The sequence below is a fragment of the Piliocolobus tephrosceles genome, chromosome 6, assembly GCF_002776525.5.
Source record: "Piliocolobus tephrosceles isolate RC106 chromosome 6, ASM277652v3, whole genome shotgun sequence".
NCBI classification, from domain to species: Eukaryota; Metazoa; Chordata; class Mammalia; order Primates; family Cercopithecidae; genus Piliocolobus; species Piliocolobus tephrosceles.
The window spans coordinates 52,935,287-53,007,375 of record NC_045439.1 but is presented as its reverse complement, the minus strand read 5'-3'; the positions used below and the strand labels follow the sequence as shown (position 1 = coordinate 53,007,375).

General features: G+C 40.8%; 2 protein-coding genes across 4 annotated transcripts in view; one reads left to right on the top strand and one right to left on the bottom strand.

Annotated features, from left to right (window-relative positions):
• Positions 1-39,820: 39,820 nt before the first annotated feature.
• Positions 39,821-63,400, top strand: CDKN3 (cyclin dependent kinase inhibitor 3). 3 transcript variants are annotated; one of them, XM_023230944.1, is made up of 8 exons: positions 39,821-40,031; positions 42,815-42,897; positions 44,356-44,411; positions 51,635-51,679; positions 54,380-54,602; positions 58,786-58,817; positions 60,740-60,843; positions 63,174-63,400. In XM_023230944.1, the coding sequence occupies exons 1-8, from the start codon at positions 40,023-40,025 to the stop codon at positions 63,258-63,260; spliced, it is 639 nt and encodes a 212-aa protein (XP_023086712.1). In that variant the 5' UTR covers positions 39,821-40,022; the 3' UTR covers positions 63,261-63,400. The 3 variants fall into 3 exon arrangements, with proteins under 3 accessions (XP_023086712.1, XP_023086729.1, XP_023086723.1); XM_023230961.2 differs by lacking the exon at positions 63,174-63,400 and adding an exon at positions 61,096-61,170; XM_023230955.1 differs by lacking the exon at positions 44,356-44,411 and having other exon boundaries at positions 39,908-40,031; positions 42,815-42,833.
• Positions 63,401-70,069: 6,669 nt separating this feature from the next.
• CNIH1 (cornichon family AMPA receptor auxiliary protein 1) overlaps positions 70,070-72,089 on the bottom strand; it is a 14,551-nt gene continuing 12,531 nt past the window's right edge. The window contains exon 5 of the mRNA XM_023230971.1: positions 70,070-70,977. Within this exon, the coding sequence (XP_023086739.1) occupies positions 70,950-70,977 (28 nt within the window). The 3' untranslated portion in view covers positions 70,070-70,949. The remainder of the gene's footprint in view (positions 70,978-72,089) is intronic.

Here is a 72,089-nt window from a genome sequence, read left to right as displayed (position 1 = left end):
TTGAATAAAAATTATAGTGAGTCCCAATTTTAGAAAGCATACATCTTGGCAAATGACTACCATCTAGTTTATTCATTCAACAAAAATTTATTGAATGCCTACTATGTGCCAATCACTGTGCTAGGCCTGGAGGATAAGTGGATAACTAAGACGCAAAACCTGTCTTCTTGGAGCTTAGAGTCTTAGAGTGTGCATCATGGAAAGAAAAACTCCACAGACTCTGTTGGAGTGCAAAGGAAAGAGCTGGTTCTCCCTAAAGTGGAGTAAAGGAATGTTAGGAAATGCTTTAGAGATTAGGGACTTATGAGTTGAAAGTTTTTAAAAATTTTTTTTAAGTTGACAGGTAAAATTATTTGTATTTACCATGTAAAACACATTGTTTTGAGGTATATATACATTGTGGAATGCTACCTTTAGTTAAGTAACATGCATTATCTCACATAGGTATAAGTTTTGTGGTGAAAACACTTTAAATTCACTCTTCAAACATTATTCAAGAATATATTAACTATAGACACCATATCATACAATGGATATCTTAAACTTATTCATCCTACCTAACTGAAATTTTGTATCCCCTGCTCCTCCAACCACCTCAGATCCTGGTAACCACCATTATATTCTCTACCTCTATGAGACTACCTTTCTCATATTTCACATATGAATGAGATCATGTAGTATTTGTATTTCTGTACCTGGCTTATTTTATTTAACATAATGTTCTCCAGATTCATCCATGTTGTTGCAAATGGCAGGGTTTCTTCTCTTTTATGATGAATAGAATTCCATTGTGTATGTATACCACATTTTTAAATCCTTTCATTCATTGACAGATACTTAGGTTGATTCCATATCTTGGCTATTGTGAATAATGCTGCAATAAACATGGGAGTGCAGATGTCTGTTTGACAGGCTGATTTGATTTTCTTTAAATATATATCCAGTAGTGGGATTGCTGGATCATATGATGGTTCTGTTTTTAATTTTTTGAGGAACCTCTATTCTGTTTTCCATAATGACTATACTAATTTAGATTTCCACCAATAATAGGGCATGAGGGTTCTCTTTTATACATTCTCATCAACACTTGTTACCTTTTGTCTCTCTGATAATAGCCATTCTAACAGGGTAAGGTAGTATCTCATTGGGGTTTTAATTTGCATTTCCCTGATAATTAGTGAGGTTGAGCTTTTTTTCGCATACCTGTTGGTTATTTGTATATCTTCTTTTGAGAAATGTCTGTTCAGGTCCTTTGCCCATTTTTAATTGGGTTATTGGTTTTATTGCTATTGCGTTGTTTGAGTTTCTATATATTTTGGATGTTAACCCCTTATTAGAAATATAGTTTGCAAATTTTTCTCCCATTCTATAGGTTGTCTCTTCACTCTGTTTATTGTTTCCTTTGTTGTGCAGAAGCTTTTTAATATGATGTAATTCCATTTGTCTATTTTTGCTTTGTCACCTGTGCTTTTGGGGTCATACTTTTAAAATCATTGCCTAGACCAATGTCATGGAGATTTTCCCCTATGTTTTCTTTTAGTAGTTTCATAGTTTCAGGTCTTACATTGAAGTCTTTAATCCATTTTGAGATTATTTTGAAAAGTCTAATTTCATTCAGCATGTGGATGTCCAGTTTTCCCAGCACCCTTTATTGAAGAGACTGCCCTTTCCCCATTGTGTATTCTTGGTGCATTTCTTAAAAATCAGTTGGCTGTAAAAGCATGTATTTGTTTCTGAACTTCCCACTCTATTCCATTTGTCTATGTGTCTGTTTTTATGCCAGTACTACGTTGTTTTGGTTTGTAGTATATTTTGAAGCCAGGTAGTGCAATGCCTTCAGCTTTGTTCTTTTTGCTCAAAATTGTTTTGGCTATTCAGGGTCTTTTGTGATTCTGTACAAATTTTAGGATTGTTTTCTCAATTTCTGTGAAAAATGTCTTTGTTATGTTGATAGATACTGTGTTGAATCTGTAGGATATTTTGGGTAGTATGGACATTTTATCACTATTAATTTGTTCAGTCCATGAACACAGATATCTTTCCATTTATTTGTGTCCTATTGAATTTCTTTGAGTGATGTTTTGTAGTTTTCAGACCTTTCACCTCCTTGGTTAAATTTATTCCTATTTATTTTTTCAGACAAATGGACACATTACATTAAAAAGCTTCTGCACAAGAAAGGAAACAATAAACAGAGTGAAGAGACAACCTACAGAATGGGAGAAAAAAATTGCAAACTGTACATCTAATAAGGGGTTAATATCCAAAATATGTAGAAACTTAAACAACTCAATAGCAAGAAAACAATAACCCAATTAAAAATGGGCAAAGGACCTAAACAGATATTTCTCAGAAGAAGATATACAAATAACAAACAGATATATGAAAAAATGCTCAACATCTTATAGTTATACTGGGTTATTTTAAGCTGATAACAACTTAACTTTATTCCACTTCAAAAGACTTTGGCCTTTTACTCCAGGTCCCCACTCCCACATTTTGAATTTTTGATGTCACAGTTTATATCATTTTAAAGTGCATATTCCTTAATGAATTATTGTAGCTATTATTATTTTTAATAGTTTTGTCTTTTAACCTTCATAATAAATAAATACATAATTTATATACCACAATTACAGTATTCTAAATTTGACTGGTACTTTTACCAGTCAGTTTTATACTTTCCGAGGTTTTTGTGTTACTCATTAGCATCATTTTCCTTTAGCTTGAGGAACCCCTCTTTAGCATTTCTTGTTAAGACAAGTCTGGTGGTGATGAACTCCCTCAGCTCTTACTTGTCTGGAAAAGTCTTTATTTCTACTTCATTTCTGAAGAACAGATTTGCTGGGTATATTATTCTTGGTTGACAATTCTTTTCCTTCAGTACTTTGAATATATCATCCCACTCTCACCTGCCCTTTAAGGTTTCTGCTGAGAAGTCTGCTGCAAGTCATATTGCAACTCCCTTTTATGTTATTTACTTCTTATCTCTTGCTGCTTTCAGGATTCTCTCTTTGTCTTTGGTTTTTTAGTTTTAGTATAATGTCTTGGGGTAGTCTAATTTGGATTGAACCTGATTGGAGACCACTGACCTTCTTGTACCTGGATACTTGCACCTTTCTTTATTATGTACACATACCACATTTTGATTTGGAAAATTTTCTGCTAATATCTCTTTAAATAGGCTTTCTACTCCTTTATTTTTTTCTTCTCCTTCTTAAACTATTACTTGAATATTTGCTCTTTTGGTGCTGTTCCATAATTCCCATAAGCTTGCCGGGCATGGTGGCTCATGCCTATAATCCCAGCACTTTGGGAGGCCAAGGCAGGTGGATCACCTGAGGTCGGGAGTTCAAGACCAGACTGACCAACATGGAGAAACCCCATCTTTACTGAAAATACAACATTAGCCAGGGTGGTGGCGCATGCCTGTAATCCCAGCTACTCAAGAGGCTGAGGCAGGAGAATCGCTTGAACCCGGGAGGCGGAAGTTGCGGTGAGCCAAGATCGCACCATTGCACTCCAGCCTGGGCAACAAGAACAAAACTCCATCTCAAAAAAAAAAAAAAACATAAGCTTTCTTCATTCTTTTTATTCTTTTTTTCTCCTCTGACTGTATATTTTCAAATAACCTATCTTTGAGTTCGCAGATTCTTTCTTCTGCTTAATCAGTTCTGCTACTGATGCTGTTTATTGCATTTCTTATTCTGGTCACTTATTATTTTCCTCATTTCATTGAAATGTTTCTCTGTATTGTTTTGAAGTCAAAGAGTTTCATTAAAAGAGTTATTTTGAATTCTTTGTCAGGTTGTTCATACACCTTCATTTCTTTAACACCTAGTCATTGGCATCTCATTTTGTCCATTTGGGATCTCACGTTTTCTTAATTGTTCTTGAGCCTTGTGGCTGTGCACCAATGTCAGCATATTTGAAGAAATAGGTACTTATTCCAGCTTTCAGAGACTGGTTTTGTTTGGAAAAGGCCTGCATCAGGGACAGCACTGGGGTGCCTCAGAACTCTAGTGCCTGCTATGGCCAGTGTGGCATAGCCAGAAGCCCAGGACCTGCTGTAAAAAGCATTGCACTGGTATACACCAGACACCCAGGGACACTGAGGGCTGCCAGACACTGAAGGCTAATCAAAGCATGGAGCCACTGATGTTTGCTCAGCAGTGGTGTGGGCCAAAGATCAAGTCTACCACACAAGCCTGAAGCCTTGGGCTGTGTGGTCCTGCTTGGGACTGGGGTGGATCTAAAGGCTTCATCCTTAGGTACCAGCCTAGAGTCTGGGGCCACAAGGAGCCTTCTCAGTGCTGGGTTTTATTGTTATGGACCTGGCATTGGATTCCAGGCAAAGTCCCGTGCTCACTTCCCTCTCTTTCTCCCAAGTGAATGATGTCTGTCTCTGCACTATGCTGCCTGGGCTTGGAGAAAGAATAACACGTGTAATGTAAAACTGTTCTTCCTACCCACTTCAATGCATCTTTTCTTATTATTGTGCTGCAACGAGGTACTGTAATCTCTCAACTGGTTTCCTTACTCTTGGGAAGGTATTTTCATGTGTAGGTGGTCGTTCAAATTGATGTTTCTGTGGGGTGAAAATCACTGTCTTGACAAATACGGATACATTTCAAAATCCTTACCATATGTTTGGGATAAGAGTAAGAGCAGGATGGAAGGAGTGTAAGGAAGAGAGAGGGCATTCCAAACAGAGAAAGCCAGCAAAAACAAAGGTGAGGAGGCATAGTACATATGTAGGGTACGAGAAGCAATTCCACATGATTAAGAATCAGAATTCAGGAAGAACTTATAGACATGGGCATCAATCTTGCATAATCTTACACAGACATGTTTAATTTGGTATACAGGTTATACGTTTGTTTTTCTTTTTCACTTTAATAATGAACATTTAAAAACACAATGATTGGCTGGGCACGGTGGCTCACACCTGTAATCCCAGCACTTTGGGAGGCCGAGGCAGGCAGGTCACAAAGTCAGGAGTTCGAGACCAGCCTGGTCAACACGGTGAAACCCCATCACTACCAAAAATACAAAAATTAGCTGGGCGTGGTGGCGGGCACCTGTAATCCCACCTATGCAGGAGGCTGAGGCAGGAGAATCCCTTGAACCCAGGAGGCAGAGGTTGCAGTGAGCCGAGATTACACCACTGTACTCCAGCCTGAGTGACACAGTGAGACTCTGTCTCAAAATAAAAAATGAGTTTTAATGTTTTAAAATTCGTTTCTAACACTTAGTAAACAGAAAGTTTGATGTAAAAATCCAGCTTCTCATGAAAAAAGAAGTTGTTACTTTGGCCACACTAAGCCCAAATTCCCACTCACCAGTAATTGGCTGGAGCCCAAGAGTGGCTGTCTTGGTTCATTCAGGCTGCTATAACAAAGCACTGTAGACTGTAGCTTAAACAACAGACATTTACTTCTCATAATTCTGGAAGATGAGAAGTCCAAGATCAAGGCACTCCGATTCAGTGTCTGGTGGAGGCTCATTTCCTTATTCACAAAGGGCCATCTTCTAGCTGTGCCTCACATGGTGGAAGGGACAAAGGGACTCTAGGGTCTCTTTTATAATGGTAAAAATTCCATTTGTAAGAGCTCCATCCTTATGACTTAATCACCTACTAAAAGCCCTACCTCCTAATGCCATCAAATCAAGGATTGGGATTTCAACATGTGAATGTTGAAGAGAAAATCTGATCTGTAGCAACGGTTCACCCTTTTCAATGGGATTATGAATCCTCTAGTTCACAGTAGCCCCACCTAGTCACCATTATACCCTCCACTGTAGACCTTTGAGTCTGAGATCCCTGAGAAAGCCAAGACACGTAGTTGAGGAAGGGAGAACAAGTAACAAACTTTAATCTTTTATGCTATGCTAAAGATTTTAGCTTTATCCTCTGGGCACTGGGGAGCTAGTAAGGAGTATTCAACAGGGAAGTGAGATGATCAGATATGCATTTTAAAGTGATCCCTTCAACATCATCAAAATATACACATGGAGAAGGCATTGGAGAAGTATATGACCAGGAGGAAGCAGGCAGGTGGAAAACTCAAAGGAGGAAAAATAATAAGGTCGGAACTGGGGCCATCACCATGGGAATGGACAGAAGGAGGCCAAAACAGGAAGTATTAAAAAGCTGAAAAGGCAATACTAAATCACCAATTAAACACAGACAGTGATGGGGAAGGAAGAGCTACGATGACTCTCAGGTGTGGGGCCACAGAGATATGGAGGAGAGGCAAGTTTAAGAAAGAGGCACTAAGTTCAGTCTTGTACATGTTGATTTTTACTGCTCAAGGATCATCAGGATGGAGGTGTTTGTATACATGAGTCTGAAACTCAGAAGACAGAGAACGGCTAGAGGTGGTGATTAGAAATTCTCTGGATGGCTGGCAGCTGAAACCACAGGAGCAATAAGACAAGCATGTGGAGTTAGGAGACAGCCCAGCAAAGGACCTGCAGGACAGTCAGAGGACCATCTGAGGAAAGGAGCTAGGAAAGGGAATCATGTGGAATTGCATCTAGTGCTTCTTAGATTATAAACAAGTCTTACAGTAAAAGATTGTTCTTGTGCTTTTCTCCTTTGTTGTCAAAACAAAATGCAATCGATTTGGGATTTATATTCTTACCCTAAGAAATCTAGTTAGCAAGGGAAAAAATCTGTTTCTATTCTTAAAGGAGAGACATAGTTCTGATTTTCTAATTTTATATTTTCCTTCTGGAAAAATAATATTTTTCTTACTTAATTTTACACAGGATAAAAAAGAAGTAAGAAAATAGTCTCTGAATATAGATCTTTCTACTGAGAAACTGGGCTGTGAAAGTAAAAGTGATATGGGGCTAGGTAGGATTTTCTTTTGGTTTGGGGGTGTGGCGGTTGTTCTGTTTTTGTTTTTGTGCTTTTGTGTTTTTTTTATTTTAATATTGGAGAGACTTGAGCTCTTCTATGGACTCTGAAAAGGCAATACTGAAGAAAAAGCAGAGGAGACAGGAGTAACTAACACTGCAACGTTCCACAGAAGAGAAGGCGTTTCCATTATAGAAGAGATGCCTCATTTGGACTGGAGGAAAAAACACGAGTGTTGCTAGGGGCAGATAGGAGGCCAGGCCACCTGCTGAGAAAGCAGGGGAGTGGGGCTACTTCTTGAAGACAGTGGCAAAGCTCATGGGAGGAAGTGGGGGATAAGCAAAAAGACTGACAAGTGGGCACAGGACCCTAGTCAAGGTGTTTTCACTTGCCATTTGCCTATTTCATAGAGAAAGACTTTTAACTGCCTTCTATCTAAATTGAATAAAAAGAAAGTGAGAAATATAAAAGGAAATAAGAAATGGACAAGATGATATTTACTATGTAATTAAGAAGAGGGTAGGTTTATAATTACCCATTTGCTTATTTATTTATTTTTCATCATTATTTTTTAAGACAGGGGTCTTGCTGTGTTGCCTGGGCTGGTCTTGAACTCCTGTGGTCAAGCCATCCTTCTGCCTCAGCCTCACAAGCGTATTTATTCATTCAACAGATAGTAAACAGACCAAATTCCCACCTCATTGAGCATACATTTTAGTCCTCTCCACATACAGTCATCCCTTGGTATCTGAAAGGGATTGGTTCAAAGACACCCTACCCCCACCTCCACCACCATCACCCCCAGCCGATACTAAAGTGCTCAAGTTCCATAGCCGGCCCTGTAGAACCCAATGATAGGAAAAGTTGGCCGCCCATATATGTGGGTTCTGCATCCCGCAAATACTATATTTTCAATCCATGGTTGGTTGACTCTGTGGATGCAAAACCAGTGGAGACAGAGGGCCAATTGTATACCAAGACAGTCCTTGGTAAATTTCATTAAAATTTTTTTGTTCTACCAGCACCCACTGCTGTACAGGGCATGCCAAAAGATAGACTCTTTTTCTAATCCAGGGCTGTTTTCTGAAGTGCAAACAAGTGTGAATCAGCTACAATTTGGACCGGTTGGCTAATACCCATGCAAATAAAGCTGGAAGGGTATTTCAGAAAAAGAATGCCATCATTCAGTTGGCATTTCACCAGGCTTCCAGACTTAGTCTCTGAAAGAATTAATGTTTTCTAATAATCCACCCGACAGATTATGTTCAGAATGTGATTTTCTGATTAAGGCACTAGGCACGAAACTACTTCTGGACTAAGCAGCTGCCAGACGCTGCAAAATCAATGCAATTTCCCCCAGGTGTTTTCTGCGGAAGCTGAAAGGGGCAAAGGTATATGGCCATATCTTTTCTGGTTAAGTTTCAGGATACATAGATTTAAACGACAGAACTGTAACCAGGATTTGGCCACCTTGGGAAGGAACATGGTGTTTGGACAACATCCTTCCCAGACTGAAAGCTGCTCAGACATGGATCGTCATTCCAGGCATTTGGCATGCTGGTTTGCCCTAGCAGCCAAGTGCATAATTGCCAGGAACTGGCCAAATCCACAGAGACACCACTCACTTCTGAATGCTGAAAAATGTTTGTAATATACGGTAATAAATGTAAGCCTGACTCACTTAATCAGATTTGAATCCCGGACTGGGGATTTCTGCACAAGAGGGAGATGTTTACTGAAATCCTGCTTTTCTCGGCTGCCATCTCCCATTCCAGGAAGAAAAGAACTACTATTTGGATGGCCTTGCCATTTCTGTTTTATATTTTTGGTCATTAATATGGATGCTTATAATATATGGAGTCTCAACTCATTCTGAATGTACTTCAGTATGAAGTGATGAAAATAAGGCTCTTTCTCCTTATTTTAGATTATATTTAAACAGAACTAAGTGCTGGGCACAGTGGCTCATGCCTGTAAATGCAGACCTTTGGGAGGCCAAGGTGGGCAAATTGCCTGAGCCCAGAAGTTCAAGACCAGCCTGGACAACATGGTGAAACCTTGTCTCCACAAAAAATTAAAAATTAAAAATTAGCCATGCGTGGTGGCACGTGCCTGTGTCCCACCTACTCGGAAGACTGAGGTGGGAGGATCGCTTGAGATTGGGAGGTTGAAGCTGTAGTGAGTCATGACTGTGCTACTGCACACCAGGCTGGATGACAGAGCAAGACCCTGTCTCAATAAATAAATAAATAAATAAATAAATAATAAAATAAGATAAAATGAACTAAGTATTCCTGAAAGTTAGAGATTTAAGAGTATCAGGCCTTTCTCCATTCCTGGCAAATTTATCTACCCAATCTCATCTCATTCCTAAAACCAACACGATAAGATGGGGAAAAGATGCCAGTTACATTCTCCTGTGAGAGTTGTCTGATTCAAGACCTGTCTGGGCGTGGAGCAATTGGATAGGTGAATAGCCCAGCTTCCGAAGCTGGCTGAACTTTCCCCTAAAATTAAGGTGGGAATCATGTTAGTTCCAAGCTGATTATCCCAGCATCCTTGACATACAACCTTAGTTCCTCAAGTTCAGAAATCTGACTTTCCCAAAGATTAACCCAGCCCCAGTCAACTGACTGATACCAAACAAACTCAGTAGGAAATCCTCAGAGTTCAGAAGTCAGTTCATCCATTTTCAAGTGGCAATTTCATTCTACCTGCTGCAGATGAGGGGATTATCATTCTGGTTAGGTATCTAGGTGATTCATCCAAGGACACGTGGCTAATTGCTGAAACAGGACTTGAATCAGGTCTTTTGAGTTCAGAGACCCGCCCTTTCTGCTAGAGCACCTTGCCTTCCTGGTGGAAACCCTACATGCAAGTACTAGAGGTTACAGCAGGGCTTCCAAAAAGAGCAAACTGCACTTTGGGGAAGAGGGAGACAACAGAGTAAGGCAGGCCATGTGAAGAGAGATGCAGTGGATGGCAGACCCAATGTCACTGAGGTCAGGAGCCAGAGTCCAGGTCCAAGGCAGGCCAAGGATTGGAGGAAATGGCAAGAGACCGTTAGGGCCCATTAGGAACTAGGAAACCAATGAAACAGAAACTGTCTCAGGAACACAGCCGAAGCCAGGTTAGGAAAGCTGGGCACAAGGGTATGGGGGGGACCCACCACCACAATGATTAACCTCTGGCAGGTTTCAGAGCGTCCTACCCCAGCTCCTTCAGTCCCCCCTTGTGATCTAAATCACTGGAGCTCCTTCGTGAGAAAGGAAGAAATAGTCTTCGGCCACAGCAGAGCAGAGCCTGTAGATGGAGCCAAGTACCTGCCAGCTAGGGGCTGAGAGGTAAGGCAGGACCCGCAGGCTAGGAGATTACTGAAATGCTCACTCCAGCCATCGGAGGTCAAAATTCTTCTCTACATAGTGTATTTCTCGACTATTCTAAAACATGTTGTTGATTGTTTTACTTCTGTAACGTTTTCCTAAAGATGGCTTGAGATAGGGTGACCCTATATAATTAACCATTCAAAGCAGGAGGCTTGCAAGAGTGAAAGGGAGAGCTGTTAATAATTATGCCAGTACAACAGTCATAAACCAGGACTGACTAACCCATGCCGATGCAGACACACAGTCAGCCTCAGCTTGAGACCAAGCTCTCAAGACTCACCCAGGCCTGGGCACAGCTGGCAGAGGGTGAGGTAATCTTGCTAGGATTGTTTACAGGATAGGCCAGAGGACTCCTGGGAAGTAACTCACCCTAAGGGAAGAGAAAGTCAAAGCACACAAATTGGGTTCAGTGACATCAAGACAGGGCCAGAGGGGAGGGAAGAGTCTTGGTGCCTCCCAGTGGTGGCCAGCCCCAGCGTCCTCTGATCCAGGTGTCATGGATCTTATAAGCAGGTGAAACTAAAAAGAGCTGTTTTGTTAAAATTTCCGCAGGACCAGCAAAATCCTGTGCCAGCAATGTCAGCAGCAACAAAGAAGGTGCAGCTGGCATTGCAGTAGAGTGGGACATTGGTGGGCTTGGGCACTGACCTGAGACTTTACCCCAGCAAAGGAGAGCCAGAAGATGGAAGGTGCCTTGCTTTTATATCTTAGAGGATACAGAGGCCATCCTGGAGGACTCACTGAACTGTTATGAGGAGTAGAGAGAGGCTGCAGTTTCACATAGTGAACAGAGAAATAATATTTTATAAAGGATATTAACTGTGACTTTAATTTCATTCCCAACCTGTGATGTTTGGAAAACTTAGGTAATATTTCTCTCATCACAGTGTAATTAGAGAACCTTCTTAATTTGGAGCCACTCAGTTTATATTAGTATGGTCTAGAGTAAGCACATACTCCCAAAATATACACGTTGCAATTATATGTGCATTTATAAAATAATGCAGCAAAATATTTACACATGGTTAATCAACATGTAATATAGAAACATTTTCTAAAAAGTCCTAAAAATTGTGGGCTTTTACTATCTCTTAAAGAATGTCATTTACTGATTCTAATATTCAACTGGTTAGTCTTTCAACCATTTGAAATTAAATGCTGCTTTGAAACAAAATAGCTCACTCACTAAATAGCTAAAGTGAAAACACAGACACTACACAGGCAAAGATGTTGAGCTAGAATTCTTTTTTTTTTTTTTTTTAGTAGAGACGGGGTTTCACTGTGTTAGCCAGGATGGTCTCGATCTCCTGACCTCGTGATCCGCCCGTCTCGGCCTCCCAAAGTGCTGGGATTACAGGCTTGAGCCACCGCGCCCGGCCTGAGCTAGAATTCTAACACAGTGCTAGTGGGAATGTGAATTCATATAACCTCTTTGGAAAACTGTTTGGCAGTGTTGACTAAAAGATGAACACACTCACTTCCGCTCCTGTTATATACCCAACAGCAATGTATACAATATGTTTACCAAAAGACACAGACAGGAATGTTTATAGCAGCACTATTCATAATAGCCCCAAACTGGAAATGACCCAACAGTAGAGTAGATGAATAATTTATGGTATATTCATACAATGGAATACTGCCATGAGAACAAACAAGTACAACCACACACAACAACATGAATGAATCTCACTAACATAAAGTGAAGCAAAAGAAGCCAGACACAAAAGATTCCATGTAGAAAGAATCCACAAACAAACAAAATTAAGCCATGGCGTCAGGAGAGAAAATACACATCAACCTGGGAAGGGGCTAGTTGACGGGGACACAAAGGAGGCTCTGGGTGTTGAGAATGTTCCATTTCTTGATCTGGGTGCTGGTTACACGGGTATGAAAATGTATCGATCCTATTAACTGTCCCTTGTGCTGCATTCTACTAGGTGAACTAGTCACTAGGGCCAGCCCATATTTAAGAAGAGAGTATTGGACTCCACCTCTTGATGGGGAGTGGCAAGCCACATCACAGTAGAGTAAGTGGGACGAGTGATATTGTTATAAAAACACAATTTATTCCTATTATAAAATACAATAGAATTTTTCAAATTTAAGGAATATTTTAAGTAAATTTTACAATCTACTCCAATTATCCAGTGCAAATTAGAACTCAGCATCATCTTGGGGTAAAGCAGAAAGCTTAGGAAGGTAAAGAAGAAAGTGAGAGCGCCAGCCACTAAAGCACATACTGCAGCATGGGTCACATGCCTTCCCTGGACCCATAACTATGACCAGACAAATAGAGTACATTTACGAGTGAGTCCTAACCATGTGCCCAACAAGACCACGTGAAATAAGGGAGGGGCAATTCACCAAAGGGAGAAGCAATGGGGAAACAACATAGGTCTACTGCAGACCTCAGGTACTACATCTGATGGTCATCACAAGAGAAATTCTTCTATTGTTTTAGAGATGGGGTCTTACTCTGTCACCCAGGCTCGAGTGCCCTGGTGCCATCATAGCTCACTGCCACTTCAAACCCCTGGATTCAAGCAATCCTCCCGACTCTGCGTCCCAGGTAGCTGGGGCTATAGGAACGCACCACCACGCCCAGCATCATGTGAGAAATTCTTAAACTTGGTATGTGAAGAATGAGGAAGTGTGTTCCCTCCAAATTACATTCAACTCTAAGACTCCAGCCTTCTCTACCTAACACATGTCAAATCCATTCGCATTAATATTAAAATAGTTTTAAAATATGGATCTAGTAGTAAAACACACATCCAAGTACAACTATGGATAGGAATGATGTTTAATTTCTCCTTGAGCACTTCTCAACAGACTCACTGGTCTATGAACATGTGTTAACACTTTCCTCTCTGGTAGTGTGAAAAATCTTCCACATTGTTTTGGACACATACATTTCTGTTAACAGCCATGAGTCATATACCAAAAATTTAACTGAAGACTACAAGTATGGCAGGCTGAACTTAACCCGCCCCTCTTCCTCTCAGGAGAGAATCTTGGGGATTAGAGGCAAACCAGGTGACTATGATGCCATCTAACCAGATGGCTCAGCCAGAGGCCTTGTCTGATCACGGGAGACCCTCCATGATGAAGGGGCCAAGCCAAGCAGAAGAGGGCACTATAGCACCATAGGCCAGAATCACTGCTTTGCAAGTAGACTTAAAAATATCTTATTAGAAGAAATACATATTTCTCTCAGAGACTAGACCAGGGGTAGGCAAAATTTTTCTGTAGAGAGTCAAATAGTAAATATTTCAGGCTTCCCAGCCATAAAGTCTCTGTTGCAACTACTCATCACTATTGTTGTAGTGCAAAAGCAGCCATCGATAATACCAGCAGAAAAGCATGTGAAGCTTGACAAAAACAGGCCTGTGCATTTTGCCTCATCAGCTGTAGTTTGCCAACCCCTGGACTAAACAGAAAAACAACAACAACAGCAGCTACAACACAGACGTGAATTGTGTTTGTCATGGGCTAAAGAGAAAACCTGGGCAAACCCTGCCTGTGGAGAGAACAAATGGAAGCTGAAATACCCCTGGTTTACCCTAGCCCCCACCTCCTTGCTACCGTGGGACCAGAGCTGGTCCTCCCCTCTCTGCAGAGTCAGTAGGAGCTAGAACAGATTGGGACTCCGCTCACATCCTGCTGATACCAGAGGTGGCAGAATTTGCACGAGACTCTAAGGGACTGGGATTTCCTTCATCACTGGGAGTGGGGTTGAGGAGACAGTAGGTTCTGAGGAAATGAGCAGACACCTGATGATGAAGAATGAAAAGAAAATCCGGGGAGCCAACCCTGGGAGAATGGGGAGAAGGTGAGAGCAGAGAGTGAGGGAGTACCCAACATCCTGAAGCCCACCCAGAAAGGACTTGTCTCCTGTGTCACACAGAGGTGTGAACTCATTTACCTGGACCCTCTTCTTGGATCCTTCAACATAAGAACTTCTTAAGCCCCGACAAGGTCCTGTTTCCCCTCCTCCCCCTCTCCTCCTCCCCAAGTCAGCTCCTCCCGCACTGGCCTCCTTGCTGTTCCTCAGACACATCCAGCCTTTGCACCTCCTTACTCTTGAAATTGAAAACTCTTCCCCTAAATATTCACATGGCTCACTCCCTCTCTTCATTCAGGTGCTTCTCAAATGACATCGCAGAGATGCCTTTTCTGACTTTCCTATCTAGAATAACGTCCTCATCAGGCCCCACCTTGTTTTAATTTTTTTCCATAACACATACCACCACCTGACTATCACTCCCAAGAGCATGTGAACCCAAACAAAAGCAGCGATCTTGTCTATTTTATTCACTACAGTATTCCCAGCACATTGAATAGTACCTGGGGTATAGATGGTGCTCATAAATATTTACTGAGTGAAGCCAGGCGTGGTGGCTCACGCCTGTAATCCCAGCACTTTGGGAGGCTGAGGCAGGTAGATCACCTGAGGTCAGGAGTTTGAGACCAGCCTGGCCAACATCATGAAATCCCATCTCTACTAAAAATACAAAAATTATCTGGGCATGGTGGCAGGCACCTGTAATCCCAGCTACTCGGGAGGCTGAGGCAGGGGAATCTCTTGAACCTAGGAAGTGACAGTTGCCATGAACTGAGGTCGCACCACTGCACTCCAGCCTGGGAGACAGAGTGAGACTCTGTACAAAAAATGTACTGAGTGAATAGATGAATCAAAATGTAACATGCCTGTGACGGCCAATTTTATGTGTGGTCTTGGCTGGGCCATGGGACCCAGATATTTGGTCAAACATTATTCTAGATGCTTCTGTGAGAGTGTTTTGTATGAGATTTACATGTAAAACAGTGGACTTTGATTAAAGCAGATTGCTCTGCATATGTAGTTGGGCCTCATCCAATCAGTTGAAGGCCTGGATAGAACAAAAGACTGACCAGGCAAAAGGGAATTCTGCAGCAGGCGTCCTTTGGACTTGAACTACAGTGTCAGCCCTTATGGGTCTCTAGCCTGCCAGCCCGCCCTGCAGAATGTAGACCTCCAAGCTTCCATAATTATATTAGCCAATTCCTTAACCTAAATATCTTGATCGATTAATAGATAGATTGGTAGGTAGGTAGGTAGGTAGATAGATAGATAGATAGATAGATAGATAGATAGATAGAGTGTATGTGTATGTGTATGTGTGTGTATCTGCTATTGGTTCTGCTTTCTAGAGAACCCTGACTAATACAATTTATATCTGGCCTGAAGAAGATGTATAAGGAGGTATTCAGAAAGTGGTGGGCCCTCTGCTCCATAATAATCCCATGGCCACTGGCCACCCACTGTGGAGAACTAACAGAACTAACCAGTCCGTAGACCAATCCCTGCCTCCTTTCCTATACCCCCACTCACAAGAATAACAAGAGATGTGACTATGCCACATAAAAAGAGGGGTTGCTTGATTAACTATGGTGTTGCCTTCAGTTTTGGTTTTATTTTCTTGTATCAGTTGTTTCTGTTGGAGGGTGGCTGTTTTTGAAGAGGAGGAACTCCCCCTGTTAATTTAAAAAGTGAAGATTATACAATTTTATTTCAAAAGCCTCAAACTTCAATACCCATGGGACATTGAACAGAACAGAGTTAAGCGAGATAAGATTGTATATGGCGATAGGGAGTGATGAAGCTTATGGACAAATAATTTGGCCTAAAAGAGGTCTAATGGCCTTTCAAGGAATGAAAAAGAGAGAATTGAGGAAAGTAGCTCTGACTTATTGTTTCCATGTGGGAAAACAGACCCTTTGCTGTGACATCAGATTTTTTTAAGAGAAATCTACCCCACCCCACCTGCATGCTCCCTGCTTTTTTTTTTTTTTTTAAGAGAGACAGGGTATGACTCTGTCACCCAAGCTGGAGTGCTGTGACTATTGCTCACTGCAGCCTCAAACTCCTGGGCTCAAGTGATCCTCCCACCTTGACCTCCTGAGCTCCTGAGTAAGCTAGAACTTCAGGTGCATGCCACCATGTCTGGCTAATTTTTTTTTGTTTTTGGTAGAGATGGGGTCTTGCTTTGTTGTTCAGATTGGTCTTGAACTCCTGGCTTCAAGTAATCCTCCTGCCTCAGCCTCCCAAAGTGCTGGGACTACAGGTATAATCCAACAAACCCAGCCACCTCCCCCCCCACCTTTTTTTTAATGTAAACTTTTCCAGTGATTAGAACACTGTACAAGCTCCTGAGATGTGCTGACCAGATTCAGCCTGTTGGCCATCAATTTACCACCCATGCTTTGGTCTTTAATTTATTTCAATCCCATATTTGAAGCAATTAAGCAGAGGAAGGAAAGGTGAGAAGGGAGGGAGACAGAAAGAGAACGAGGAAAAGAACAAAACATTCAAAAAAAAAAGAGGAAAATAGAACAAGATTGATGAAAAAGGAAATGAATAAATGATTACATTTTTCTTAACTGCTAAGCTTTCAGGTAACTTGTTACACAGTAATAAATAACTAATATAGCATCTGTCTCAAGAAGTTAAAGAATAAAAAATTAAAACCAGTCACGTACAGTGGCTGACGCCTATTATCCCAGCACTTTGGGAGGCCGAAGCCGGCAGATTGCTTGAGCTCAAGGGTTCAAGACCAGCCTGGGCAACATGGCGAGACCCCATCTCTACTAAAAATACAGAAAAATAGCTAGGTGTGGTGGTGTACACCTGTGGTCCCAACTACTCAGGAGGCTGAGGTGGGAGGATCATTTGAACCCAGGAGGTCAAGGCTGCTTGCAGTGAACCAAGGTTGCACCACTGCACTCCAGCCTGGGTGATAGAACAAGATTCTGTCAAAAAAAAAAAAAAATTAAAACCAAGCAAAAAGAAGAAATGAAATAATAAAACAAACAGAAATTCACCCCAGGTCAGGAGTTCAAGACCAGCCTGACCAACATGGTGAACCCCCATCTCTACTAAAAATACAAAAAATTAGCTGGGCGTACAAAAAATTACAGGCGGGCGCCTGTAATCCCAGCAACTCGGGAGGCTAAGGCAGGAGAATCGCTTGAATCCAGGAGGCAGAGGTTGCAGTGAGCCGAGATCATGCCATTGCACTCCAGCCTGGCAATAAGAGTGAAATTCTGTCTCAAAAAAAAATAAATAAATAAATAAAACAGAAATTAATGAAGTAACAGCAAACAACCACAAAAGAGAGTCAACAATCCAAAAATTCTGTGAAATGAATAATTAATTTATAAGTAATAATAGAATTTACAAATACTCCTCATTGTAAATTTCATATAGCCAATTGATTCTCATAAAATGTTTTTGTTGATTTTTGCCAAACTTTTGTATGCTTTTAAGTGACGGACGGGTGTAGTTGTAGCATGAATGTTGACTGGCGCATTATTTTACGTTAATGAGCAAGACAAAAGTGAAACAACAAAGAACTGCATTCATTCATCAAGGACGAGCAAAGTTCACTGAATAGGATAAGACTTGTCAAATACTAAGAGAACATTTCCTCAACATTTTGGTGCTATTCACAACGTAACAGCTAGAGGTATAGCACACTATAAACTAAATCTGCCTTTTGCCCTCCTGGTGACATTTGGCAATGGCCATTTTTATTGTTATGACTGAGAAGGTTCTATTGGAATCTGGTGGGTAAAGGCCAGGGATGCTAATAAACCTCCTACAATACACAGGTCAGCCCCTCACAGCAAAGAATTACCTGGTCCAGAATGTCGTACTGCTGATGTTCAGAAACCCGGATCTAGACTACCAATAAAATCATAAATCAAGGCTGATTTGTGGTGTTTTAGCTGTTTCGATTATCTTAAGGCAAATAGGGACTGAGATGATTCAGAGTTGGCTTCAGATCCTCTGGAAACTGGTCTATTTTCATTCACTCTTACTCCTAGGGTATGGCCCTTTGGAGTCCCAGTTGAAAGCCTTGGATACTTATCAAGACCCTCCTTTTTGACAAGCCCTGAACTCAGTTTTTTATCTGCTGTCTCTGTGAGTCCATAGAAGCTCCACTTTCAGAATTAAAAGCAGTCATTAGGGGCAAATAGCCCCAAATGCCAGACCCACATCTCTGCATTCCTCTCCCCTCCCAGATCTTTGCCCTGTAATTTGTCACTTCCTTGGTAGCTCTCTGATGCCTTGAAACATTTTTAAAAATATTTTTATCCAGCTTCCCTAGTTGTATTAAGTGGGAAGACTTATCCAAACTACCTAACCAATCATTGCCAGAAATGAAATCCCGGAATCATCTATTAACAATTCTTAAAAGATGTCTCTGACTGATGAGAACAGTCTATAAGAGGCAGGAATGTCATCAGAAAGGCCATCAGGAAGCCAGGCGTGGTGACTCACGCCTGTAATCCCAGCACTTTGGGAGGCTGAGGCTCAGGACTTCGAGACCAACCTGAGCAACATGGTGAAATCCCGTCTCTACTAAAAATACAAAAATTAGCTGGGTGTGGTAGTGCATGCCTGTAATCCCAGCTACTCAGGAGGCTGAGCCAGGAGACTCACTTGAACCCGGGAGGCAGAGGCTGCGGTGAGCTGAGATAGAGCCACTACACTCCAGCCTGGGCGACAGAGCAAGACTCCGTCTCAAAAAAAAAAAAAAAAAAAAGAAGCCATCAGGTGCTATGACAATAGTCTACAAGAGATATGATGATGGTATGGAGTATGGTGGTGTTCATGTGTTTTAAGTTATCTGATTCAGGATACAGTTCAAAAGAAGGGTATAATATCGTATAGGGCAGTTGTGTGGATTAAATGTCTGTAAAATGCTATATCAGTAAGGATAGTCTAGGTATGCCTCAGTAATAAAAAGAAAAGTCTCAGTGATTTAAAATTACAATAACGTTATGCCTTTATCATACTGCATGTCCACAGCAGGTCAGGTAAAGGCTCCACCTGCATCATCCTCACTCCAGACTGAGATCCTCTCTCTGTCACTAGGACTGAAGAAAAGAGAAAGTGGAAAAATCATATGCTGGCCCTTAAAAACTTCCACCTGGATGTGACACATGCCACCTCCACTGTCAGTGTATTGACTAGAACAGGGATTAACAAACTTTCTCTGTAAAGGGCCAGATAGTAAAAAGTTTCAGCTTTGTAACCACATGTGGTCTCTTTCACATACTTTATTTTTTTTAAAAATGCTATTAAAAAGGTAGAAACCATTCGTAGCCTACAGGCTAAAGAATGTAGTTTGCTGACCCTAGACTAAAGTTAATCAGTTGGCCATCTCTACTTCCAGAAAGCAAGAAAGTGAAATTCTACTGTGGGCCCTGGAGAAAAACTGAAGGTATTTTTGGATAGCACCAGCGATTACCACAAGTGCTTAGCAGTGTCCACCACTTAGCAGATGCCCAATCTCTATTTATTATCATCATCATCAGGGTTTTCTAAACATGAGAAACATGAGGTTTCTTCTCCACATTTCCCTTGAGATCTCAAAGCTTGCCTTCACAACATGACATTCAAAACAAAGGTAGGAGAGGAAAGCGTTAACATGATTCTTCATGATTCTCTAACACATATTTCCATTTTTGCTTGCTGGCCTCCCAACCGCTTTCCTTGCAAGATGTGCCTATTCTTACCTGAGGCTTTGCCATTCTCCCAGTTCCAGCCAAAGCTCCAAGATGGCATAAAGCAATTGTTAGGCATGCAGACTCTGGAGCCGAAATTCTGCCTTCAGATCCTGGCCCTTCCACTTAGAAGTTGTGGGACTTTGGATGAGTGGGACCTTAATTTCCCTCTTTGATTTTCTCAGTTTCGTCATCTCTAAAATGAAGTTCATAATATTTATCTCAGCCAAGCACAGTGGCTCCCGTCTGTAATCCCAGCACTTTGGGAGGCCGAGGCAGGTAGATAGCTTGAGCCCAGGAGTTCGAGACCAGCCTGGGCAACAATGGTGAAATCCTGTCTCTGCAGGGAAAAAATAACAAAAAATAGCTGGGCGTGGTGGCACATGCCTATAGTCCCAGCTACTCTGGAGAATGAGGCAGGAGAATCACTTGAGCCCAGGAGGCAGAATTTGCAGTAAGTTGAGATAATGCCACTGTACTCCAGCCTGGGTGACAGAGTAAGAACCTGTCTCAAAAATAATAATAATAATATTTACTTCATAGTGCTATTGGGAGTGTTAAATTAGTGTATCATTTAGCTACTGCCACAAACCACCCCAAAACACAATGGCTTAAAACAATTATTCTCACAGAAGTAAGGGTCAGCTAAGGATTGACTGAGGGTCAGCTTACCTAAGCTGGACTCAACTGGACAGCTCTACCTATCTCAGCTGAGCTCCTCACGTACAGAGAATGCCTAGGATTGTTGGTTGATTTTGACTGAGGTCTGCTGGAGACCCAGTTTTATTTCCTATATGTCATATATTCCTCCTCAGATAAGTGGGCTACACCAGGTGTGTTTTTCTCATCATAACAGAAGAGGGAAACAAGGACAAGCCTGATGGGGCAAAAACTTTTTGAACCTTTCACCACATCATGTTGTGCAGAAAAAAGCACAGCAAGCCTGATACTGCTGTCCTTAGAAAAGCCGCTTGCAAGATTGCCCTTGGCTGGTATCTGGAAACTTGAATTTGGAGTGAGATAACACTATCTCTGATAAGAAAGGCTCACTGTACCTAAATATTTTGTGCAAACAATACTTTTATCCTGAAGATCTGTCTTCCTTCTGGGAGTCTGAAATTTTAGTACATGTCAGGCAAAGGTGCCTGCATGATCAGCCCCCACTAGAAAGCCTGGTCACCGAGTCTCTAATGAGTTTCCCTGATAGACAACGTTTTGAGATGGGAGAGTTCCCTGACCCCCCTTGCAGATGGCAACAGGGGTCATCTGTTCGGTCACCACCGCTGCTCAAACCCCTGACAGGAGGGGGAGCACGCAGATGGACAGGTGCAGGAGCCCAAGTGGGTGTGTGTTACAGTGCACTCTTTTAGCGTTGCTGTCCGTGGACAACTTAAGTGTTAATCAGCTCAGCAGACCCTCTGCCTTTTTGCAAAGGCAGAGGGCCAACATGACAGCTTTCTATATCCTGAGATCTTGTACAGTATCCCGGAAGAACAGGGTCACACACAGACTTGAAGGAAGGTGAAAGCAGAGGTTTTATTGAGTGGTGGAGGTGGTTCTCAGTGGGACAGATGGGGAGCTACAAGTGGGATGAAGTGGGAAGATGATCTTCCCCTGGAGTTTGGCCACCCGGTAGCCAATCTCCTCTCCCACCAACCCCAGTGGAACTCCTCTCGGCATTCAGATGCTCCTTCTTTTCTCTCTGCTACACCATTCTGCCATCCTTCTGCTCTCTGATCATCTCCTGGTCTCTTTCTGGAGCCAGGGATTTGGGGTTTATATGAGTACAGGATAGGGGGGTGTGGAGGGCCAAAAGGCAACTTTTGGGTGCAAAAACAGGAATGCCTGTTCCCATTTAGGGCTGTGGGTATTCAGGCTTGAGGGTGGGGCCTTTGCCAGGGAACTGCCCTCTTCTACCCAGTATTTCCCTGTCTCCTGTTGGTATCAGTTTCACATATGCTGTCACAACCCATTGCTTGGGGAATTAAGCACATCCTGTGTGACTCCCCTGGGAGAGGATGCGTGGATGCTTGAACCTAGTTTCCTCCAGACTTTGCCCTATGACCCTTTCTTTTTGCTGATTTGCTCAGTATCCTTTTCACTCTAACAATTCCTAGCCATGCGTGCAACTGCATACTGAGTCCTGACAATCCTAGCGAATCCTCAAATCTGGAGGTGGTCTTAGGGACCTCCTTGACATACATTTCATGTCAAAAGTGGGATTCCCTAGACCAACTCTGACTCAATGAAATATGACAAATGCATTCTTTGATTAAAGGAAGGATTAAGGGACAGAATTAAGGTGACAAACCCTTAATGGCTGGAAGGTTGTAAAGTTACCCATGATATTAAACAGCAGCGGGGCTGCTGAGTGTTGTGAGTTAAAAGTTACCAACAGAATTTTAAAATAATTGATCCTTCCCCAGGAAAGGAGACCCACTCATTTTCAGACATTCTGGCTAAAGGGGGAAGGGAAAATAGTATAGCTTGGGTGATACCTTTGGTTTTCATTCTTTCCTCCAGTTGGGAGGAAAAAGGACCAAAAATACCCAAAGTTGGGTTTTGGATGAGTTAAAAATATTAACTCTTCCAAATGCCAAATCCAGCAGCACATCAAAAGGCTTATCCACCATGATCAAGTCGGCTTCATTCCTGGGATGCAGGCTTGGTTCAACATACGCAACTCAGTAAACGTAATCCATCACATAAACAGAACCAATGACAAAAACCACGTGATTATCTCAATAGATGCAGAAAAGGCCTTTGATAAAATTCAACACCCCTTTATGCTAAAAAATGTCAATAAACTAGGTATTGATAGAACATCTCTGAAAATAATAAGAGCGATTTAAGACAAACCCCACAGCCAGTATCACTGAGTGGGCAAAAACTGGAAGCATTTTCTTTGAAAACCAGCACAAGATAATGATGCCCTCTCTCACCAATCCTATTCAACATAGTATTGGAACTCCTGGCCAGGGCAATCAGGCACGAGAAAGAAATAAAGAGTATTCAAATAGGAATAGAGGAAATCAAATTGTCTCTGTTTGCAAATGACATGATTGTATATTTAGAAAACTCCATCGTATCAGTCCAATATCCCCTTAAACTGATAAGCAACTTCAGCAAAGTTTCAGGATACAAAATCAATGTGCAAAAATCAAAAGCATTCCTATACACCAATAATAGACAGAGAGCCAAATCATGAGTGAATTCCCATTCCCAATTCCTACAAAGAGAATCAAATACCTAGGAATACAACTTACAAGGTATGTGAAGGACCTCTTCAAGGAGAACTACAAACCACTGCTCAAGGAAATAAGAGAGGACACAAACAAATGGAAAAACATTCCATGCTCATGGATAGGAAGAATCAGTATCGTGAAAATGGCCATACTGCCCAAAGTAATTTATATAAATTCAATGCTATTCCCATCAAGCTACCAATGACTTTCTTCACAGAATTAGAAAAACTACTTTAAATTTCATATGAAACCAAAAGAGAGCCCGTATAGCCAAGACAATCCTAAGCAAAAAGAACAAAGCTGGAGGCATCACGCTACCTGATTTCAAACTATCCTACAAGGCTACAGTAACCAAAACAGCATGGTACTGGTACCAAAACAGATATGTAGACCACTGGAACAGAACAGAGGCCTCAGAAATAACACTATACATCTACAACCATTTGATATTTGACAAACCTGAGAAAAACAAGCAATGGGGAAAGGATTTTCTGTTTAATAAATGGTGTTGGGAAAACTGGCTAGCCATATGCAGAAAACTGAAACTGGACCCCTTCCTTATACCTTATGCAAAAATTAACTCAAGATGGATTAAAGACTTAAACGTAAAACCTAAAACCATAAAAACCCTACAAGAAAACCTAGGCAATACCATTCAGGACATAGGCATGGGCAAAGGCTTCATGACTAAAACACCAAAAGCAATTGCAACAAAAGCCAAAATTGACAAATGGGATCTAATTAAACTAAAGAGCTTCTGTAAAGCAAAAGAAACTATCATCAGAGTCAACAGGCAACCTACAGAATGGGAGAAAATTTTTGCAATCTATCCATCTGACAAAAGGCTAATATCCAGAATCTACAAAGAACTTAAACAAATTTACAAGAAAAAAACAAACAACCCCATCAAAAAGTGGGTGAAGGACATGAGCAGACACTTCTCAAAAGAAGACATTAATGACGCCAACAAACATATGAAAAAAGCTCATCATCACTGGTCATTAGAGAAATGCAAATCAAAACCACAGTGAGATCGCACGCCAGTTAGAATGGCGATCATTAAAAAGTCAGGAAACAACAGATGCTGGAAAGGATGTGGAGAAATAGGAATGATTTTACACTGTTGGTGGGAGTGTAAATTAGTTCAACCATTGTGGAAGACAGTGTGGCAATTCCTCAAGGATCAAGAACCAGAAATACCATTTGACCCAGCAATCCCATTACTCGGTATATACCCAAAGGATTATAAATCATTCTACTATAAAGACACATGCACATGTATGTTTATTGCGGCTCTGTTCACAATACTGAAGACTTGGAACCAACCCAAATGTTCACCAGTGATAGACTAAATAAAGAAAATGTGGCACATATACACCATGGAATACTATGCAGCCATAAAAAAGGATGTCCTTTGCTGGGACATGGATGAAGCTGGAAACTATCATTCTCAGCAAATTAACACAAGAACAGAAAGCCAAACAGCACATGTTCTCACTCATAGGTGGGCATCGAACAATGAGAACACATGGACACAGGAAGGGGAACATCACACACCGGGGCCTGTCAGGGGGTGGGGGGGCTAGGGGAGGGATATCATTAGGAGAAATTCCTAATGTAGATGATGGGTTGATGGGTGCAGTGAACCACCATGGCACGTGTATGCCTATGTAACAAACCTGCAAATTCTGCGCATGTATCCCAGAACTTAAAGTATAATAAATTTTTTAAAAATCAACTAAATTTCTAACATAACAAATGAAAAAAAAATATTTAGACCTAAAAAACAAAAATGTAATAAAGAGCTTGGTGCAGTGACTCTCACGCCTGTAATACTAGAGCTTTGGGAGGCTGAGGGGGGAGGATCACTTGAGGCCAGAAGTTCAAGGCCAGCGTAAGCAACATAAAAAGATCTCATCTTTACAAAAAATAAATAAATAAAAAATTAGCCAGGCATGGTGGTGCTTGTCTATAGTCCAAGCTACCTGAAAGGCTGGGGCAGGAGGCTCCCAGGAGCCCAGGAGTTCAAGGCTACAGTAAACTAGGATTGTACCACTGCACTCCAGCCTAGGTGACAGAAGGAGACCCTGTCTCTAAGAAATTAAAATTAAGAATTTAAAAGTTTATATTGCTCTTTCCTCCAAGTAAGTGGGGAAAACATTAAATCAATTCTAGGGCTAGACAAAGCTTTAGAGAAATCAGAAAGTGGAGGAGGGCAGGGGAAGAAAAAGACACTCTGGCTGTCCAGTCTTCAGCCTAGCTGCTGCCACTGCTACAGTAACCATTCCCATTCCTGCGCATTCTAGCAAGAATCTTCCCTGACAGCTGAATGTTAACCCTATAAATGCTGGATTTACGACTAGAGATTTGAGTAAATTTACAATGAGAAAAAATAATATTTCTTTAAAATATCTTGTTTTGTGACTATTGCATCTGGATGTATGACACAAATTTATGCAAAATATTATATGCTTGTAATTTCATAATTACTGCTGGGATCATTTCAATCAGGGAAAGTTGGAAAGAAAGCGTGTTAATGAGAAACAAGGTTCTTGCTTTTTGCCACCAGTGGGTGGATTGGAATGTGAACTCTTTGAGCACAGGCATACCTAATTTTGTTGCACTTTGCTTTGTTGCACTTTGCAAATATTGTGGGTTTTTACAAACTGAAGGTTTGTGGCAACCCTGCCCCTGGCAAGTCTATCAGGGCCATTATTTTCAATAGCGTGTGCTCATTTCATATCTCTGTGTCATATTTTTCTAATTCCCACAATATTTCAAACTTGTTTATTATTACTGTAGTGATCTGTGGTCAGTGATCTTTGATGTTACTATCGTAATTATTTTGGGACACTACAAACTATCCCTGCATAAGGCAGCAAACCTAATTGATAAACGTTGTGTATGTTCTCACTCTTCCAGTAACTGGCCATTCCCCCATCTCTCTCCTTCATAGGCCTCCCTATCCCCAAGACACAACAATATTGAAATTAGGCCAATTAGGCAGGGCTCAGGGACTCACACCTATAATCCCAGCACTTTGGGAGGCCGAGGCAGGCAGATCACCTGAGGTCAGGAGTTCGAGACCAGCCTGGCCAACATGGCGAAGCCCTGTCTCTACTAAAAATACAAAAATTAGCCAGGCATGGTGGCAGGCTCCTGTAATCCCAGCTACTTGGGAGGTTGATGCGGTAGAATCACTTGAACCTGGGAGGCAGAGGTTGCAATGAGCCGAGATTGCACCACTGCATTCCAACCTAGGCAACAGAAGGAGACTTCATCTCAAAAAAGAAAAGAAAAAAAAAAAAGAGAGAGAGAGAGATTTGGCCAATTAATAACCCTACAATGACCTCTCTAAGTGTTCAAGTGAAAAAAACAGTCACACATCTCTCACTTTAAGTCAAAACCTAGAAATGATTAAGTTTAGTGAGGAAGGCACGTCAAAAACCAAGACAGACTGAAAGCTAGGCCTCTTGCACTAGTTAGCCAAGTTGTGAAAGGAAAGAAAAGTTCTTGAAGGACATTGAAAATGCTGCTCCAGTGAACACATGAATGACAGAAAGGTGAAACAGACTTATTGCTGATATGAAGAAAATTTGAGTATTCTGGGTAGGAGATCAAACCAGCCACAATATTCCCTTAAGCCAAAGCCTAATCCAGAATCCTGAGCAAGGCCCTAATGCTCTTCAATATCTTTTATTTTTTTCTTACTCCTTTGAGATGGAGTCTTACTCTGTCGCCCAGGCTGGAGTGCAGTGGCGTGATCTCGGCTCACTGCAACCTCCTCTACCTTCTGAGTTCAAGCGATTCTCCTGCCTCAATCTTCTGAGTAGCTGGGACCACAGGCATGCACCACCACACCTGGGTAATTTTTGTATTTTTAGTAGAGATGAGGTTTCACCATGTTGGCCAGGCTAGTCTCCAACTCCTGACCTCAAGCGATCTGCCCACCTCAGCCTCCCAAAGTGCTGGGATTACAGGTGTGAGTCACCATGCCCAGCCTAACTCTATTCAATTCTATGAAGGCTGAGAGGGGTGAAGAAGCTGCAAAAGAAAAGCTGGGAGCTAACAGAGACTGGTTCATGAGGTTTAAGGAAAGAAGCTGTGTCCCAAATCTTCTTTCAAGGTGTAGCAGCAAGTGCTGATGCAAAAGCCACAGCAAGTTATTCAGAAGATCTGGCTAAGATCATTGATGAAGGTGGCTACACCAAACAACAAATTTTTAGTATAGATGAAGCAGTCTTTCATTGGAAGAAGATGATATCTAGGATTCTCATAGCTAGAGAGAAGTCAATGTATGGCTTCAAAGCTTCAAAGAACAGACTGACTCTTTTGTTAGGGGTTAATGCAGTTGATGACTTTAAGTTGAAGTTAATGCTCCTTGACCATTCCAAAAATCTTAGGGCCCTTAAGAATTATGCTAAATTGATTCTGCTTGTGCTCCATAAATGGAACAACAAAGCCTGGATGACAGCACATTTGTTCACAGCTTGGTTTACTGAATATGTTAAACTTACTATTGAGGCCTACTGTTCAGAGAAAGGATTCCTTTCAAAATGTTACTGCTCATTGACAATGCACTCGTCACCCTCTGATGGAGATGTACAAGGAGATGAATGTTGTTTTCATGCCCACTAACACAACATCCATTCTGCGGCTCATGGATCAAGGAGTAATTTTGACTTTTAAGTCTCATTATTTAAGAAATACATTTTGGGCCGGGCGCAGTGGCTCACGCCTGTAATCCCAGCACTTTGGGAGGCCGAGACAGGTGGATTATGAGGTCAGGAGATCAAGACCATCCTGGCTAACACGGTGAAACCCCGTCTCTACTAAAAAATACAAGAAAAAAAAAAAATTAGCCGGGCATTGTGTTGGGTGCCTGTAGTCCCAGCTACGCAGGAGGCTGAGGCAGGAGAATGGCGTGAACCCGGGAGGCGGAGCTTGCAGTGAGCCAAGATCGCAACACTGCACTCCAGTCTGGGTGACAGAGCAAGACTGTGCCTCAAAAAAAAAAGAAATACATTTTGTAAGGTTATAGCTGCCATGGGTAGTGATTCCTCTGAAGAATCCTGCGTAGCTGGGACTACAGGCACCCAACACAATGCCCGGCTAATTTTTTGGGGAAAGTAAGTTGAAAACCTCCAAAAAGGATTCTCCATTCTAAATGCCATAAAGATCATTTGTGATTTTTGGAAGGAGGCCAAAATATCAACATTAACAGGAGTTCGGAAGAAGCTGATTTCAGTCCTCTTGGATGACTTTCAGGGAATCAAGTCTTCAATGGAGGAAGTAACTGCAGACGTGGTAGAAATAGCAAGATAACTAGAATAAAAAAGTGGAGCCTGAAGATGTGACTAAATTGCTGCAATCTCATGATAAAACTTGAATGAATGATGAGTTGCTTCTTACGGATGAGCAAAAGAAATTGGTTCTTTAGATGGAATCTGCTCCTGGTGAAGATGCTGTGAACATTGCTAGAATGACAACAAAGGAATAAGAATATTATGTCAACAGGTGATAAAGCAGCAGCAGGGTTGAGAGGATTGACTCCAATTTTTAAATTCTGCCACGGGCAAATTCCTATCAAATGGCATCACATGCTACAAAGGAAACTTTCATAAAATGAAGAGACAACCTATGTGGGAAACTTCATTGCTGTCTTATTTTCAGAAATCACCAGGGCCACCTCAACCTTCAGCAACCAATCTTCAGCTGATCAGTCAGCAGCCATCAACATCAAGGCAAGACCTCCCACCAGCAAACAGATGACAACGTGCTGAAGGCTCAGATGATCGTAAGCACTTTTTAGAAATAAAGTATTTTTAAATTAAGGTTGGACATTTTTAGACATCATGTATTGCGCTATACATAATGCTGTATATAGCACATTTTAGCAATGAAGTTTTTTTTTTCATTGTTGCCCAGGCTGGAGTGCAATGGCACAATCTCAGCTCACTGCAAGCTCCACCTCCCGGGCTCACGCCATTCTCCTGCCTCAGCCTCCCAAGTAGCTGGGACTACAGGCGCCCGCCACCACGCCTGGCTAATGTTTTTGTATTTTTAGTAGAGACAGGGTTTCACCGTGTTAGCCAGGATGGTCTCAATCTCCTGACCTCGTGATCCTCCTGCCTCAGCCTCCCAAAGTACTGGGATTACAGGCGTGAGCCACTGCGCCCGGCCCCACAATGAAGTATTTTTAAATTAAGGTATGGACATTTTTAGACATGTATTGCACTACACATAATGCTGCATAAAGCATTACATATAGTGTAAATATAACTTCTTTATGCACTGGGACACTGAAAAATTTGTGTAACTCACTTTATTGAGGCAGTCTGAAACTTGAATCTACAATGTCTCTGAAGTAGGCCTGTAGTAAAAACAGAGCCAGTCTCCATAACCAATGATTTCTACTATTTTGTCAATTGGAGCCTCAGGGAAAAAAGAGATAATATGAGAAGAGAAGCAAACTCCAGATAAAGATACATTTTTAGAATTTTAAAGACCAGTTTTTAGAAAGACTAAAAACTATCTTGAAATCTGATGTCTGACCCTTAGAAGAGTTGATGAATTTCTGGCCTGATGTGCATATTTTAAGAAGGTCTGTTTGGACTGACATTTATCACAAGATTCAAAAAAAGCCTTGCTTGTCACCTGGACTTGGAACACAGCTGTCTGCCCCTGCAAGACTTTGCCTTTGCTGCTGCCAAAGCAAAGCCTCTGCTTTTTTTGAATTTTTGAAATCACAGATCCTAATTCCTGGGACTTTAAGCTAAATGCTGACACTATCTGTTATGAGCTGTTACAGCTTCCAGACAAACTGTGCTCAACTGAAAGCAGGCATAGGTTAGGTGAATAGGACTTCAACTTGAGAACCAGTGCAGGTCTGAGACACTCCTCTGTGCAGACATACGAAAACATCAAGGATGCTGGCTGGACAACAGATGCTATGAAAACATCACGGATGCTGGCTGGACCATCTGGGTCACATACAGATGCTGATGAAAAGTTTGCTCTCTGATGGGACCACTTGAAATTGAGTTGCTCAGTTCTGTGTTTCTAATACACCTGCGGACTGTGTTCCTAACTTGCAATTACTGCCAATAGTTACACCCTGGGGGAAGCACATCACGGCAACTGGGATGGAAGAGATCACAGTGACCCCTCTACCGTCCCAACAGATCAGACTATCAAGCCTCTCTAGGTCTTACATCCGTTGACCTGTTGTGTTCTGGATTCGCTGCCATTGACTATAATGAATTGACAACCTGATTCTACTTCCCTCACCTTTCTCCTGGTACACACAATATAGAAGGCGGTTTGATTGTTAAATGCAACTGTTTCCAGAAAGGCATTGATCTTTTCTAGGCTGCTCACTAGATACATGATCAGGACAAAAGAGGTGGGAGGTTATGTCAATCATTTTGAAACTGTTTGAAACTTAAGGATTCTGTCCTGATTTCTGAACATGACGTGCCTTTCTGGTTAAGTGGCATAAAATGGTTTTTCTGTGAAAATGATTTTGTCCCCTTGCCTGATACCTTTCAGATAAAAGGTCTGATGAGAAGAGGAAAAAAGTGACTAGGAAAAACCATAAAGTAATGATTACAAAATGGGAAATACTGATTTTGTAACAAGGGAGAAAAAGCAAAACACTGGGGAGGTATGGGCAGGGGCAGGGAGGCATTAATGACCTCTGTTTTTATAACTGTTTCTGGAAGTTTCCTCCTCTTCATGAGGGAAAACTCCCCACGCTGCCTTTCCAAGCTCGAAGCAGGCACTTTGAATTCAAACTGACTCCTGAGCCAAAGTCAGATGGGGCCAGTGTTGACCGTGGCACCCGCAGCTGGCCAGCTCCAGACCCCTGCGCTCCATACAGCACACCTATAAATGTCCACACACATGGGAGGCAAATGAAGCCATGTCACTGACAAGCAGAGCTGTTTGGAACTGACTGTCTCAGAAAGTCTCCCTAAAGCCGAGGACTGAACTGAATTTATCTGGACTGGACTGAGAACCCTAGGGTAGGAGGCCCCACCATGAGAGGTCACATCGTGGCACAGCACTGCTCACCTATCCTGCCTGGCCCACGTGTCCTCCTTGGGATACCCTAGAATTGTAAACTCTGTTTCAAGGGGTGGCATGTACACTGTGTACTTCTTAGGGGTTTACCTTGACTACCATGGAACTGCCCCAGCCCTGGAGGCTCCAGCTTACTGACCAGAGTTGTGCTGCCCCTGAACTGATGCCTCAGGCCAGAAACAAAAGGTTTATACAGAAATTCAAGGAGGAAGTCACCTGGCTTTCTAAGATAGACCTTTATGGTTAATGGGGTTCATTTTAGCTGGTTAAGCCCAGGACCCCTAACAGGGATAATTGCAAGTGAGTTCCACCCTACTGCATGGGATCCTACTGATAATTTTTCTACACACTTCCCTATGACAACACTTCACGTGTGTTGTCCCAACTCATTGCTAAGAAAGTTAGCCACGTCCTGTGTGACTTCCCAGGGAGAGAACTCTGGACTTGGCTCCCTGTGGACTTTGTCCCGTGCACCCTTCTCTTTGCTGATGTTGCTTGGTATTCCTTCTCTGTAAGAAATCATAGCTGTGACTATGAATGTATCTGAGTCAAGTGAGTCCTACTAGCAAGTCATTCAACCTTGGGGTGGTTTTGAGGACACCCCAACATATATACTTACTAACATCCCAATGGCCAAAGCAAGTTCCACAGCCAAATCTAAAGTCAAGGAGCTGGAAAATGGACTTTACCTTATTAGGGGGAGGAACTGCAAAATCTCATGGCAGAAAGTTTGGCTACAAAGAGAGACAAAGGTCTGGACCATTAATTCCACCTACCACCGTTCGTGTAAATATATGAAGAGATTAGAACAGCCCTTGACAAACTAACAGTGTTGAATAAATTATTATTCTACAAAGCCGTCCCACATATTTCTCTTCTATATTGATTTCTCCTTTCTCTAATCTTTTTTCAACAGTTGTTATTTACCTATATGACAGAACTTAGTTTTTCTTCAAGTTCCTTACGAAAAAGATTGTATCCTCCAACAACGCTGTCAACCATTAAGGTAAAATATCTGACTCACTGAGTTTCTTGCCACCATGTGAAAGCCTTCCCGTGGCTAAGTCCGAGGAGAGCTGACTAGTTTGGCAGGCAAGGCATCATGGAGCTACACAGGCAGTCTCCAACTTTGTCTTCCTTCCTCCAATAAATGTTCGTTCATGTGCAAGAGGCTTTTCACGTGCTGAGCAAACAGTAGAAAACAAAGCAGACAAAACTGAGCTAACATTCTAGTGGTATTAATCGAACCACATATTGATAAAACCCTTCAGGACTAAGGCATTCTAAATTCTGACCAAACCAACAAGAACTCAAAATATAAATCAAATGTTCGTGTATCATTTACAAAGGAGATGTACCTTTCCAGTGATCAACATATCCCCATTAACATATTTGAGTAAGATTCACTTTTTTTTAGCATTTAACATTTCAGAAGTTGGGTTATATATTACAATCAATGACATCTTAAAATTAATGTGCAGGGTATTTTCTTCATGGCTTCCAAGATCACCTGCTTCTCTGCATTAAGCTGTTGCTAAAAGCTAGAAGGCTCATCTATGCAAAGTTCTCTACAAACCAGGCCTAGTAGTGGCTCACGGCACCTCCCATCCACTAGCCAGAATTCAGTCCCATGGACACCAAACTGCAAGGGAGATAGGGAAATGTAGTCTAGCTATGTGCCCAAGAAGAGAAGGAACCTGGTTAAGTCAAAAACCAGACTCTGTCGTACTCCTCCCAAGGCAAGACAGGAAAAAACACAGCCATTTTATTTTTTAAAGTGTTCCCTTTTCTGAACTTTAAGCCAGCCACCATCCTATTGGGCTATTCTTGAAACAGATTTATTAATACAGTTATCAATTTAGTGATCTCTTTCACATTCAGTTATGCCTTCCTGATACTGTACTCATTTCCCTGATTAGAGTTTTGTACAACTCTGCCATAAGACCCATTTTATCTTTAACTAACTTCTGCAGATCACCTAATATAGGTGCAGTTTACTAGTTTGACATTTAGTCACTGGTATGGTTTGGCTGTGTCCCCACCCAAATCTCACTTGAATTGTAGTTCCCATAATCCTCATGCATCATGGGAGGTAACTGAATCATGGGGGTGGGTACCCCTATGCTGCTGTTCTCATGATATGGAGTGAGCTCTCACAAGATCTGATGGTTTTATAAGGAGCTTTCCTCTCTTTTGCTCAGTACTTCTCCTTTCTATCATGTGAAGAAGGATGTATTTGCTTCCTCTTCCACCATGATTCTAAGTTTCCTGAGGCCTCCCCAGCCATGCTGAACTGTGAATCAATTAAACCGCTTTCCTCTGTAAATTACCCAGTCTCAGGAATATCTTTATTAGCAGTGAAAGAACAGACTAATACAGTCACTATGCTAAAGTTCTGAGGACATTCTATTGAGCACAGGTAGAAAAGATACAGACCCAAGTTTTCCTAGGGATGCAGTATAGTGCTTAAGAGTATCAGCCTCTAGTGTCAACTTGCCTCAGTCAACTCCCAGCTCCACCCCTTACTGACTGGGCCAGTTAACCTTGGGCAAGTTGCTTTCATCTTTTTGAACCACCTCTTAGGAAAACTGAGTTAAAGGAAAAGATGCAGGCAAAGATCTTAAAACAGCACCTGGCCCATAATAAGCCCTTTAAAAAATGGCAACTGTTACTAATTATTGTTACTTAAAGACCACTTAGTTCTCAATAACCTCTGCCCAACCACTGAGCTCCATTCTGTGTCCAGTGAAGATTATTATTCCATCAGCTAGCCAAGAAGTATATATTTTCTTTTTGAATTTTACACACTCCTGCCTGTGGTTCAGAATAAGCTTTTCTTTTTTTGTTGTTAATTTTTTAATTTTTTTTATTTTTTATTATACTTTAAGTTCTAGGGTACATGTGCATAACGTGCAGGTTTGTTACATATGTATACTTGTGCCATGTTGGTGTGCTGCACCCATCAACTCGTCAGCACCCATCAATTCATCATTTATATCATGTATAACTCCCAATGCAATCCCTCCCCCCTTCCCCCCTCCCCACGATAGGCCCCAGTGTGTGATGTTCCCCTTCCCGAGTCCAAGTGATCTCATTGTTCAGTTCCCACCTATGAGTGAGAACATGCGGTGTTTGGTTTTCTGTTCTTATGATAGTTTGCTAAGAATGATGGTTTCCAGCTGCATCCATGTCCCTACAAAGGACGCAAACTCATCCTTTTTTATGGCTGCCTAGTATTCCATGGTGTATATGTGCCACATTTTCTTAATCCAGTCTGTCACTGATGGACATTTGGGTTGATTCCAAGTCTTTGCTATTGTGAATAGTGCTGCAATAAACATACGTGTGCATGTGTCTTTATAGCAGCATGATTTATAATCCTTTGGGTATATACCCAGTAGTGGGATGGCTGGGTCATATGGTACATCTAGTTCTAGATCCTTGAGGAATCTGACAAAGGGCCAATATCCAGAATCTACAAAGAACTCAAACAAATATACAAGAAAAAAACAAACAACCCCATCAAAAAGTGGGCAAAGGATATGAACAGACATTTCTCAAAAGAAGACATTCATACAGCCAACAGACACATGAAAAAATGCTCATCATCACTGGCCATCAGAGAAATGCAAATCAAAACCACAATGAGATACCATCTCACACCAGTTAGAATGGTAATCATTAAAAAGTCAGGAAACAACAGGTGTTGGAGAGGATGTGGAGAAATAGGAACACTTTTACACTGTTGGTGGGATTGTAAACTAGTTCAACCATTATGGAAAACAGTATGGCAATTCCTCAAGGATCTAGAACTAGATGTACCATATGACCCAGAATAAGCTTTTCTTATAATGACCTTTTCTGACCACCCAAAGAGGCAGCAATTGTCTCTTGGTTCTTTGGGTCCCCCCGAACATAGAGAATGAGGGGCATCTGTTGACCCAGATGCTGCAGGTATCAGTCCCAGTCCTCAGTTCCCAGAGGACCCCCCTCACCTCATTTATTCTTCCTTCTTTTCAGCCCTCCTGAACCTTCTACTCTCTTTTCAACTCAGCTGTTTACTTTGCTAGCATCACTCAGTCTCTTCTAGCTTTCTTCCCCCACTAGTATCTAACAGTTAGAACAGCTCTATACAGCACAGGCACACTAAGGCAATATCCTCTACTTTTAAAAAAAAATTTTTGGAGGCAGAATCTTGCTGTCACCCATGCTGGAATGCAGTGGCAAAATTGTAACTAACTGTAGCCTCAGACTCCTGGGCTCAAGTGATCCTCCCATCTCAGCCTCCCAAGTAGCTAGGACTACAGGCACCTGCCACTATACCCAGCTATTTTTTTTTATTTTTGTAGAGACAGGGTCTTGATATATTGCCCAGGCTAGTACTGAACTCCTGGCCTCCAGTGATCCTCTTGTCTCTCCCTTCCAAAGTGCTGGGATTATAGGCATAAGCCACTGCACCTGGCCTAATTTCTTAAATTTGGAATACATAAGCAAAAAACAAAGAAGCATAAACATATATTAACAGTTTTGTACCAACCAAATAAAATGTACAGAGATAATCAAGTGCCTGGCAAAAGGGTACAAGCAATTAGGTGTTTATATAATTAACAACTCTGTAAGAAATTAAAATAGCCAGGTACGTGGATCACACCTGTAATCCCAACACTTTGGGAGGCCAAGACAGGCAGATCATCTGGGTTGGGAGTTCAAGACCAGCCTGGCCAATGTGGTGAAATCCCATCTCTACTAAAAATTATAAAAATTAGCCTAGCATCATGGCAGGTGCCTATAATCCCAGCTACTCGGGAGGCTGAGGCAGGAGAATCGCTTGAACCCAGGAAGCAGATGTTGCAGTGAGTCAAGATTGTGCCATTCACTCCAGCCTGGGTGACAAGGAGCAAAACTCTATCTCAAAAAAAAAAAAAAATCAAAACAAAATTTAAAGTTTTTTTTTTGTGCTAACCCCAAATGTGTGAAAGACATAGATATTCATGGGATGATGGGGGCTCCATTCCAGAAAACTTAAAATACTATAAAATCCTTATCAGTACATCTTCATTTTTGGTCACAATTTTCAATCATATATCATTAATGATATTTTGTACATGTTTGTCTTCTATTTATTTTCCTTAACAATTAATTTCACGTGTGGTCGACCTATGCAAGGTTCATTAAACACTGAACTGAAACAAAGCTTTGCTGCTTTGAATGTGCTTAAGATTTCTATCTTAATTTTGATTCTAATATGTTGATACTTAGCTTCCTATCATGTGTTAAGACTTCTGTTTTTTTCAATTTCTCATGTTTATTTAAAAAAGGATAAAATATAATAAAACAGTGAGTTAAAATGTTTTAAAATAACAATAATAAAGTTCTTTTTTTCCCTTTGCTGTACTTTTAGTATCTATAAATAACACATGTAGATTAGTCTTTCAAAATTTAATCCTCTACACACACAATTAAAAGATGAATTGATTGCATTTGCTGCCCCAGCAGTCACTTCTTGTGCTTTACCCACTTGTACCATCCATCCATGTTCCTCCCTTCCTTCCCTTGTCTCCATCCCAATCACAGCAGCATGCAGAGAAGTATATTCAGCTGTTTTTTTTTTTGAGAAGCAGTCTCACTCTGTCACCCAGACTGGAGTGCAGTGGCATGATCTTGGCTCACTGCAACCTCTGCCTTCCAGGTTCAAGCAATTCTCCTGTGTCAGCCTCCTGAGTAGCAGGGATTACAGGCACCCACCACCACGCCCAGCTAATTTTTGTATTTTTAGTAGAAATGGGGTTTCACCATGTTGGCCAGGATAGTCTCGAACTCCTGACCTTAGATGATCTGCCTGCCCTCGGCCTCCCAAAGCACTGGGATTACAAGCATAAGCCACCGCGCCCAGCCCACTGCAAAAAGTGGCAGTTCCAGGTTTGAGGGATACAAAAGTTGAAACAGCAGAAACTCAGGGATCTGAGGCAGTGAATGATGAGGCCAGGAAGAAAGAGCACCATCATCACTCCGCAGAGGCTGGAGTCAGGGCTGGAGCTGAGAGAGAGAGAAGAAGCTGGCCAGAGACAGGCTGACAGGTGATAGGGCAGGGTGGGCATTCTCAACATCCAGCAGTTGGATAAACAGAGGAGAGTGGAAGGGAAAGTTTGGCTGATTATAAAATCTTGAGCTCAAGATATTGAGATCAGGATGGAAATAAGCCTGTGGTTAAAATGGTCCACCAGGAAATGACACAAAAGATACCTATGGTTAAATGAGCATATTCTACTGAATGTGAGGCTGGATGTTAGTTGTTTTTGTGGTCTTTCGCTATTGTTTTCAACTTTCCTGGGCCAGGCTCCCTTTTCCAAGGGTACAGCCTGGTTCCCATTCTAGAGTTCAGTCTCCATTCAGGGGTACTTTGTTTTTAAGCATACCCAAATGCACACCTCTGAGTGTGCTTCACCATCCTATACACTCCACAGCCCACCCACTTTCTGGAACTGTTCAGCCCTCAGTGGCTTTGTAGCAAATGCTCCACCACTCCCTTTTCCTCCAACATACCAGCCCAGCCTTATGGATTCTTGCCTTTGAGAGAGGAGAGTCAAACATGAGGAATGAGAGCCCGAAACACCAACGGCCAACTGTATTTCACAGGTTCACCCAGGGCCAGCCTGGTTTACTTTCAAATATATGCAAATGTATTTTAAAACTGTGCCACTCTGCTTAAAGAGTCTACAGTCCTAGCCATAAAACAAAACATAGGTGCACCTTAAATACTGGTTGATTATTTGACCAAAGGCAAGACTCTGCGTCTAGACATACATACCCACCTACATTCTCTTGTACACAGTACCATGGCCATTTCTAATATGAAATGTAAACTTACACATCAAAACAATAGCTATAAATACGTGGTGGGTGTGGTCTGTCCCTTAACCCTACTAAGGCCTATATTATAAGAGGGCAGGTATTTCCTAAGTAGCCCTTGAGTTCACACAAAAATTTTGTTTTCTAATTGGTCCTTTGATTTGATTTTGTCTTCTAATTTGGCCTGAGATACTCAGCCAATGTGGTCACCATATTGAACAGCACAGATCTAAAAGGATTTCCTGAGTATGGAAAAATCTCTGTGGGTCTCTAGGATGGTTAATTTTGTGCATCAACTTGGCTGGGCCATGGTGCCCAATTATTTGGACAAACATTATTCTGGATGTTTCTGTGAAAGTGTTTTGGGATGAGATTTGCATTAAATTGGGAAACATTGAGTAAAGCAGACTGCCCTCTATAATATGGATGGGCCTCATCCAATCAGTTGAAGGTCTGAATAGAACAAAAGTCTGACCCTGCCCTGTGCAAGCGGTAATTTCGCCAGTAGACAGCCTTCAGACTTTACATGCAATATTGGCTCTTCTTTGTTCTACAACAGCTTTTGGACTCGAATTACAGCCTTTCCTGAGTCTCCAGGGCACTGGCCTCCCCCCATCAGATTTTGGACTCACCAAGCTTCCACAAGCACAGAAGCCAATTCCTTAAAATAAATCTGTTTCTATATCCATACATACACATCCTATTCATTCTTTATCTCTGGGCAACCCTAACAGTCTCTAACTCAAACTATGATATCTTCTTTACTAAGGAATTCCTTCTAATAGTTCTATACCCATTGGTTTTCACAACATGAATCAGGGCTGAAATTTCTGCATATTTTTCTCAGCTCTGCTCCAGACGACTTCCTTTCCCATAGCTAAAGGGGGACAGGAGAAGGGGGAGAAATACTCAAATACATTTTTAAAAGATTACAACTAATTATGTAGAAACACTGGCCCTTAGACCTATCTTACCTGGCATTTTATAATCTCCCTTTCACACAATATAATTTAATTCATATTTGGGGGACAGGAAGATTGATCTACACTGTAATGTGTCTAGTTTCTGGAAAGATAAAGAAAATAAAACTTCAATCATATAAAATATGTTTATACTCCAGATTTTTAGTTTATTCCCTAGTATTTGCATGTCTAGATATAATTACAAACTCTATGTGATGTGCTTTTCATGTGACGATCCAATACAGTGCTTCCCTGAGCCCTTAAAAAATAAAAAAATTACAACTTAAAGAAACAAAAACTCCCTACCATAGCCGCTACAAGGGAGGCTAAGGCAGGAGGATTGCTTGAGGCCAGGAGTTCAAGGCCAGCCTGAGCAACATAGTAAGACCTCCGTCACAAACACAAAAACTCCCAACATGAGTTCGAGACCAGTCTGACCAACATGGAGAAACCCGTCTCTACGAAAAATACAAAATTTAGCCAGGCTTGGTGGCACATGCATGTCTGTAATCCCAGCCACTCGGGAGGGTGAGGCAGGAGACTCGCTTGAACCCGGGAGGCGGAGGTTGCGGTGAGCCGAAATGGCGCCATTGCACTCCAACCTGGACTACAAGAGCGAACTCCATCTCAAACAAACAAACAAACAACAACAACAAAAAACACCTCTCAAACCTATGGACCACGCTGACTTCCTGCCATCAGAAAGCGAAGTTTTCCAGCGTCCCGCAAGCTCTAGGGCCGCCTTCTCACTCTTCCGCCCCCTGCACTCTCCCAACTGGCGGGAGGAGGGCGCCCTCCCAGCCAATCAACGTCCCACAGGGCCCGCCTCCCGCGCGTCTTTCAAAGGTCTCCTAGGAACCAATCAGCGATTAGAGGCCAAGCCTTCGGCCATCCGAAGGAGGAGTAAGAAGCTAGAAGCGGATCTGATTGGTTGCTGGAAGACGCCGCGCCCACCTCACAGAAGGACGAACCAGTGAGCTAAGCGGAGGGGGCGCGGGCTCGGCCCGGACACCGGTGAGTCGCCGGCGCTGCAGAGAGAGGCGGCACTGGTCTCGACTTGGAGCGGCCAGCGATGAAGCCGGTGAGTCGGACCTGCTGGGGCTTGGAGGAACGAGGCGGCAGGGACGCAAGCGGTCCCGGGGACCCGATCCTGGGACGGAGGGCAGCCGTAGCCTGGTAGCACTGCGACTTACGCCATAACCGTCCTGTGGGTCGGGGAGGTGACTTTGCCCCGCACAGGCACTAGAGACGAAGGAGCAGGGTCGGTGGCTGACGAAGGAAAGACGGACATTCGCTGTGCATCTGCTGTGGGCTGTCACCTGTCCCCTGCGGGGTCTCATAAGCCTCCCAGCCAACGAGGGCCGAGCCTCGTTGTACCGAGGAAACCGAGCCGAGGAGCTTGAGTGTCAGCGATGAGTGGGCGCGATACCCCAGCCCCAAAGGGTGTCCGGCTGCTGCCCTGCACCCACTGGGGAAACCATGAGTACGAATGCCACGCCGCGGCTTGTGGGCGACACCACCGCTGTCACCATGCCCCAGGGCCACCTGGCAATGCTGCCCTTTTCCCATGACGTTCAGAATCACAGGGCCTGGGGAAGCAGAAACGTCCAGCTCTGTTAGGATGAATAAACCTGGTGAATGGGCCACAGAAATTTGAAATATGAATCATTAAAGCTGCTTTAAAGAAAAAGCAGATGCAGGCAAGACGCTGAAGATCCCCCACCTAACCCATATTTCCTACTGCCGGGGTTGACAACCTTCTGGAAGCCTTCCTTGGGTGCAGTGTATTATAATACTTCAGATAGAGCCAAAGCAACAGAAATGCATAGCCTAGGGCTGGGTGGTGGCTCGCGCCTCTAATCCCAACACTTTGGGAGGCCAAGGTGGGCGGATCACTTGAGGCCAGGAGTTGGAGACCAGCCTGGCCAACACGGTGAAACCCCTTCTCTACTAAAAATACAAAAATTAGCTGAGCGTGGTAGTGCACGCCTGTAGTGCCAGCTACTCAGAAGCCTGAGCCATGCGAATAGCTTGAACCCAAGAGGCAGAGGTTGCAGTGAGCTGATATCACGCCAGTGCCCTCCAGCCTGGGCGACAGAGCAAAACCCTGTCTCAAGAAAAAGAAAGAAAAAAATAAAATACATAGCCTAAATTGGCCATCCTGTGATCTTCAGTACCAAGACCGTTGTAAAATACAGCTTCAGAGGTAGAAAGGGCATTAGGTGGTTACACTTGCTAATCCCTATGTTGCCATGTGGAGGGACATCAGCTGTCCTTCACTCCTGGCCTGTTTCTCCACCTGTCCCCATTGAGTTATCTGATCCCCGAGTTTGGAAGGAACCGAACACCAGTATCTCAACTTTTTCTTTCCTTCTCTCTTGGGAGCTACCTGCCTGCCTGCAGAAGGTGCTTTCTGGTCCACTCTCTGGCACACAGGAGCCCTAGACTGTCCACGGCCACCTGTGACTGGGTGGACACATTTGTCTAATTCTGAGTTGAACAAGGGGCAGGCGCACGTGGCAACAGCTTTAAGCTGCATACTCCATTTGATATACAATAATAAAACTCCATTTCCTTATCTTTCAATTGGTTTCAACTAGAGAGTGAGAAAAGGGTATGGGTTTTGTTCTGTTCTCTTTTGTTTTTCTTTTTCTTTTTCTTTTGATTCTTTAAAATTTCAGCAGGGAGTGTAGAAGTCTTCCATGTCAAAATGCTGCAGGATTAAGTTCCAACTGCTTAGATCAGCATACAAAGTCTGTCTCAATCTCTCTAGTCTAGTGATTCATAAAACTGGCAGGTTATTTCACCTACACCACCCCCACCAAACTACTAGGCGATGTGGGGATTGTTTTTTGAGAAAAGGGATGGGCAAAACTACTTCTTCATCTCCTCTACTCCATCTCTATTTTGATATCACAGTTCCTCAATACAAGGGCCTTGGGTTACCTTCTTTCCTTTCTTTTGTTTTTTGACAAGAGTCATGCCCTGTTGCCCAGGCTAGAGTGCAGTGGTGTGTTCCTGGCTCACTGCAACCTCTGCCTCTTGGGTTCAAGCGATTCTCCTGCCTCAGCCTTCTGAGTAGCTGGGATTACAAGCATGTGCCACCATGCCCAGTTAATTTTTATATTTTTGATAGAGCCAGGTTTTGCCATGTTAGCCAGGCTGGTCTCAAACTCCTGACCTCAGGTGATCCGCCCGCCTTCTCCTCCCAGAGTGCTGAGATTTACAGGCATGAGCCACCGCACGCTCCCTTTCCTATCTTCTTAAAAACCTGCTCTTTCTTCAAAACCCAGCTAAAGCATTTCCTCTGTGAATCCTTCTCCAGCTCCCTACATGGTCAGTCACTCTCTTCTCTGCTCCACAGTATATAGTTCTGCTTCCATTTCAGCACTTACATAATACCTTTCTTCTGTAATCTATGCACACATCTATCTCTCCAGCCATACTGAAGGCAGGCTATTTATCTTATAGATCTTTTGCATCTTCAGTGCTTGGCAAATGAAGGTGGTCAAGAAATATTTCTGAATGAATAAATCTCCTCACTTTATAGTTGAGGAAAACTGAGATCCAGAATCAACTGAAGTAGCTTGTCAGAGAGTAGACAGTAAGTGGCAGAACCAAGATCAGAAGCCAGATGTCTTGGTTCCCAGTCCAACTCTCTTTCCACTATGCAGTGCCGTAATTATTAATAGGAAGGTAAATAGCAGTCATTTATTACTAATATTGCTGATCTCAGTGATATTCTGGATTGATGACTGAATACATTGCAAATATGAATTCAGTGTGTGTTTAGACAAGGACTAGCTATCCTAAAACTACAGAAAAAAATCTTTACAATTATTTAACATAACATTTCTTTTGAAGCCTAGTTCAATACAGACAAGTGAGTTTGACTCATCAGACGAAGAGCCTATTGAAGATGAACAGACTCCAATTCAGATATCATGGTATGTTAGCATTTCTGATCAATGATGAGCTAAAGTCACAATCTACATCATAAATGTAAATTTAGTTACATCATAATCTTAGTAGAATGTAGTTCACATATTGAAAACATTAAGGGTTTATCCCCCTCTGATTATATAATTTTAATCGTTAATGGATCTTCTAACTCCATGATTCATTTACTGTCTATAATATAGAACAAGACCCTTTTTTTTTTTTTGGCCCTTCTTTATACATTGAGAAAACCTTAGTAGAAGCAAGTAAGTAAGAAATAGAGGTAGGATTGAAATAATCTCCCATTTAGTACCAAAATCTACTTATTCTTTTATGACAAAAGAATAATATACCAAATATGAGATGAGATATTTAATCATTTCTCATTAAATCAAATCCTAGGTAATACTTAGAAGTAATGTCACAGTAATGCATCTATCAACAGACTGTTTAAGATAAAAGCCACATCAATGCAATAACAAAAAGTTTCTACATAAAATCAGCCATTTAATCTTGGCAAGTGACTTATGGTTATACCAGATTCTCTACAATGAGCAATCAAATACTTTCTCTCATCACCGCAAATATAATAGTCTCTCTCCTTAAGAAAGCACCATCCCTACTGTCAGAAGAGAAAGACAGTCCTAAAGGTCTTTTGTCCTACCATCAAATAGCATTAAACCTTCCATTTTTACTTAAAACTCCCATTTAAACACAAAAATTCATCGAATTTTCAAAGTCAGGTGGTATTTAGATGATGCCTCCTGTCTTCCTTTAAATCATCTTCTGACATGCAGACAAGGTGAGCCTCTGTCCCTGAGTGCTGCAAACTGGGAATGTGATTTCTTGACATTATTTCTTTGTAATCAAAAACCTGTGGTTTTCATCATATGAAATCATATCTGTTAAGGAAGTTCTACAAAAAAAAAAATCTTAAAATAGTAACAGAATAAATGTCGGGGAGAAAATTGTCAGTCATTTTCCTAAATCACTAATAGAAATTATCTCAGGTAATATACCACAGGATAACATAAGTACACCATATACTACCTTTTGGCAATCTAGACATTATTATCTTTAAGGTAAATTTAAATTAACTTGGCTTTTCGTTTTCTTGTTTTTGTAGAGGCAGGATTTCACCATGTTGCCCAGGCTGGTCTCAAACTCCTAGGCTCAAACAGCCTGCCTGCCTTGGCCTCTCTAAGTGCTGGGATCATAGGCATGAGCCATTTGTCATTTTTAATACTTAAATAATAACAAACAAATAAGTCCCTGTTTTAAAACTTTGTCTTTCTATTTTTTGTGTGTGGCCAACATATTGATATTTAACTATGAATTCTTATTTTGTGACTACTGTAAAACTTTAACACACCCTTATTTGGTGGCAAGCACCCATATTGATTAAACTGAATTTCCATTTATAACGTTTTTAAAAACTAAACGTGATAAATTTTTCTTCTTTTCAGGCTATCTTTGTCACGAGTGAATTGTTCTCAGTTTCTCGGTTTATGTGCTCTTCCAGGTAGGTAACACAATAATGGGCTTCCTATCTATATATATATATTTTTTTCTTTTAATTTATTTTTTATTGCAGTAGCTTTTGGGGGAACAGGTGGTGTTTGGTTACATGAATAAGTTATTTAGTGGCGATTTCTGAAATTTTGGTGCACCCATCACCAGAGCAGTGTATAGTGTACCCAATGCATAGTCTTTTATCCTTCATTCCCCTCCCACCCGTTCCCCCCCACCCCCAAAGTCCATTGTATCATTCTTATGCCTTTGTGTCCTCACAGTTTACCTCCCACTTATGAGCGAGAACATGTGATGTTTGGTTTTCCATTCCTGAGTTACTTCACTTAGAATAATAGTCTCCAGTGGCTGGGTGCAGTCACTCACACCCGTAATCCCAGCACTTTGGGAGACCAAGGCGGGCGGATCATCCAAGACCATCCTGGAAAACATGGTGAAATCCCGTCTCTGCTAAAAATACAAAAATTAGCTGGGCATGGTGGCGCGTGCCTGTAGTCCCAGCTACTCGGGAGGCTGAGGCAGGAGAATTGCTTGAATCCAGGAGGCAGAGGTTGCAGTGAGCCGAGATCGCACCACTGCACTCCAGCCTGGCAACAGAGCAAGACTCTGTCTCAAAGAAAAAAAAGAATAATAGTCTCCAGTTCCACCCAGGTTGCTGTGAATGCCATTTTGTTCCTTTTCATGGCTGAGTAGTATTCCATGGTGGGGATGGGGATGGGGGTGGGGGTGGGGATGAGGGTGGGGGTGGGGGTGGGGATGAGGGTGGGGGTGGGGATGCGGGTGGGTGTGTATCTCACATTTTCTTTTTCTATTATACTTTACAACCCCACTTTTTGATGGGGGTGGTTGTTTTTTTCTTGTAAATTTGTTTAAGTTCCTTGTAGACTCTGGATATTAGACCTTTGTCAGATGGATAGATGGCAAAAATTTTCTCCCATTCTGTAGGTTGCCTATTCACTCTGATGATAATTTCTTTTGCTGTGCAGAAGCTCTTTCGTTTAATTAAATCTCATTTGTCAATTTTGGCTTTTGTTGCAATTGCTTTTGGTGTTTTAGTCATGAAGTCTTTGCCCATGCCTGTGTGCTGAATGGTATTGCCTAGGTTTTCTTCTATGGTTTTTACAGTTTTAGGTCTTAGGTGTAAGTCTTTAATCCATCCTAAATTAATTTGTGTATAAGGTGTAAGGAAGGGGTCCAGTTTCAGTTTTCTGCATATGGCTAGCCAGTTTTCCCAACACCATTTATTAAATAGAGAATCCTTTCGTAATTGCTTGTTTTTGTTAGGTTTGTCAAAGATCAGATGGTTGTAGATGTATGGTGTTATTTCTGAGGCCTCTGTTTCATTGGTCGATATATCTGTTTTGGTATGTGTACCATGCTGTATTTGTTACTATAACCTTGTAGTATAGTTTGAAGTCAGGTAGCGTGATGCTTCCAGCTTTGTTCTTTTTGCTTAGGATCGTCTTGACTATATGGGCTCTCTTTTTGTTTCATATGAAATTTAAAGTAGTTTTTTCTAATTCTGTGAAGAAAGTCAGTGGTAGCTTGATGGGGATAGCACTGAATCTATACATTACTTTGGGCAGTATGACCATTTTCACAGTATTGATTCTTCCTATCCATGAGCATGGAATGTTTTTCCATTTGTTTGTGTCCTCTGTCATTTCCTTCAGCAGTGGTTTGTAGCTTTCCTTAAAGAAGTCCTTCATATACCTCGTAAGTTGTACTCCTAGGTATTTTATCCTCTTTGTAGCAATTGTGAATGGGAGTTCACTCATGATTTGGCTCTCTGTTTGTCTGTTATTGGTGTATAGGAATGCTTGTGATTTTTGCACATTGATTTTGTATCCTGAAACTTTGCTGAAGTTCCTTATCAGCTTAAGGGGATATTGGGCTGAGACAGTGGGGTTTCCTAAATACACAATCATGTCATCTGTAAAAAGAGACAATTTGACTTCCTCTCTTCCTATTTGAATACTCTTCATTTTTTTTCTCTTGCCTGATTCCCCTGGCAAGAACTTCCAATACTATGTTGAATAGGAGTGGTGAGAGAGGGCATTCTTATCTTGTGCCCATTTTCAAAGGGAATGCTTCCAGCTTTTGCCCATTCAGTATGATACTGGCTGTGGGTTTGTCATAAATAGCTGTTATTATTTTCAGATACGTTCCATCAATACCTAGTTTATTGAGTGTTTTTAGCAAGAAGGGGTGTTGAATTTTATCAAAGGCCTTTTCTGGATCTACTGAGATAATCATGTGGGTTTTGTCACTGGTTCTGTTTATATGATGGATTACATTTAATGATTTGCATTATGTTGAGCCAACCTTGTATCCCAGGGATGAAGTCGACTTGATCGTGGTGGATAAGCTTTTTAATGTGCTGCTGGCTTCGGTTTTCCAGTATTTTATTGAGGATTTTCGCATCAATGTTCATCAAGGATATTGACCTGAAATTTTCCTTTTTGTTGTGTCTCTGCCAGGTTTTGGTATCAGGATTATGGCTGGCCTCATAAAATGAGTTGGGGAGGATTCCCTCTTTCTCTGTTGTTTGGAATAGTTTCAGAAGGAATGGTACCAGCTCTTCTTTGTACCTCTGATAGAATTCAGCTGTGAATCTGTCTGGTCCTGGGCTTTTTTTGGTTGGTAGGCTATTAATTACTGCCTCAATTTCAGAACTTGTTATTGGTCTATTCACGGATTCGACTTCTTCCTGGTTTAATCTTGGGAGGGTATATGTGTGCAGGAATTTATCCATTTCTTCTGGATTTCTAGTTTTTTTTTTGCATAGGGTTGGTTATAGTATTCTCTGATGGTAGTTTGTATTTCTGTGGGATCAGTGGTGATATCCCCTTTATCGTTTTTTATTGTGTCTATTTGATTCTTCTCTCTTTTCTTCTTTATTAGTCTGGTTAGTGGTCTATCTATTTTGTTAATCTTTTCAAAAAAACCAGCTCCTGGATTCATTGATTTTTTTGAAGGGTTTTTATGTCTCTATCTCCTTCAGTTCTGCTCTGATCTTAGTTATTTCGTTTCTTTTTTTCTTTTTTTTTTCTTGAGGCAGAGTCTTGCTCTGTCGCCCAGGCTGGAGTGCAGTGGGACGATCTCCACTCACTGCAAGCTCCGCCTCCCGGGTTTAAGCCATTCTCCTGCTTCAGCCTCCCTAGCAGCTGGGACTACAGGCACCCACCACCACACTGGCTAATTTTTTTGTATTTTTAGTAGAGACGGGGTTTCACCATGTTAGCCAGGATGGTCTCGATCTCCTGACCTTGTGATCCACCCGCCTTGGCCTCCCAAGATGCTGGGATTACAGGCATGAGCCACCACGCCCAGCCTGATCGTAGTTATTTGTTGTCTTCTGCTAGCTTTTGAATTTGTTTGCTCTTTCTTCACTACTTCTTTCAATTGTGATGTTAGGGTGTCGATTTTAGATCTTTCCTGCTTTCTTATGTGGGCATTTAGTGCTATAAATTTCCCTCTAAACACTGCTTTAGCTGTGGCCCAGAGATTCTGGTACATTGTGTCTCTGTTCTCATTGGTTTCAAATAACTTCTTTTTTTCTGCCTTAATTTACCCAGTAGTCATTCAGGAGCAGGTTGTTCAGTTTCCATGTAGTTGTGCGGTTTTGAGTGAGTTTCTTAATCCTGAATTCTAATTTGATTTCACTGTGGTCTGAGGGACTGTTTGTTATGATTTCTGTTCTTTTGCATTTGCTGAGTAGTGTTTTACTTCCAATTATGTGGTCAATTTTAGAATACGTGCGATGTGGTGCTGAGAAGAATGTATATTCTGATGATTTGGAGTGGAGAGTTCTGTAGATGTTAATTAGTTCTGCTTGGTCCAGGGCTGAGTTCGAGTCCTGGATATGCTTGCTAATTTTCTGTCTCATTGATCTGCCTAATATTGACAGTGGGGTGTTAAAGTCTCCCACTATTATTGTGTGGGAGTCTAAGTCTCTTTGTAGGTCTCTAAGAACTTGCTTTATGAATCTGGGTGCTCTTATATTGGGTGTGTATGTATTTAGGATAGTTAGCTCTTTTTTGCATTGATCCCTTTACCATTACATAATCCCCTTCTTTGTCTTTTTTTTATCTTTGTTGGTTTAAAGTCTGTTTTATCAGAGACTAGGATTGCAATCCTTGCTTTTTTTTGCTTTCCATTGTTTGGTAAATATTTCTCCATCCCTTTATTTTGAGCCTATGTGTTGGCATGTGAGATGATTCTCCTGAATATAGCACACCATTGGGTCTTGACTCTTTATCCAATTTGCCAATCTGTGTCTTTTAATTGGGGCATTTAGCCCGTTTACGTTTAAGGTCAATATTGTTATGTGTGAATTTGATCCTGTCATTATGGTGCTAGCTGATTATTTTGCCCATTAGTTGATGCAGTTTCTTCATAGCGTCAATGGTCTTTACAATTTGGTATGTTTTTGCAGTGGCTCATACCAGTTGTTCCTTTCCAGGTTTAGTGCTTCCTTCAGGAGCTCTTGTAAGACAGGCCTGGTGGGGACAAAATCCATCAGCATTTGCTTGTCTGTAAAGGATTTTATTTCTCCTTCACTTAGGAAACTTAGTTTGGCTAAGTTTCTGGGTTGAAAATTATTTTCTTTAAGAATGTTGAATATTGGCCCCTGCTCTATTCTGGTTTGTTGGGTTTCTGCAGAGAGAGCCGCTGTTAGTCTGATGGGCTTCCCTTTGTGGGTAACCAGACCTTTCTCTCTGGCTGCCCTTAACATTTTTTCCTTCCTAACATTTCAACCTTGGTGAATCTGATGATTATGTGTATTGGGGTTGCTCTTCTCGTTGAGTATCTTTGTGGTGGTCTCTATATTTCCTGAATTTGAATGTCATCCTGTCTTTCTAGGTTGGGGAAGTTCTCCTGGATAATATCCTGAAGTGTGTTTTCCAACTTGGTTCCATTCTCCCCGTCACTTTCAGGTACACCAATCAAACATAGGTTTGGTTGTTTCACATAGTCCCATATTTTTGGAGAACTTGTTCATTCCTTTTAATTCCTTTCTCTCTAATCTTGTCTTCACACTTTATTTCATTAAGTTGATCTCCACTATTTGATATCCTTTCTTCCACTTGATCGATTCTGCTATTGAGGCTTGTGTATGCGTCACAAAGATCTCGTGCTGTGTTTTTTAGCTCCATCAGGTCGTTTATGTTCTTCTCTAAACTGGTTATTCTAGTCAGCAGTTCCTCTAACCTTTTATCAAGGTTCTTAACTTCCTTGCATTGGGTTAGAACATGCTCCTTTAGCTTGGAGGAGTTTGTTATTACCCACCTTCTGAAGCCTACTTCTGTCATTTTGTCAAACTCATTCTCTGTCCAGTTTTGTTCCCTTGCTAGCGAGGAGTTGTGATCCTTTGGAGGAGAAGAGATGTTCTGGTTTTTGGAATTTTCAGCCTTTTTGTGCTGGTTTTTCCTCATCTTTGTGGATTTATCTACCTTTGGTCTTTGATGTTGGTGACTTTTGGATGGGGTTTCTGTGTGGGCATCCTTTTTGTTGATATTGATGCTATTGCTTTCTGTTTGTTAGTTTTCCTTATAATAGTCAGGCCCCTCTGCTGCAGGTCTGCTGGAATTTGCTGGAGATCCACTCTAGACCCTGTTTGCGTGGGTATCACCAGCGGAGGCTGCAGAACAGCAAAGATTGCTGCCTGCTCCTTCCTCTGGAAGTTTCATCCCAGAGCGGCACCTGCCAGATGCTAGCTGGAGCTCTCCTGTACGAGGTGTCTGTCAACCGCTGCTGGGAGGTGTCTCCCTGTTAGGAGGCACGGGGTTCAGAGGCCCACTTGAGGAGGCAGTCTGTCCCTTAATAAAACTTGAGCACTGTGCTGGGAGATCTGTTGCTCTCTTCGGAGCCAGCAAGGCAGGAATGTTTAAGTCTGCTGAAGCTGTGTCCACAGCCATCCCTTTCCCCAACTGCTCTCTCCTAGGCAGATGGGAGTTTATCTATAAACTCCTGACTGGGGCTGCTGCCTTTCTTTCAGAGATGCCCTGCCCAGAGTGGAGGAATCTAGAGAGGCGGTCTGGCTACAGCGGCTTTTCTGCACTCTGGTGGGTTCTGCACCCAGTTCAAACTTCCGGCTGGCTTTGTTTACACTGTGAGGGGAAAACCACCTACTCAAGCCTCAATAATGGTGGACACCCCTCCCCCCACCAAGCTTGAGCATCCCAGGTTGACTTCAGACTGCTGTGCTGGCAGTGAGAATTTCAAGCCAGTGGATCTTAGCTTGTTGGGCTCCGTTGGGGGTGGGATCCACTGAGTAAGACCACTCGGCTCCCTGGCTTCAGCCCCCTTTCCAAGGGCGTGAATGGTTCTTTATCGCTGGCATTCCAGGTACCACTCAGTTGGAAATGCAGAAATCACCCATCTTCTTTCTGCATTGGTCTCACTGGGAGCTGCAGACCAGAGCTGTTCCTATCCGGCCATCTTGCCCAGGAATCCCATATTTTCTTTATCCATTCACTGATTGATGGGCATTTGCGTTAGTTTTACATGTTTGCAATTGCAAATTATGTTGCTATAAACATGTGTGTGCAGGTGTCTTTTTCATATAATGACTTCTTTTCCTCTGGGTGTATACCTACTAGTAGGATTGTTGGTCAAATGGTAGATCTACTTTTAGTTCTTTAAGGCATCTCCACACTGTTTTCCATAGTGGTTGTACTAATTTACATTCCCACCAGCAGTGTAAAAGTGTTCCCTTTTCACCATATCCATGCCAACAATATACTTAGAACAAGTATTTGGTCAACTAACATATCATTCTCTGTACTGGGTAATAAGTAAATTTCACAGACCATCAGCACTGGGGGATACACTTTGCGAAGCCCTCATGGTGGACTATAGTTAAAGGAACACAGATCTACCTTTCACCCCTTCCAGATCTGCAGTCACAGCCCTACAGTTGTGCTTTGCTAATCTTAATAAAGCTTATAGCCTGGGGTACAAATGAGGCTGAGGACTACAACCAGGTACTTGTTACAGAAGAAACATAGAATACAGAATCCTTGATTAGGATGAATCCCTTTGATTATATTCCTAGAAATATCAGAAATTGAAATTCATATTCAAAATATAATTGAAACATATAAATGATTTTGTGAAATGACTTTATAAAGCAGCTATATAAGTGTTTAAACATACCTGTTACATATGACCAAAAACTGACTTTTTTACTTGCTTTATTATTACTTGTAGGTTGTAAATTTAAAGATGTTAGAAGAAATGTCCAAAAAGATACAGGTACGTATAATATCACACAACCACACTAATGGGTTTTTTAAATAGCACTGAAAATCTCTCTCTCAAAAAGAACAAATCGTAGTTTATTTTTAATACAACAATAAATTTTCAGTATTTTGTGAAGTTTCAAACTGTAGACTTATTCTGATATGTAAAGAGGTATTTGTGAAGACCATCATGGAGTTGCTTTTCACTGATTGTTGTAGTTATATTATACATATAAACTACATTGGAGGTTAGAATGTAGAAGTTGGCAGGAAAAAAGTATATAAATAGAAAACTGACATATTGCTCTTCCCAGTTCTTTACTGTTCCTTGCAGACTTGACTGTGGTAGTAGAAATTAAGCATGAGCTGGGAACTCCAAGTTAGCAGTGAAATTGTGAATCCTGTATGGAAAATTTTGAGAACCAGCATCTAGATGGAAAAGACAGAATGGGAACTGGTTGTTGCATGATCAAGGATGTTCATACCATTATAGCCACAGTCTAATAATCCTCATAATCTTCCCCAGTTTGGAATTTACATATTGCATGATACTAACAAATGTGAATTTTCAAAAGATTTTATTCTGATTGGCCTGGAATGTCTCAAACCTACTAGTCCTACCGATGTCCTTATAGTATGGCAAATTAAAATGTATATATTGCTTGATTCTGACCAGTATAGATTTTTTGAATCTTAAAACCTTTTCCTGGTTATTCTGGAACATCAGTTTGCTAATGTACTTTTAAAAATTTATTCCTGGCCAGGTGCATTGGTTCCACACCTGTAATCCCAGCACTTTGGTAGGCCCAGGCAGGTAGATCACTTGAACTCAAGAGTTCGAGGACAGCCTGGGCAACAAGGCAAAACTCTGTCTGCAAAAAATACAAAAATTAACTGGGCATGATGGCACGTGCCTGCAGTCCCAGCAACTTGGGAGGCCGAGGTGGGAGGATCGCTTGAGCCCGGGATGTCAAAGCCGCAATGAGCTGAGATGGTGCCGAGATCACAAGGTCTTGCTCTGTCACCCAGGCTGGAGTGCAGTGAGCTGCGATTGCATTAGCACTCCAAGTTGGTGGCAGAGCAAGACCCTGCCTCAAAAAAAAAAAAAAAAGTATTCCTTACCTACCAAAAAAAGACTTAAAGACGCTAATAGATAGTTGACCCTTGTAGCATTTATAAAAATTTTCTGCTTTAGACACACCCACCATGCTAGGAAATTTCCATCTGGAGAACATTTAGGTCATAAGCAAAATATATGTAATTTAAATCATTGGTTCAAAGTCTGTCTTGTACATTTTGGAATGTCATATTCATTTAGCATTTTCTATAAAAACAGTTTCCAATTTTTTTTTCTAAAAACTTTTTTTTTTCTGCAATGAAATCTTAAATGGAATCCAGTACATAAAACAGGTCAATTTGTTTGATTGGAGACCTAGAATCTCCCTGCAGCAGTTCCTGAGATACCTTCTCAGAAAGCTGGAAAATCACTGGATAATAAAAATTACCAAATGTGTACAAGAGGCAAATAGATGTACAGTACTGTACATCTCAGGGATTAGTTCATGAGAAGGTACTTTGTACTTAAATAGCTAAATGTCCTTGGATTTAAGGGGCAGGGAGAGGGCTGGAGTTGGGGGCACTTAGATCAGCCAGAGTTACTTATTTTAAACCAAATCCTCTTTAGTTAATATTGCCATAAAGAAGCCCCAGTGTAGAGAATGCCTATGGTGTTCATATCATTATAATGAAAAGAGCTAGGTCACATAAGTTTAATACAGGTAATGTTTTATTTTCTGGCGACCTAGTCTATAAAATTAAATACTCAAGGATGTGTTCCAGTGCAGATATGAGGGAGAATACTAGCACTCTGACACCATGGCCATGCTGGAGATTTTATATACAATACTCAGAGTCAAGCAAACAGCTAAGTGATGAAGTAACAGACATGGTTGATTTTGTGAGAAAAAGAAAAAAAGTACTATCATTCCTTAATTGAACATAGATCTATCATTCCTTAATTGAACATAGATCTATCATTCCTTAATTGATAGCACTTTTTTTCTTTTTCTCACAAAATCAACCATTTTTACTACTCAATTTTAAGTGTTTTAAGAGTTATTTTATGCCGGGCGTGGTGGCTCATGCCTGTAATCCCAGCACTTTAGGAGGCTGCGGTGGGCGGATCACCTGAGGTCGGGGGTTCAAGACCAGCCTGACTAACATGGTGAAACCCCATCTCTACTAAAAATACAAAATTAGCCAGATGTGGTGCCACATACCTGTAATCCCAGCTACTTGGGAGGCTGAGGCAGGAGGATCACTTGAACCTGGGAGGCAGAGGTTGCAGTGAGCCAAGATCGTGCCATTGCACTGCAGCCTGGTGACAGAGCGAGACTCTGTCTCAAAAAAAAAAAAAAGAAAAAAAGAAAAAAAGAGTTATTTTAAAGCAGTATTTATTGCAAAAAAATTTTTTTTGCAAGAACAGCAATTGACTTATTTTGAAATTCAGTAAAAGGCATTTTGACTTGTAAAATGAGGTTTAATTCTAGTCATCTTTTGATTCAGACATATCAATAGGCACTTCAGATTTATAGATTGTCGTTTGGTATTAGTTTGCTTTAAGAAACTTAACTTCATATTCTCCCTCTTGATGGTATTTAAATGTGTGGTGTTTTCTCTGTGTGTGTGTCTGTGTATCCTGGTCTATTGGCAGAAGAACTAAAGAGCTGTGGTATACAAGACGTATTTGTTTTCTGCACCAGAGGGGAACTGTCAAAATATAGAGTCCCAAACCTTCTGGATCTCTACCAGCAATGTGGAATTATCACCCATCATCATCCAATCGCAGATGGAGAGACTCCTGACATAGCCAGCTGCTGTGAAATAATGGAAGAGCTTACAATCTGCCTTAAAAATTACCGGAAAACCTTAATACAGTACGTTCTCCTTTTCTCCATACACTACGGGAGAAATGTCACAGTCAAAATGATTTCTGGAATCATGGTAGCCCTATTCAGTTATTACCTACTTCCTAGTTTGTTGTAAGGATTAAAAGGTAATAATGCACTAGAAAAGCACTGGCACAATGTCTGGTACAGGGTAAGTAGTCAAATATGTGCTGTTATTACTTTTCAAGAGTAGGGACAATAAATGAGTAGATTTGGAAATTATTAGAACAAGGTTACAAGCTTTGTTTTTATTTCTTTCCTTTAGTCTTAGACATTTAGTGGCAATTTTGGGACCCTCCTTTCCCCTCCTTACCATCACCACCTCACTTACTAGCTTTTCAATTGCTGAGTTGCTTTCAACAGCAAGAAAATCAATTTTTTGGCCAGGTGCAGTGGCTGGTGCCTGTAATCCCAGCATTTTGGGAGGCTGTTGTGGTGGATCACTTGAGCTCAGGAGTTCGAGACCAGCCTGGGCAACATGGCAAAACCCCATCTCTGCAAAAAATATACAAAAGAACATGCCAGGCACGGTGGTACGTGCCTGTAGTCCCAGCTACTCAGGAGGCTGAGGTGGGGGCACTGCTTGAGCCTGGGAGACAGAGGTTGCAGTGAGCCAAGATGACAGTACTACACTCCAGCCTGGGTGACAGGGAGAACCCATCTAAAAATAAAAAGAATAAAGTCGATTTTTTCAAAATTAGCTACCAAAAAAGTTATCTGTAAGCAACAAGCAGTCCTAAAAATATGACTTGAAAATTACATTTGATGATATGACTCTGCTAACAGATTGAAAGATGGCTTCTCATTGTGTGTCAGTGGCTATAAAAACACAAGCTGCTGGTGTGAAAGTTTAAAACAAAATAAAATAGGTTAAGGAAAGGGGACAAAATGAGGAAGACAGAGAAGCAGCTTGGAGGAAGGCCAGAGAGAGTGGCAGTGGGCAGTAGATACTAGCATGGCAAAGATTCAAAGGGGCAATGTGGGTAATAAACAAGAAATGCTCTGCCAGAAGTGAAACACACAAAGCAACAGAGAGCCAGCCATGGGGAGGAAACTGGCCTTTGCTATGCATAATGTACGTTTCATAGTCTAATAACCTGCTTAATCCTTTCTGGAATAAGGTAGGGTATTAAATAGTTTACAACCTCAAAAGCCCTAAGGTCCTTAGGGCATTGCTTTGAGCTAGAAGTATAGAAATTATATCAAATAGCCATGAGGTTCTCAGGGCACCTAGTGATAGGACAAGCCCAGCTAACGTCTCCCCTTAAACCTGTAGCCCAGGGGCCTCGTGCCAACAGCGCCAGTTCTGAAGGCAAACCAACTAGTACAAGGGTCTTTGGAGACACACACCTGTTTGTGGCCAAACTGAACTCTGACACACAGAGAAATACAGTTTGCAGAATATGCAGTAAAGAACTAGAAGCCATTCTACATCCTATTGTTTCCCATCTTCCTCTATGGAAAAGCATAGTCACTTATCCAGTACTAATTATAAAAGCTAAATTTCAAATAGATCCAGTTGTTGATGTGAAAGGTGCTGATACATATAGGTAAAATAGCATTAGATAGTTAAATGTAGCTGGGGAAACATATTTTCCAATATATGGCCCTATTTTTCAAACCATTTTGAGATTTTTTTTTTCAAATAAATTTTTGAAAGCTGCCTTTACTGAAAAGTTTCCAGAAATCAAACTAGCTCTGTTTAGCGAAGTGAAGCTTAACAAATTCTACTCTAGCTGGTTCTGGCAACCCAAATGCTCTGATGTTTGTGCAGACTACAAACAGGATAGACAGTAGATGGGTGACTTTGCATATGCTGAATGTTTCAGTCTCCCATAAAATAAAGCATCTGATAACTGGACTTTTTCATCATCCTAGAGCTTTCAAAGGTGTCCCACAGTGACTAGTTTATTTCCTATCCATCCTGCCATCTTTGAGGACCTGCACTTCTAGACAGCTATAGCGCTTATCCTTCAGCAACAGGGTCTGGTAAACCTTTTTCACTGTCTTGTTGTCTACCAGTGCCATCTCACTGGTTCTGCCTGGACATTTGCAGCCCTTTATAAATCAGTGAACAACACTGCTTTCCTACTGTATTTTGTAGTTTCCTGGGGCTATTGTAACAAAGTACCACAAACCGGGTAGCTGAAAACAACAGAAATTTCTTTTTTCCCATTTCTAGAGGATGTAAGTCCAAAATTAAGATGAGAGCAGAGCCATGCCCCCTGAGACTGAGGACAGTCCTTCCATGCCTCTTCCTAGCTTCTGGTGGTGGCTGTCAATCCGTGGCAGGCCTTGGCTTGCAGCCGAATCCCTCCAGTCTGCCTCTGTTGTCACATGATTCCTTGTGTGTCTGTCTTTGCATGGTGTTGTCCTCTTGTAAGGACATTAGTCATCTAGGATGAGGGCCTGCTCTAATTTATCTTAATTTGAATATACCTGCAAAGACTCTAATTCTGAATAAAGTCCCACTCACAGGTACAGGATAAGGACTTCAGCATGTCTTTTGCGGGGACATAATTCAACCAGTAACACCTACCACGTAACCACACGCTGAGACTACCAAAGGAGGCATAGTCCCCACCTTCAAGGAACCTGTAACTAACAACACTACCGCTGAAGTGCAGTAAGACAAGAGGCGGCACACAGGAGAATGATCCTCTCTGTAGGAGCACAAAGGCATTTTAGGAAATGAAATTTGAGGTTTTAAAAGATGAGTAGGAGTTCATCAAATAGAAGAAAAAAGATGAAAATAGCAAAAGGTATAAAATAGTATTAATCTTGCAAAAAGACACCGAAGTGTTCTATCTCGATTTTTTTTTTTTTTAATAAGACAGTTGTCTCTCTCTGTCACCCAGGCTGGAGTGCAGTGGCACTGTCATAGCTCACTGTAGCTTTGAACTCCCAGGCTCAAGCGATCCTCCCACCTCAGGCTCCTGAGTAGCTAGGACTCCAGGTGTGTGCCACCATGCCAGACCTTTTTTTTTTTTTTTTTTTTTTTTTTTTGTAGAGACAGGGTCTCGCTTTTTTGCCAAAGCTGGTCTTGAACTACTGGACTCAAGCAGTCCTCCCACCTTGGCCTCCCAAAGTGCTGGGATTATAGGCCTGAGCCATTATGCTCAGCCTCTACCTTTATATGGTAGATCCAGATCTCTGAAACAGGCCTGTGTCTGGAACACTTTGTAGAAAGCAAGTTCATGAGTAAGGCTAGGGGTCAGTACCTATTTGGTCCTCTATTTCACATCCTAAAGCAAGATATTTATCTACAGCTTTACCTACAATACAATACAATATAGTAATTGATGTCCTTAATAATAAGTCATCCACACTAATTTAGGTTCAGTATAACCTCTAAGTACATTAGGAAGCATGTAATACATGTTTTAGGATCTTTGAAAATGATTTAAATGAATAGTTTTGCTACTGAGGGTTAATCTCCATTTTTCTGGAAAATCCAGTTATACAAAACTGCTAATTTCTTCACAGTGCTAGATAACAGCAGCTAATGTTCATTTACTTCTTACTCTGCGCAAAGCTGTGTTCTAAGTCGTTGGCAAATGCTCACTCATTTGTGAGCCTCATTTAATCCTCACTCTGATGTACATACTATTGCTATCACCATTTTACAGGTGAAAAGGCTGAGTCCCAGAGAGACTGAATAACTTGCTTAGCTTTACACATGTAGTAAGTGGCAGAGCCAGGACTCAAGCCCAGGCAGTGGTGCTCCAGAGCCCATGCTCCAGACTTCAGTGATACCCTACCTCTGAACTCCTTTAGATACATGAACAGTTATTATCTACATGGCATTTGTCCGGTAACCACTCAGGTTTTGTTTAGACAGAGGAATAATCAAAGTGACAGTTGGTAAAACGTCTGATCTCTATTTATTGGTAACATTCTCCATTTCTCAGATGTGGATCTTGGAGCCTAAAGAGATCAATAAAAAGACTCTGCCTATCTTGATGTTTAGAGGTATTCAGAATTCCTCCCTACAAAGAAAGAAGCACACCTTGCTCTCAGTTGATTAAATCAAAAATATTTATTAATCTTCCTGTGCAAGGCACTGTGCTAGGCATTAGAGTTGTAAATAGAAGGCAGAAAGAGCAAGTCTTTAGTTGTAACTAGGGATAGAATGAAATGTACAAACTTGAAAACTGTATTTCCCTTTCAGCTGCTATGGAGGACTTGGGAGATCTTGTCTTGGTAAGAAATATATTTCTATTATTTTTTTAACCTCCAGATAGACAAACTTCTCTTTCCAGACCATATGCTCATTTTGTATTAAAATGGAACCAACCACAATGTAAGTTTGCTAAGACTCAAAGGATGACTGACGGCCCTGACCATGGTGTTCCCTGAAAAGCTTGGCTGGGAGTGGGAGGTAGTTTCAGCACTGTTCTGGAGGATTCTGGCAAAACATCATTTACAAGTCTTAACACCTGCATTCTTATTTGTTAAAATTTTTTGATGTTCTTCCTGTGTAGGTGTTATAATACAGTAACTTCCAAATAGTTTCCATGGGTAACTATTTATGAATACTGAAGTTACTATATGTTAATTTAAAATTTTTTTTAAATGTACTAGGAAAAGCAAAGAGTTCATGAAATGCCACACTGGAGTAGTAGTAATTTTTTTTTTTTTTTTAGTGTTGGATGACATCAGAATTGAAAGCTTTTGTGTTTCAAAGAATACTATCAAAATGACAAGACAACCCATAGAATGGGAAAAATATTTTCAATCTATATATTTGATAAGGGATTTATATCCAGAATATAAAAAGAACTCTTGCAATTCAGTAATAAAAAGATAGGCCGGGCGTTGTGGCTTATGCCTGTAATCTCAGCACTTTGGGAGGCCAAGGCAGACAGATCACCTGAGTTCAGGAGTTTGAGAACAGCATGGGCAACATGGTGAAACCCCATCTCTATAAGAAATACAAAAATTAGCCAGGCATAGTGGTGCGTGCCTGTAGTCCCGGCTCCTGTGGGGCTGAGTCTGGAGGACTGCTTGGGCCCAGGAGGTCAAGGCACCAGTGAACCAAGTTTACGCCACTGCACTCCAGCCTAGATGACAAAGTGAGATCCTCTGTCTCTCAAAAAATAATAATAATAATAACAATAAACACAACATAATTGAAAAATGGGCAAAGTATCTGAATAAACCTTTTATCAGGCAAGACACACATATAGTCAATAAGCACATGAAAAGATGTTCAACATCATTAAATCATCAGGAAATGCAAATCAGAACCACAGTGGATACCACTTGACACCCATTAGGAAGGGTATTATAAAAAACATGAAAAATAGCAAGTATTGGCAAAGATGTAGAGAAATTCGAACCCTCATACACTGTTGGTGGGAATGTAAAATGGTCCAGCTGCTTTGGAAAATAGTCTGGCAGTAGTTCCTCAAACAGGTAAACACTAACATATGACCCAGCAATTTCACTCCAAAGCATATACTCACAAACTTGTATACAAATGTTTATAGCAGCATTAATCATAATAGCCAAAAAATGGAAACAGCCTAAAATGTCCATCAGTTGACAAATGGATAAAAACAATGTGGCATATCGATACAATGGAATATTATTTGATCATAAAAAGGAATTAAATACAGATATAAGCTATAATATGTATGAACCCTGAACACATTATGCTAAGAGAAGTCAGACACACACAAAAAAATATTGTATGTTTCCATTTATGTGATTGCTCAGAACGGGCAGATCTACAAAGTAGACTAGTGGTTGCCAAGGGCAGGGGTTGATGGGGAATAGAGGATGATAGCAAAAGGGTACACTTCTTTCTGAGGTGATGAAATGCTTTAAAATTGACTGTGGTGATGGTTGCACATGTCTGTGAATATACTAAAATCACTGAATGGATGAACACTTTAAATGGATGAAAGAACGAAGCCAGTGTTAAACTTTAATTCAACCATATGGTCATTTAAGATCATAATTTAACTGTCAAAAACACACACTAAAAGTCTCAGTCTTTTAATTCATTTGGAACAATTACACCAGTCTTCTGTATCAACAGAAGTCTTATTAAATATAAAATGCTCTACCCTGTCACTAATTATTTAGCAACATATTATTTTTCTGTCATGTTCCATTAGTAGCTGCTTGTCTCCTACTATACCTGTCTGACACAATATCGCCAGAGCAAGCCATAGACAGCCTGCGAGACCTAAGAGGATCTGGGGCAATACAGACCATCAAGGTGAGGAGGTGGGCGGTGCTTGCTTGGTTGTGGTTGGGGTCACTGTTACACATACAGATTCATATGTAACCAAAAGGGCAGTAAAATGAAAATCCAAAGCACTCATTATTCAAATGCCACTCCACTTGCTTATGCTAAAAGCAATAATAATGTTTTTAAAAATTTACATGTAAATATAATCCAGGTAGTCTAAAAAAGCACACAGTATTTCAAACAAGATAATGGAAATGTGAACTTGGTTTACTCTTCCAGGATCTACCTACTGCTCAGTTTTTACCGCAGTCAGTTTTGGGAATGGATCCTCTCACCTAGAACAATGAGATGGTTATTATTAATGTGAACTTGGTAGGTTCTTGGGTAGATTCTCGGCCAAAAAAATCTATGGAAGATCCTATTATATCACCAAAACATTTAATAAAGATAGATGAATGACTATAATACAAAAAATGGAAAGCAGTGCTAATTATCCTTTGCGGTGGATAACTGGGGACATCTTCCACATGTATATTCCCCTAACACTTCAAAACACTACACTAGCAATGCCAAGGATATTGTATTAATCATGTTACTGAAAAGATTCTGCAGATTTCACTTCATTTTGTAGATCTGTAAAGCTAATGTGCCTGCCTTTTGGAAGCGTGCCCTCTCAGCATTAGAATCCACTCATCAGAGGAGTGGGCACCAAAGAATCCTGGCCGTTAGGCAGCTCCCTAGACTTGACAGCCCATCTTCCCAGGGTTAGAGTTCTAATTCAGTGTCATTAACAGTGAATTATCATAATTACTGATAAATGCACCAAGCAACCTGATTCTTAGGGCTCAAATAAGGTCATTAATGGGACAATCTATACAAGATCCACTCCACTGTACAGGTCTGAAACAGAGAACTCCCCTTATGTTAAAACCAAATGATACGGCCAGGCGCGGTGGCTCATGCCTATATCCTAGCACTTTGGGAGGCTGAGCTGGGTGGATCATTTAAGGCCAGGAGTTCAAGACCAGCCTGGCCAACATAACAAAACCTTGTCCCTACTAAAAATACAAAAATTAGCCAGGGGTGGTTGTGTGTGCCTGTAGTCCCAGCTACTTGGGAGCCTGAGGCACAAGAATCGCTTGAACCCGGGAGGCAGAGGTTGCAGTGAGCCGAGATCACACCACTACACTCCAGACTGGGCGACAAAGCGAGACCCTGTCTCAAAAAGAAAAAAATCAAATGATGCTTCAAATCCAAAAAGTTCATCTCCCTTCTCTTGAAAACAAAATACATGGCCATGGCAAGATGTATATATGAATATCCATATGTTTCACCTCTTTAACATTGCTGATAATTAAGCCCACATTACTACAGACTGTCAGTTTATCACCTCAGCATTCTGTGGCAAACAGGCTTGCTGGTGTTAGCAATGCAGTTTCCTCTTCTCAATAAGGGTATGAAATGAGATGATTGGCAGAGTAAGAATATCTTCTGGGAAGCTGTTAAAACCCCAAATAAATTATTTAAGGCTTTTACTTTGCTTATACCCTAAGATTAGTGATAGTTTGTTTTTAAAAAATATTGTCTATGGGCCGGGCGCGGTGGCTCAAGCCTGTAATCCCAGCACTTTGGGAGGCCGAGACGGGCGGATCACGAGGTCAGGAGATCGAGACCATCCTGGCTAACACGGTGAAACCCCGTCTCTACTAAAAATACAAAAAACTAGCCGGGCGAGGTGGCGGGCGCCTGTAGTCCCAGCTACTCCGGAGGCTGAGGCAGGAGAATGGCGTAAACCCGGGAGGCGGAGCTTGCAGTGAGCTGCGATCCGGCCACTGCACTCCAGCCTGGGCGACAGAGCAAGACTCCGTCTCAAAAAAAAAAAAAAAAATTGTCTATGAAAATTATTCCTAGTGGATTATGTCATCACAAAAAGCAGAAGACTAGGGCTTCTATAAATTAAGAAATGGGTTTTCTTAAATGTACCAGTCACTTGCTATAGAAAGTGTTCTGCCCTTACCAGGGGGGAAAAACGTTAGCAAAAATAATGTCATTATGTACTTTTAAAATCTTATTTGGTCCTGTAAGTAAAGAGAGAAAGGATTTTAGACTTATAACATATCCATCTACATTTCATTTCACCTTCTGATTTTTAGAGACTTGTAGAGCAATAGTTTTTCACACTACTATATAGCTTTACTAAAAGATAAAACTTCCCCACGATACAAATGCTTCCTTACCCAAAAAGATGTAGAATTGTGCTTAGCAAGTATTTTTTATTCCTGATACCTGCTAGTATTGTGCCCACACTGATAACTAGTTTTCCACAGTGTATTCCAATGTATCTTTACTTTTTTCAGCAATACAATTATCTTCATGAGTTTCGGGACAAATTAGCTGCACATCTATCATCAAGAGATTCACAATCAAGATCTGTATCAAGATAAAGAATTTCAAATAGCATTTATATGACCATGTCTGAAATGTGAGAGTTCTGGCATCATTTGTATTGAAATGAAACCACTAGTGTTATCAACTTGAATGTAAATGTACATGTGCAGATATTCCTAAAGTTTTATTGACAAAACTCATTGTGTCTTTCATTTCTTATAGGAACAGGAAAATTGGGATAGGAAAATTGGTATGCAATTTTCCTTTTAGAAACGAACTGGTTGTTCTGGTATTACTTTACCTGGAGGTAATGCTGAAAACGTACATGTGGAAAAATATTTGACTGCCTATTTTTAATACTTAGTACTTCATTTTTACTTCATTTTACTGTTTGTAACCACTGGGTGGCATATGACAAAGTAATAAGTAAGAAAATTGGTATGAGTGCCCAAACTTACTTTTAAATAATGTCCCCCTCCCTCTCTATTCCTCCCAAAACTTCTGCTTTTTACTTCATAGACCTACAGAATTGAAAAGGATCCTGTGAGTCTTCCAGTCGCCCCCTCCCAGTACTGGATCAGCCCCAAGAGTGTTTGTTTATTCACTATCTGTGGGAACATTTTCAGAGATGAGGAATTCACTGGTTCAAACCGCTGCTCCACTTTTTTTCCACCCTAGGAACTATATGGAATGAGATTAATCCTTTCACATTTATTTCATAAAGAACTTAGCTACAGATTAACAATTTCCAACTCTCTCACTCCTTCACTTCCCCCTATACTATGAAACAGCTTTTTTCATCTTTAAATTCAACTTTGAGTTACCCAAAACAGTCATTTGGGCTGTAGACAAGGGTCACACACAATGTGTCAAACAGACACACCTGTTTGAACAGTCAGTGGTTTCAGTAGGGCTTACAGTAGTCACATGGCTCTCTTGGCTACTGGTAATTAGAAGTGTGAACCCATGTCCATTTGGCAATGACCACTAGGTTGCAGACTCACAGGCACTTCCACAAAAGACAAAGTTTCACCACATCAAAATTTCATTTTTAAATAATTATTCAATGACCGGCTGGGCGTGGTGGCTCACGCCTGTAATCCCAGCACTTTGGGAGACCGAGGTGAGCGAATCGCTTGAGGTCAGGGGTTTGAGACCACCCTGGCCAACATGACAAAACCCCATCTCTACTAAAAATACAAAAATTAGCCAGGCATGGTGGTGCACACCTGTAATTGGGAGGCTGAAGCAGGAAAATCACTTGAACCCGGGGCAGGCAGGGGCGGGGCGCAGAGGTTGCAGTCAGCCGAGATCAGGCCACTGCACTCTAGCCTGGGTGACAGAGCAAGACTCCATCTCAAAAAAATATATATATATATACAATGACTAAACGTCTTATTTTGTCTCACACTACTCTTCTTGCTGCTGATGAACTGCTTGAATTTCATTACAAAATACTGCAAAACAATTACCAGCCCTGTTTGGAAATTTCAGAGCACTAGTATGTATTGTAATATAAAATCAATATATTAATACAGTCATCCCTCAGTATCCTCAGAGGATTGGACCCCCCCACCCCACCCCCAACAGCAAAATCCATGGATGCTCAAGTCCCTGATAGAAAATGGCATAGTATTTGTATACTTTAAATCATCTCTAGTTACTTATAATGCCTAATATAATGTAAATGATGTGTAGTTATTATACTGTATTGGTTTTATTTGTAGTATTTTTTATTTTTCAAATATTTTTAATCTGCAGTTGAGTCAGTGGATTTAGAACCCATAGATACAGACGACCGACTACTTTTATACATATGCTGCTTCTAGAACTTAACATTTTATGAGGATACTCAGGAAGGTAGGAGGATCATATATCCCAGCAGGATCTAAATGGTTAACCTAGGGATTTCATTTTCTCATATAATTAATACCAAAAGTTATATAGCAAGAAAAGTTATATAGGAGTCTCACTCTGTCGCCCAGCCTGGAGTGCAGTGGCGCAATCTCAGCTCACTGCAACCTCCGTCTCCGGGGTTCAGGCAATTTTCCTGCCTCTCCCAAGTAGCTGGGACTACAGGCGCCGGCCACCACGCCCGGCTAATTTTTTTTTTTTTTTTTGTATTTTTAGTAGAGGCGGGGTTTCACTGTGTTAGCCAGGATGGTCTCAATCTCCTGACCTCGTGATCTGCCCGCCTTGGCCTCCCAAAGTGCGGGATTACAGGCGTGGGTCCCCGTGCCCAGCCCAAGAAAGGCATTTTTTCTAAGTACACGCTGTAATAATAGATTGGCCTTCTTCATGATTTTTGTATTATAACCATATACAATTTAAAAATCACAATTTCTATTAAACTTTAGACAGTCATTGATATTTACATTAGCCAATCTTTTACCGACAGTCCCCAATCTACAATGGTTCAACTTGGGATTTCTCAACCTTACAATCATATGAAAGAAATATGTATTCAGTAGAAACTGTAGTTCAAGTATTCATACAACCATTCTGTTTTCACTTTCAGTACAGTACATTGAGACATTCAACACATTGTTATATTGGCTTTGTGTTAGGTTATTTTGCCCAACTGTAGGCTGACGTAGATGTTATGACTATGTTTAAGGTGGCTAAGCTATGATGCTTGATAGTTTAGGTATATTAAATGCATTTGTGACTTACATTTTCAACTTACAATGTTCAGAGATAATTCCATTGTAAATTGAGAAGCATATGTATTATCATTCTCTCAACATAAATACATAGCTTATTCATGAATACTTAGGCAAATGGAGAGAAAATATTGGCATGGATTAATCAAATACTTTAATAATCAAATGAATTTTCAAAGTATTTGCATCTCTCAATTCCCACGGCAAGGGCTATTTAAGCCTCTACATTTAAAAAGCTTCAGTAGGCCAGGCGCAGTGGCTCATGTCTGTAATCCCAGCACTATGGGAGGCTGAGGCAGGCAAATCGCTTGACCTCAGGAGTTTGAGAGCAGCCTAGGCAACATGATGAAACCCTGTCTCTACTAAAAATACAGAAATTAACCGGGTGTGGTGGTGTGCATCTGTGGTCCCAGCTACTTGGGAGGCTAAGGTTGGGAGGATCACTTGAGCCCAGGGAGGTAGAGGCTACAGTGAGCCATGATAACACCACTGCACTCTAGCCTGGACAACAGTGAGACCCTGTCTCAAAAAAAAAAAAAAAAAAAAAAAAAAAAAAAAAATCAAAAAATTTTTAAAAAATGCTTGACTAAACTACTTTAATACTAAGTATAAGGGAAAACATCAACTATTCTATAACAGAGAAACATGAGATGTCAATTACTAAAATATAATTGTCCAGTTAAATATTCCAGCATTCCAGGGAAAAGTATTTTCTCTACCTCACCTGTGGGATATTCCCCAAAACAATGAGCAAAGAGGGCGGAGAGAGAATCAGAGTCCTGGTCATACACAAACTAGCGGCATTTGAAATGAACACACAGACTCAGCCATTATGCATAAACTACACAAGGAAACATTTAAGACAATTTTTATTAAATACAAAAGCAAAATAAGCTCTAAGGAGTAAGGTAGGGCTATACTTAAGGGCATTTTCTGTGGACAGCGGGTACAGCACCATTAAGGTTAGCTTAGATTTTAACAAACCATGAGCAGAGACAGCTAACTACATTTTATGTTTCTCTTAGTAGTTTTAGGGTCTGCCTAGTAATCAAGAAATTTTACTTCTCCAGAACACATGAACATGGTAACCAAAGAAATGTAAATATTTAGAAAAAGCACTACACAATAAAATTATGACATGCAATTCTTATGCATGTCAAGATGTTCTCTACATCTTCTACAATGTGCATTAACAAAATTAATGCAGAAAAGACCTTCACTCCAACCCCAAAGATCTTACATGGTGAATACTATTTTCCAAAATCAGCAGAACAAGCTGCAGTTACTTCTTTTAGACATTTAGCTTTAGAACTCTGAATTTCAAAGTAAAATTGTTATAAAAAAGCTAGTCAATGTATTTAGCAATAGAGCCACTCTTTTACTTTTGACATCATTCTGAGGTATTAATTCAGAACCATCTTCTAAGCTATCCTGGTAGTACCACAGACTTACTAGCTGCTTGGTCATACTGCAGATCAATGACTGATTTGAGCAAAGGAGCTTAAAATGATCTAAGGCTAAGATGATTAATAGTTTCCAAAAAGGATGAACATGAGTACTTTTATGAGCAATGCTAGATAAGATATCCATATTTTTCTTTCCCCTAAAGAATGTTTTAGAATATTTTTGCCATCAAAATTTCTGATTTACAATCATAACATACAACTGATTGAGAGATGCACATTTATGGATGTTAAATGACATAAGTAAACTAGACACATACTTATAAACATAGATCATTATTTGAGTGGGCTTGATACACTGCTAGGATATAACCACACCTAAAGTGAAAGCTCCCCCCCACAGGGTATAAGTGACACACAGAAGTCATTATTTACACTATGGCAACATTCCACCAACTCTATCCATAAACATAGAAGGAAAAGAGAGGTGCTGTACAAAGGAAAATATTTTGCTGGTTTCAAAGCACATACAACTTTATTTCCTTTATATGCAAATATTTGACATAGCTTCAAAATATACTGATTTGGGGAGCAAGAAGAGCTCTATGAGAGCTGTAAGCAGGAGTGGTCCTCAAGGTGAAAACACCGAACTGGCTTTAAAAGAGACACATACTGCAAACTGCTGTGTACTTTGTTGCCATGTGAGACCCTTATCTGGGTACATGAAATTGACTGGTAGGTCTGTCAGTTCGTGGTACAGTCAGTGAGCCTAGGAAACCATTACTAATACTGGACCCATACTCAAGTCAAAAGTGGATAGTCTTGGTCATTTCCTGTCACCTCCCTTTCCCATGAAAAATAATTCAAACTTCAAACAAATTAGCAGTTTGTCCATAGCCTGGGACCAAACCCTCCTCTACCCTGGAATGGGGAGTGAGGAATATCATTAGGCACTGAGAAAACTGTCAAATATCATTAATAACATTTGGATATGAGTGTTCAAATAATTTCTACCCCAAACCTCCTTAGTATTAAAGGGCCATATTGCCATGATATAGTATTATTACTCAGTAAAATAACTGCTAAACAGACATTTATTATGTTAGAGTTTTAATTCAGGACAATCTGTGGTATCCATAGCAACAAAAAGTTGTTGGTATAGATATAACCAGATAGACACAAATGGGGAAAACAATTTCCTAGAGCTAGAAAGCTTTTAAAGATAAAGCACATAATACCAAAAGTAACTACAATAAGGAAAAAAAAAAGAGAGTACCTAAGTGAACAGCTGTTACTAAACAGGGAATGTTTAACTTAAACTGGATTATAAACCCAGGTTAACCAAGCCTCAGCTGAACCCACATGAATAATAGGCTAGGGCCACCCCAAAGAGATTGATGTGGAAAATAAATCCAGAGCAATGAAAAGAGGCAGTCAGATATTGTCAGATTCAAGTATTTTGTTTCTGCTTTCTCTTGGTAAGTGATCTAATTCATAAAACACTGACATGGTAAAAGTGGGTAGATACTAGGAGAGCAGGTAATCAATCTTCTAATCACTTACATGCCTAGGAACTAACAAACTACCACAAAGATGGATGAAACTCACTGTCAATCATCTTTGAGGAATCAGCTGAGGACTACATATCTTATTTGGGAAACATGAGAAAGTGACTTCCACAAATTCCAACCAGTAAACTTACTCCTGGAGAATATTCTGGAATAGATTGTTAAAAGCATGTTTGTTAACACTTATGAAGGAAAGTAGTGTTTGCTAAGAGAGGCAGGGTTCATGAAAATATTTTGACAGGAATACTCAAGTAACAGCCCCAGGAAACCCATCTGGATTACAGACTTGGCCAGGTCTTGCATGATCAAAAGTCCTTGTGAACAAGAAAGAAAAATAAGTGCATGCTGATCTAATCAGGTGGACTGGAAACTGAACGACTGCCTGTGCTCAAAGCATGAATCTTGAGAGCCCAGCAAGTACTCAATAAATAATTTGTTGCATGAACTGACGAAGAGTCAGACCCCTCTAGTTCTCCAGACAATAAAATACAAGGTCTTTAAAGCTTTCCTTGTTATGGAATGGTTCGAGTCTCCTCACTCTTCTGGTTCTACCTCTCTTCCTCAACATACTCACCCCCATTACTCAGAACAGTTACAGCTACTCTCTCTCCCAACTGTGGGAAACCACTGAAATAAAGCATTTTTCACTAGTAAAGAATAAAACAGCATCTAATCCAATAAGTTATTAGAGTAAGATTTCCACAAACACATCCATAAACTTCCTGGATCATTATATGAAATTTCTATACATTGGTTCTATTTCTTTTGATCCTCTTCTCAAGAAACTTCCGAACCACTTATTTTATTTTCAAATGCCTTAACTTCCTCATCCCAAATAAAGCACAAGATTTATTTATGCTTATGAAAACATGCAAGCCATAATTTACCTGCCTTACAAGCAGCGGCAAAAAGTCAAATTTGCAAGCCTTAAAACTGACTGTTCCAAAAAGGAAAAATAAAAGTAAAATATTTTAAGTGCCACCATAATTTTTCTTAATTGGTAAGAGAAATGATGATGCTATGACATCCACGTTTATGAATCTTGTCAAATGACAAGAGGTTAATGCGTTTGGCATTTAAAATTTTTCCTTTTTAGATCTAGGCATGGTATTTTTCAGAAAAAAATGTAACATAGTACTTCACTTTTAAAAAAAAGACAGCAACATGTCTTTATTATGGATTAAGCAAGTTTAAGAAATACTATTTGTAATCTCAAACAATGCACTGAAAGTGAGTCTTAATTTCAGAGTTTTATTGTGCACTAAAGGAACAGCAGGATGGTATACAATTTTCTCTCGTTCAGTTTTGAAAATCTTAAGTACCTGCAAATTCTTAAGAATACCTTTACCACCAGATAAGAACAGTAAGAATAACCAATTTCTTAATAAGTAATGTCTTACAAATAAAAACACATTTAAAATAGCTTTAAATGCATTCTTCACAAGTAATTCAGCATATATTTTTATATCATGTTTACTTATGCTTAAGAATTAAAGCAAGTATATTTATTACTCCGATGGAAATATGGGAAATCTCTCATTCATGCAATATACAGGGATAATACTCAAGTCGAAGGGAAAATTTCCGCTTTTTATTTTTGTAAATGGATCCGTATATAATCATCTACATGACAGATGAGGAAACCCATCAAGTTTCCCACTAGTCAGATACACATTTTCAGTTCATCAGAAGCACCTGATATCTACAGCTAATTTATAATTAGATACTGTTTCAATGAAACCAAAATGAGCCCTACAAGTTCCTATAAACAAAAGCTTCCGATGTACTAGGACAGTCAGTAATTAATGCATCATTCAGGGGATTATGGCTGTTCCTTAAGAAGTGCAAGTTCAAACCTGTCAACACCAGAGGTAATCATTTTATATTAATTTATACGTAATTCCATTTAAATTCTTTATCCAAGTATAACGTATGAAAACAGTCTTTCCACAAGCAAAAACTGTGGAAACATTTAAAAATAAGGAGTCATTTTTTAAAGTAACTGATCAGATTCCACAGGCTACTCTTGGACAGGATCTTGCTGGATAGAATCCCTTCATTTGGTGGCTTTTTGCATGCACTTAACTGGACCAATTCTTCTGTGTGTTGTTCTAAGAGCTCACCAAAACATAGATCATGCTGAAAAGAAAAAACAAGCTGTTAATTTGAACATTCCTAATCATAAAAAAAAAACTCAAGAGCATGAGAGAGTATGCTTTATATAGTAAACTAGTATCACAGAAAATGAAAAGACTAATGACAAGTTCACAGTGATTTTAATTTGCATTTATAGACTTTTGCCTAACACAGGACTTGGCTCAGTGCATGTGCTGTAGTTGTCCCCTATTCCCTTTCCAATTTTAGCAAGTAGAACAGCACAGCTGAAAGCTTAATGGGGGATCAGAGTTTAGCGAAGCCATCCAAACACCACACGCTCTGGAGCCGTGTCTAATAATAGAATGAGCATCTCTGGAGGGCTCACTTCACGCCAGGCCTGTTAGGTCTTTCATTCACATTACCTCGCTGAATCCTCCAAGCAGTCCTAGAAGGCAGGTACCATGTGTATTCCCATGGTATAGAAAGGAATGATCAATCAAGGATCTTTCCCATTAGAGAAAGGCTCCAAGCAATAGCAACTTTTAGGAAGCGGTTAAAAAAGAAAAGGGGGGAAAACAGCAAAATAAAAGGCAATGACCTTTTGAATTAGGTTTAAGAACTGCCAAGGGCAATTCTACATAGAGTGATATGGGAAAGGCATACGGGCATGGTCCAAAAAGCATGTATCTCTAACAGAAATACAAAGGAGTTGAATAAGCTTGATAGACAACTTTAAAACAGAACAAATGTCCTGGTGCTACCATATCCCGGTGAACATTTTCCCACAACTGCACATCTCCAACTTTTATCATTTATTCAATCATTCATTTCATTTCTTTCATTCAGTAAGTATGTTTGAAGTGTCTATTATAAGCCAGCCCCGTTCCAGACATTTGCTATGGAAACTTACAAAATGAAAATTAAGAGAAAATTAAAATGACACAAAGAATTTCACTTTTCAGAGCATTTCTTTGTTTCATAGATGAGTAATATCTGCATATGCACTAAAGGATATTCATTTTCACAGTAATAGCCTCTAAAAGCATAAAAATACCAAAAATATGTTTTTCCTAAATTTCAGTCTAACCATTCTTTTTCTATGATGGAAGCTTATGTATAAAGAGAAATATGAATATGAATATAAGCCTATCTTA

Bases quoted from the DNA above. Each gene is read 5' to 3' on its own strand.
- CDKN3 (XM_023230944.1), top strand. The intron at 58,818-60,739 runs GTAAGAAATATA...ATGTTCCATTAG, and splicing joins ACTTGGGAGATCTTGTCTTG to TAGCTGCTTGTCTCCTACTA. The intron at 60,844-63,173 runs GTGAGGAGGTGG...TACTTTTTTCAG, and splicing joins GGGCAATACAGACCATCAAG to CAATACAATTATCTTCATGA.